The following is a 68,983-nucleotide window of genomic DNA, read 5'->3' as shown; positions in this document are numbered from 1 at the left end:
CTTCCAGCTCTTTGGGAAGCTAAGAAACAACTCGCTCTGCACAGTGCTCTTACAGCCTCCCGGGAACATCTCTTCCAAAGGCCTGTGAAAGGCAGTTTCTTTGCAGGCCTGATCTGGCTGAAGTAGTACTTCTGCTCTGGGTGTGCTACTTTGCCCTAGAGCTGAAAGGCACAACGTGCAGGCTTCTTTCCAAAGGGCGAGTTGGGCCCCACAGCATCTTGCTTCCAGCTCTTTGGGAAGCTAAGAAACAACTCGCTCTGCACAGTGCTCTTACAGCCTACCGGGAACATCTCTTCCAAAGGCCTGTGAAAGGCAGTTTCTTTGCAGGCCTGATCTGGCTGAACTAGGACTTCTGCTCTGGGTTCGCTACTTTGCCCTAGAGCTGAAATGCACAACGTGCAGGCTTCTTTCCAAATGGCGATTTGGGCCCCACAGCATCTTGCTTCCAGCTCTTTGGGAAGCTAAGAAACAACTCGCTCTGCACAGTGCTCTTACAGCCTACCGGGAGCATCTCTTCCAAAGGCCTGTGAAACGCAGTTGTCTTTGCAGGCCTGATCTGGCTGAAGTAGGACTTCTGCTCTGGGCGTGCTACTTTGCCCTAGAGCTGAAAGGCACAACGTGCAGGCTTCTTTCCAAAGGGCGAGTTTGGCCCCACAGAATCTTGCTTCCAGCTCTTTGGGAAGCTAAGAAACAACTCGCTCTGCACAGTGCTCTTACAGCCTCCGGGGAGCATGTCTTCCAAAGGCCTGTGAAACGCAGTTTCTTTGCAGGCCTGATCTGGCTGAAGTAGGACTTCTGCTCTGGGTGTGCTACTTTGCCCTAGAGCCGAAAGGCACAACGTGCAGGCTTCTTTCCAAAGGGCGAGTTGGGCCCCACAGCATCTTGCTTCCAGCTCTTTGGGAAGCTAAGAAACAACTCGCTCTGCACAGTGCTCTTACAGCCTACCGGGAACATCTCTTCCAAAGGCCTGTGAAAGGCAGTTTCTTTGCAGGCCTGATCTGGCTGAAGTAGGACTTCTGCTCTGGGTTCGCTACTTTGCCCTAGAGCTGAAAGGCACAACGTGCAGGCTTCTTTCCAAATGGCGATTTGGGCCCCACAGCATCTTGCTTCCAGCTCTTTGGGAAGCTAAGAAACAACTCGCTCTGCAAACTGCTCTTACAGCCTACCGGGAGCATCTCTTCCAAAGGCCTGTGAAACGCACTTTCTTTGCAGGCCTGATCTGGCTGAAGTAGGACTTCAGCTCTGGGTGTGCTACTTTGCCCTAGAGGTGAAAGGCACAACGTGTAGGCTTCTTTCCAAAGGGCGAGTTGGGCTCCACAGCATCTTGCTTCCAGCTCTTTGGGAAGCTAAGAAACAACTCGCTCTGCACAGTGCTCTTACAGCCTAGTGGGAACATCTCTTCCAAAGGCCTGTGAAACGCAGTTTCTTTGCAGGCCTGATCTTGCTGAAGTAGGACTTCTGCTCTGGGTGTGCTACTTTGCCCTAGAGCTGAAAGGCACAACGTGCAGGCTTCTTTCCAAAGGGCGAGTTGGGCCCCTCAGCATCTTGCTTCCAGCTCTTTGGGAAGCTAAGAAACCACTCGCTCTGCACAGTGTACTTACAGCCTACCGGAAACATCTCTTCCAAAGGCCTGTGAAACGCAGTTTCTTTGCAGGCCTGATCTGGCTGAAGTAGGACTTCTGCTCTGGGTGTGCTAATTGGCCCTAGAGCTGAAAGGCACAACGTGCAGGCTTCATTCCAAAGGGCGAGTTGGGCCCCACAGCATCTTGCTTCCAGCTCTTTGGGAAGCTAAGAAACAACTCGCTCTGCACAGTGCTCTTACAGCATACCAAGAGCATCTCTTCCAAAGGCCTGTGAAACGCAGTTTCTTTGCAGGCCTGATCTGGCTGAAGTAGGACTTCTGCTCTGGGTGTGCTTCTTTGCCCTAGAGCTGAAAGGCACAACGTGCAGGCTTCTTTCCAAAGGGCGAGCTGGTCCCCACAGCATCTTGCTTCCAGCTCTTTGGGAAGCTAAGAAACAACTCGCTCTGCACAGTGCTCTTACAGCCTACCGGGAACATCTCTTCCAAAGGCCTGGGAAACGCAGTTTCTTTGCAGGCCTGATCTGGCTGAAGTAGGACTTCTGCTCTGGGTGTGCTACTTTGCCCTAGAGCCGAAAGGCACAACGTGCAGGCTTCTTTCCAAAGGGCGAGTTGGGCCCCACAGCATCTTGCTTCCAGCTCTTTGGGAAGCTAAGAAACAACTCGCTCTGCACAGTGCTCTTACAGCCTAGTGGGAACACCTCTTCCAAAGGCCTGTGAAACGCAGTTTCTTTGCAGGCCTGATCTGGCTGAAGTAGGACTTCAGCTCTGGGTGTGCTACTTTGCCCTAGAGCTGAAAGGCACAACGTGCAGGCTTCTTTCCAAAGGGCGAGTTGGGTCCCACAGCATCTTGCTTCCAGCTCTTTGGGAAGCTAAGAAACAACTCGCTCTGCACAGTGCTCTTACAGCCTACCGGGAGCATCTCTTCCAAAAGCCTGTGAAACGCAGTTTCTTTGCAGGCCTGATCTGGCTGAAGTAGGACTTCAGCTCTGGGTGTGCTACTTTGCCCTAGAGCTGAAAGGCACAACGTGCAGGCTTCTTTCCAAAGGGCGAGTTGGGCCCCACAGCATCTTGCTTCCAGCTCTTTGGGAAGCTAAGAAACAACTCGCTCTGCACAGTGCTCTTACAGCCTACCGGGAACATCTCTTCCAAAGGCCTGTGAAACGCAGTTTCTTTGCAGGCCTGATCTGGCTGAAGTAGGACTTCTGCTCTGGGTGTGCTACTTTGCCCTAGAGTTGAAAGGCACAACGTGCAGGCTTCTTTAAAAGGGGCGAGTTGGGTCCCACAGCCTCTTGCTTCCAGCTCTTTGGGAAGCTAAGAAACAACTCGCTCTGCACAGTGCTCTTACAGCCTACCTGGAGCATCTCTTCCAAAGGCCTGTGAAACGCAGTTTCTTTGCAGGCCTGATCTGGCTGAAGTAGGACTTCTGCTCTGGGCGTGCTACTTTGCCCTAGAGCTGAAAGGCACAACGTGCAGACTTCTTTCCAAAGGGCGAGTTTGGCCCCACAGAATCTTGCTTCCAGCTCTTTGGGAAGCTAAGAAACAACTCGCTCTGCACAGTGCTCTTACAGCCTCCGGGGAGCATGTCTTCCAAAGGCCTGTGAAATGCAGTTTCTTTGCAGGCCTGATCTGGCTGAAGTAGGACTTCTGCTCTGGGTGTGCTACTTTGCCCTAGAGCCGAAAGGCACAACGTGCAGGCTTCTTTCCAAAGGGCGAGTTGGGCCCCACAGCATCTTGCTTCCAGCTCTTTGGGAAGCTAAGAAACAACTCGCTCTGCACAGTGCTCTTACAGCCTACCGGGAACATCTCTTCCAAAGGCCTGTGAAAGGCAGTTTCTTTGCAGGCCTGATCTGGCTGAAGTAGGACTTCTGCTCTGGGTTCGCTACTTTGCCCTAGAGCTGAAAGGCACAACGTGCAGGCTTCTTTCCAAATGGCGATTTGGGCCCCACAGCATCTTGCTTCCAGCTCTTTGGGAAGCTAAGAAACAACTCGCTCTGCAAACTGCTCTTACAGCCTACCGGGAGCATCTCTTCCAAAGGCCTGTGAAACGCACTTTCTTTGCAGGCCTGATCTGGCTGAAGTAGGACTTCAGCTCTGGGTGTGCTACTTTGCCCTAGAGGTGAAAGGCACAACGTGTAGGCTTCTTTCCAAAGGGCGAGTTGGGCTCCACAGCATCTTGCTTCCAGCTCTTTGGGAAGCTAAGAAACAACTCGCTCTGCACAGTGCTCTTACAGCCTAGTGGGAACATCTCTTCCAAAGGCCTGTGAAACGCAGTTTCTTTGCAGGCCTGATCTGGCTGAAGTAGGACTTCTGCTCTGGGTGTGCTACTTTGCCCTAGAGCTGAAAGGCACAACGTGCAGGCTTCTTTCCAAAGGGCGAGTTGGGCCCCTCAGCATCTTGCTTCCAGCTCTTTGGGAAGCTAAGAAACCACTCGCTCTGCACAGTGTACTTACAGCCTACCGGAAACATCTCTTCCAAAGGCCTGTGAAACGCAGTTTCTTTGCAGGCCTGATCTGGCTGAAGTAGGACTTCTGCTCTGGGTGTGCTAATTGGCCCTAGAGCTGAAAGGCACAACGTGCAGGCTTCATTCCAAAGGGCGAGTTGGGCCCCACAGCATCTTGCTTCCAGCTCTTTGGGAAGCTAAGAAACAACTCGCTCTGCACAGTGCTCTTACAGCATACCAAGAGCATCTCTTCCAAAGGCCTGTGAAACGCAGTTTCTTTGCAGGCCTGATCTGGCTGAAGTAGGACTTCTGCTCTGGGTGTGCTACTTTGCCCTAGAGCTGAAAGGCACAACGTGCAGGCTTCTTTCCAAAGGGCGAGTTGGGCCCCACAGCATCTTGCTTCCAGCTCTTTGGGAAGCTAAGAAACAACTCGCTCTGCACAGTGCTCTTACAGCCTACCGGGAACATCTCTTCCAAAGGCCTGTGAAACGCAGTTTCTTTGCAGGCCTGATCTGGCTGAAGTAGGACTTCTGCTCTGGGTGTGCTACTTTGCCCTAGAGCTGAAAGGCACAACGTGCAGGCTTCTTTCCAAAGGGCGAGTTGGGCCCCACAGCATCTTGCTTCCAGCTCTTTGGGAAGCTAAGAAACCACTCGCTCTGCACAGTGTACTTACAGCCTACCGGAAACATCTCTTCCAAAGGCCTGGGAAACGCAGCTTCTTTGCAGGCCTGATCTGGCTGAAGTAGGACTTCTGCTCTGGTTGTGCTAATTGGCCCTAGAGCTGAAAGGCAAAACGTGCAGGCTTCATTCCAAAGGGCGAGTTGGGCCCCACAGCATCTTGCTTCCAGCTCTTTGGGAAGCTAAGAAACAACTCGCTCTGCACAGTGCTCTTACAGCCTACCGGGAGCATCTCTTCCAAAAGCCTGTGAAACGCAGTTTCTTTGCAGGCCTGATCTGGCTGAAGTAGGACTTCAGCTCTGGGTGTGCTACTTTGCCCTAGAGCTGAAAGGCACAACGTGCAGGCTTCTTTCCAAAGGGCGAGTTGGGCCCCACAGCATCTTGCTTCCAGCTCTTTGGGAAGCTAAGAAACAACTCGCTCTGCACAGTGCTCTTACAGCCTACCGGGAACATCTCTTCCAAAGGCCTGTGAAACGCAGTTTCTTTGCAGGCCTGATCTGGCTGAAGTAGGACTTCTGCTCTGGGTGTGCTACTTTGCCCTAGAGTTGAAAGGCACAACGTGCAGGCTTCTTTAAAAGGGGCGAGTTGGGTCCCACAGCCTCTTGCTTCCAGCTCTTTGGGAAGCTAAGAAACAACTCGCTCTGCACAGTGCTCTTACAGCCTACCTGGAGCATCTCTTCCAAAGGCCTGTGAAACGCAGTTTCTTTGCAGGCCTGATCTGGCTGAAGTAGGACTTCTGCTCTGGGCGTGCTACTTTGCCCTAGAGCTGAAAGGCACAACGTGCAGGCTTCTTTCCAAAGGGCGAGTTTGGCCCCACAGAATCTTGCTTCCAGCTCTTTGGGAAGCTAAGAAACAACTCGCTCTGCACAGTGCTCTTACAGCCTCCGGGGAGCATGTCTTCCGTAGGCCTGTGAAATGCAGTTTCTTTGCAGGCCTGATCTGGCTGAAGTAGGACTTCTGCTCTGGGTGTGCTACTTTGCCCTAGAGCCGAAAGGCACAACGTGCAGGCTTCTTTCCAAAGGGCGAGTTGGGCCCCACAGCATCTTGCTTCCAGCTCTTTGGGAAGCTAAGAAACAACTCGCTCTGCACAGTGCTCTTACAGCCTACCGGGAACATCTCTTCCAAAGGCCTGTGAAAGGCAGTTTCTTTGTAGGCCTGATCTGGCTGAAGTAGGACTTCTGCTCTGGGTTCGCTACTTTGCCCTAGAGCTGAAAGGCACAACGTGCAGGCTTCTTTCCAAATGGCGATTTGGGCCCCACAGCATCTTGCTTCCAGCTCTTTGGGAAGCTAAGAAACAACTCGCTCTGCAAACTGCTCTTACAGCCTACCGGGAGCATCTCTTCCAAAGGCCTGTGAAACGCACTTTCTTTGCAGGCCTGATCTGGCTGAAGTAGGACTTCAGCTCTGGGTGTGCTACTTTGCCCTAGAGGTGAAAGGCACAACGTGTAGGCTTCTTTCCAAAGGGCGAGTTGGGCTCCACAGCATCTTGCTTCCAGCTCTTTGGGAAGCTAAGAAACAACTCGCTCTGCACAGTGCTCTTACAGCCTAGTGGGAACATCTCTTCCAAAGGCCTGTGAAACGCAGTTTCTTTGCAGGCCTGATCTGGCTGAAGTAGGACTTCTGCTCTGGGTGTGCTACTTTGCCCTAGAGCTGAAAGGCACAACGTGCAGGCTTCTTTCCAAAGGGCGAGTTGGTCCCCTCAGCATCTTGCTTCCAGCTCTTTGGGAAGCTAAGAAACCACTCGCTCTGCACAGTGTACTTACAGCCTACCGGAAACATCTCTTCCAAAGGCCTGTGAAACGCAGTTTCTTTGCAGGCCTGATCTGGCTGAAGTAGGACTTCTGCTCTGGGTGTGCTAATTGGCCCTAGAGCTGAAAGGCACAACGTGCAGGCTTCATTCCAAAGGGCGAGTTGGGCCCCACAGCATCTTGCTTCCAGCTCTTTGGGAAGCTAAGAAACAACTCGCTCTGCACAGTGCTCTTACAGCATACCAAGAGCATCTCTTCCAAAGGCCTGTGAAACGCAGTTTCTTTGCAGGCCTGATCTGGCTGAAGTAGGACTTCTGCTCTGGGTGTGCTACTTTGCCCTAGAGCTGAAAGGCACAACGTGCAGGCTTCTTTCCAAAGGGCGAGTTGGGCCCCTCAGCATCTTGCTTCCAGCTCTTTGGGAAGCTAAGAAACCACTCGCTCTGCACAGTGTACTTACAGCCTACCGGAAACATCTCTTCCAAAGGCCTGTGAAACGCAGTTTCTTTGCAGGCCTGATCTGGCTGAAGTAGGACTTCTGCTCTGGGTGTGCTACTTTGCCCTAGAGCTGAAAGGCACAACGTGCAGGCTTCTTTCCAAAGGGCGAGTTGGGCCCCACAGCATCTTGCTTCCAGCTCTTTGGGAAGCTAAGAAACAACTCGCTCTGCACAGTGCTCTTACAGCCTAGTGGGAACATCTCTTCCAAAGGCCTGTGAAACGCAGTTTCTTTGCAGGCCTGATCTGGCTGAAGTAGGACTTCTGCTCTGGGTGTGCTTCTTTGCCCTAGAGCTGAAAGGCACAACGTGCAGGCTTCTTTCCAAAGGGCGAGCTGGGCCCCACAGCATCTTGCTTCCAGCTCTTTGGGAAGCTAAGAAACAACTCGCTCTGCACAGTGCTCTTACAGCCTACCGGGAACATCTCTTCCAAAGGCCTGTGAAACGCAGTTTCTTTGCAGGCCTGATCTGGCTGAAGTAGGACTTCTGCTCTGGGTGTGCTACTTTGCCCTAGAGCTGAAAGGCACAACGTGCAGGCTTCTTTCCAAAGGGCGAGTTGGGCCCCACAGCATCTTGCTTCCAGCTCTTTGGGAAGCTAAGAAACCACTCGCTCTGCACAGTGTACTTACAGCCTACCGGAAACATCTCTTCCAAAGGCCTGGGAAACGCAGCTTCTTTGCAGGCCTGATCTGGCTGAAGTAGGACTTCTGCTCTGGGTGTGCTAATTGGCCCTAGAGCTGAAAGGCACAACGTGCAGGCTTCATTCCAAAGGGCGAGTTGGGCCCCACAGCATCTTGCTTCCAGCTCTTTGGGAAGCTAAGAAACAACTCGCTCTGCACAGTGCTCTTACAGCCTACCGGGAACATCTCTTCCAAAGGCCTGTGAAACGCAGTTTCTTTGCAGGCCTGATCTGGCTGAAGTAGGACTTCTGCTCTGGGTGTGCTACTTTGCCCTAGAGCTGAAAGGCACAACGTGCAGGCTTCTTTCCAAAGGGCGAGTTGGGCCCCACAGCATCTTGCTTCCAGCTCTTTGGGAAGCTAAGAAACCACTCGCTCTGCACAGTGTACTTACAGCCTACCGGAAACATCTCTTCCAAAGGCCTGGGAAACGCAGCTTCTTGCAGGCCTGATCTGGCTGAAGTAGGACTTCTGCTCTGGTTGTGCTAATTGGCCCTAGAGCTGAAAGGCACAACGTGCAGGCTTCATTCCAAAGGGCGAGTTGGGCCCCACAGCATCTTGCTTCCAGCTCTTTGGGAAGCTAAGAAACAACTCGCTCTGCACAGTGCTCTTACAGCATACCAAGAGCATCTCTTCCAAAGGCCTGTGAAACGCAGTTTCTTTGCAGGCCTGATCTGGCTGAAGTAGGACTTCTGCTCTGGGTGTGCTACTTTGCCCTAGAGCTGAAAGGTACAACGTGCAGGCTTCTTTCCAAAGGGCGAGTTGGGTCCCACAGCATCTTGCTTCCAGCTCTTTGGGAAGCTAAGAATCCACTCGCTCTGCACAGTGCTCTTACAGCCTACCGGAAACATGTCTTCCAAAGGCCTGGGAAACGCAGCTTTTTTGCAGGCCTGATCTGGCTGAAGTAGGACTTCTGCTCTGGGTGTGCTACTTTGCCGTAGAGCTGTAAGCCACAACGTGCAGGCTTCATTCCAAAGGGCGAGTTGGGCCCCACAGCATCTTGCTTCCAGCTCTTTGGGAAGCTAAGAAACAACTCGCTCTGCACAGTGCTCTTACAGCCTACCGGGAACATCTCTTCCAAAGGCCTGGGAAACGCAGTTTCTTTGCAGGCCTGATCTGGCTGAAGTAGGACTTCTGCTCTGGGTGTGCTACTTTGCCCTAGAGCTGAAAGGCACAACGTGCAGGCTTCTTTCCAAAGGGCGAGTTGGGCCCCACAGCATCTTGCTTCCAGCTCTTTGGGAAGCTAAGAAACAACTCGCTCTGCACAGTGCTCTTACAGCCTACCGGGAGCATCTCTTCCAAAGGCCTGTGAAACGCAGTTTCTTTGCAGGCCTGATCTGGCTGAAGTAGGACTTCTGCTCTGGGTTCGCTACTTTGCCCTAGAGCTGAAAGGCACAACGTGCAGGCTTCTTTCCAAATGGCGATTTGGGCCCCACAGCATCTTGCTTCCAGCTCTTTGGGAAGCTAAGAAACAACTCGCTCTGCACACTGCTCTTACAGCCTACCGGGAGCATCTCTTCCAAAGGCCTGTAAAACGCACTTTCTTTGCAGGCCTGATCTGGCTGAAGTAGGACTTCAGCTCTGGGTGTGCTACTTTGCCCTGGAGCTGAAAGGCACAACGAGCAGGCTTCTTTCCAAATGGCGATTTGGGCACCACAGCATCTTGCTTCCAGCTCTTTGGGAAGCTAAGAAACAACTCGCTCTGCAAACTGCTCTTACAGCCTACCGGGAGCATCTCTTCCAAAGGCCTGTGAAACGCAGTTTCTTTGCAGGCCTGATCTGGCTGAAGTAGGACTTCAGCTCTGGGTGTGCTACTTTGCCCTAGAGGTGAAAGGCACAGCGTGTAGGCTTCTTTCCAAAGGGCGAGTTGGGCTCCACAGCATCTTGCTTCCAGCTCTTTGGGAAGCTAAGAAACAACTCGCTCTGCACAGTGCTCTTACAGCCTAGTGGGAACATCTCTTCCAAAGGCCTGTGAAACGCAGTTTCTTTGCAGGCCTGATCTGGCTGAAGTAGGACTTCTGCTCTGGGTGTGCTACTTTGCCCTAGAGCTGAAAGGCACAACGTGCAGGCTTCTTTCCAAAGGGCGAGTTGGGCCCCTCAGCATCTTGCTTCCAGCTCTTTGGGAAGCTAAGAAACCACTCACTCTGCACAGTGTACTTACAGCCTACCGGAAACATCTCTTCCAAAGGCCTGTGAAACGCAGTTTCTTTGCAGGCCTGATCTGGCTGAAGTAGGACTTCTGCTCTGGGTGTGCTAATTGGCCCTAGAGCTGAAAGGCACAACGTGCAGGCTTCATTCCAAAGGGCGAGTTGGGCCCCACAGCATCTTGCTTCCAGCTCTTTGGGAAGCTAAGAAACAACTCGCTCTGCACAGTGCTCTTACAGCCTACCGGGAACATCTCTTCCAAAGGCCTGTGAAACGCAGTTTCTTTGCAGGCCTGATCTGGCTGAAGTAGGACTTCTGCTCTGGGTGTGCTACTTTGCCCTAGAGCTGAAAGGCACAACGTGCAGGCTTCTTTCCAAAGGGCGAGTTGGGCCCCACAGCATCTTGCTTCCAGCTCTTTGGGAAGCTAAGAAACAACTCGCTCTGCACAGTGCTCTTATAGCCTACCGGGAACATCTCTTCCAAAGGCCTGTGAAACGCAGTTTCTTTGCAGGCCTGATCTGGCTGAAGTAGGACTTCTGCTCTGGGTGTGCTACTTTGCCCTAGAGCTGAAAGGCACAACGTGCAGGCTTCTTTCCAAAGGGCGAGTTGGGCCCCTGAGCATCTTGCTTCCAGCTCTTTGGGAAGCTAAGAAACAACTCGCTCTGCACAGTGGTCTTACAGCCTACCGGGAACATCTCTTCCAAAGGCCTGTGAAATGCAGTTTCTTTGCAGGCCTGATCTGGCTGAAGTAGGACTTCTGCTCTGGGTGTGCTACTTTGCCCTAGAGCCGAAAGGCACAACGTGCAGGCTTCTTTCCAAAGGGCGAGTTGGGCCCCACAGCATCTTGCTTCCAGCTCTTTGGGAAGCTAAGAAACAACTCGCTCTGCACAGTGCTCTTACAGCCTCCCGGGAGCATCTCTTCCAAAAGCCTGTGAAACGCAGTTTCTTTGCAGGCCTGATCTGGCTGAAGTAGGACTTCTGCTCTGGGTGTGCTACTTTGCCCTAGAGCTGAAAGGCACAACGTGCAGGCTTCTTTCCAAAGGGCGAGTTGGGCCCCACAGCATCTTGCTTCCAGCTCTTTGGGAAGCTAAGAAACAACTCGCTCTGCACAGTGCTCTTACAGCCTCCCGGGAGCATCTCTTCCAAAAGCCTGTGAAACGCAGTTTCTTTGCAGGCCTGATCTGGCTGAAGTAGGACTTCTGCTCTGGGTTCGCTACTTTGCCCTAGAGCTGAAAGGCACAACGTGCAGGCTTCTTTCCAAATGGCGATTTGGGCCCCACAGCATCTTGCTTCCAGCTCTTTGGGAAGCTAAGGAACAACTCGCTCTGCACACTGCTCTTACAGCCTACCGGGAGCATCTCTTCCAAAGGCCTGTGAAACGCACTTTCTTTGCAGGCCTGATCTGGCTGAAGTAGGACTTCAGCTCTGTGTGTGCTACTTTGCCCTAGAGGTGAAAGGCACAACGTGCAGGCTTCTTTAAAAGGGGCGAGTTGGGTCCCACAGCATCTTGCTTCCAGCTCTTTGGGAAGCTAAGAAACAACTCGCTCTGCACAGTGCTCTTACAGCCTAGTGGGAGCATCTCTTCCAAAGGCCTGTGAAACGCAGTTTCTTTGCAGGCCTGATCTGGCTGAAGTAGGACTTCTGCTCTGGGTGTGCTACTTTGCCCTAGAGCTGAAAGGCACAACGTGCAGGCTTCTTTCCAAAGGGCGAGTTGGGCCCCTCAGCATCTTGCTTCCAGCTCTTTGGGAAGCTAAGAAACCACTCGCTCTGCACAGTGTACTTACAGCCTACCGGAAACATCTCTTCCAAAGGCCTGTGAAACGCAGTTTCTTTGCAGGCCTGATCTGGCTGAAGTAGGACTTCTGCTCTGGGTGTGCTAATTGGCCCTAGAGCTGAAAGGCACAACGTGCAGGCTTCATTCCAAAGGGCGAGTTGGGCCCCACAGCATCTTGCTTCCAGCTCTTTGGGAAGCTAAGAAACAACTCGCTCTGCACAGTGCTCTTACAGCCTACCAAGAGCATCTCTTCCAAAGGCCTGTGAAACGCACTTTCTTTGCAGGCCTGATCTGGCTGAAGTAGGACTTCTGCTCTGGGTGTGCTACTTTGCCCTAGAGCTGAAAGGCACAACGTGCAGGCTTCTTTCCAAAGGGCGAGTTGGGCCCCACAGCATCTTGCTTCCAGCTCTTTGGGAAGCTAAGAAACAACTCGCTCTGCACAGTGCTCTTACAGCCTACCGGGAACATCTCTTCCAAAGGCCTGTGAAAGGCAGTTTCTTTGCAGGCCTGATCTGGCTGAAGTAGGACTTCTTCTCTGGGTTCGCTACTTTGCCCTAGAGCCGAAAGGCACAACGTGCAGGCTTCTTTCCAAAGGGCGAGTTGGGCCCCACAGCATCTTGCTTCCACCTCTTTGGGAAGCTAAGAAACAGCTCGCTCTGCACACTGCTCTTACAGCCTACCGGGAACATCTCTTCCAAAGGCCTGTGAAACGCAGTTTCTTTGCAGGCCTGATCTGGCTGAAGTAGGACTTCTGCTCTGGGTGTGCTACTTTGCCCTAGAGCTGAAAGGCACAACGTGCAGGCTTCTTTCCAAAGGGCGAGTTGGGCCCCACAGCATCTTGCTTCCAGCTCTTTGGGAAGCTAAGAAACAACTCGCTCTGCACAGTGCTCTTACAGCCTACCGGGAACATCTCTTCCAAAGGCCTGTGAAAGGCAGTTTCTTTGCAGGCCTGATCTGGCTGAAGTAGGACTTCTGCTCTGGGTTCGCTACTTTGCCCTAGAGCTGAAATGCACAACGTGCAGGCTTCTTTCCAAATGGCGATTTGGGCCCCACAGCATCTTGCTTCCAGCTCTTTGGGAAGCTAAGAAACAACTCGCTCTGCACAGTGCTCTTACAGCCTACCGGGAGCATCTCTTCCAAAGGCCTGTGAAACGCAGTTTCTTTGCAGGCCTGATCTGGCTGAAGTAGGACTTCTGCTCTGGGCGTGCTACTTTGCCCTAGAGCTGAAAGGCACAACGTGCAGGCTTCTTTCCAAAGGGCGAGTTGGGCCCCACAGCATCTTGCTTCCAGCTCTTTGGGAAGCTAAGAAACAACTCGCTCTGCACAGTGCTCTTACAGCCTCCGGGGAGCATGTCTTCCAAAGGCCTGTGAAATGCAGTTTCTTTGCTGGCCTGATCTGGCTGAAGTAGGACTTCTGCTCTGGGTGTGCTACTTTGCCCTAGAGCCGAAAGGCACAACGTGCAGGCTTCTTTCCAAAGGGCGAGTTGGGCCCCACAGCATCTTGCTTCCAGCTCTTTGGGAAGCTAAGAAACAACTCGCTCTGCACAGTGCTCTTACAGCCTACCGGGAACATCTCTTCCAAAGGCCTGTGAAAGGCAGTTTCTTTGCAGGCCTGATCTGGCTGAAGTAGGACTTCTGCTCTGGGTTCGCTACTTTGCCCTAGAGCTGAAAGGCACAACGTGCAGGCTTCTTTCCAAATGGCGATTTGGGCCCCACAGCATCTTGCTTCCAGCTCTTTGGGAAGCTAAGAAACAACTCGCTCTGCAAACTGCTCTTACAGCCTACCGGGAGCATCTCTTCCAAAGGCCTGTGAAACGCACTTTCTTTGCAGGCCTGATCTGGCTGAAGTAGGACTTCAGCTCTGGGTGTGCTACTTGGCCTAGAGGTGAAAGGCACAACGTGTAGGCTTCTTTCCAAAGGGCGAGTTGGGCTCCACAGCATCTTGCTTCCAGCTCTTTGGGAAGCTAAGAAACAACTCGCTCTGCACACTGCTCTTACAGCCTACCGGGAGCATCTCTTCCAAAGGCCTGTGAAACGCAGTTTCTTTGCAGGCCTGATCTGGCTGAAGTAGGACTTCTGCTCTGGGCGTGCTACTTTGCCCTAGAGCTGAAAGGCACAACGTGCAGGCTTCTTTCCAAAGGGCGAGTTGGGCCCCACAGAATCTTGCTTCCAGCTCTTTGGGAAGCTAAGAAACAACTCGCTCTGCACAGTGCTCTTACAGCCTCAGGGGAGCATGTCTTCCAAAGGCCTGTGAAACGCAGTTTCTTTGCAGGCCTGATCTGGCTGAAGTAGGACTTCTTCTCTGGGTTCGCTACTTTGCCCTAGAGCTGAAAGGCACAACGTGCAGGCTTCTTTCCAAAGGGCGAGTTGGGCCCCACAGCATCTTGCTTCCACCTCTTTGGGAAGCTAAGAAACAACTCGCTCTGCACACTGCTCTTACAGCCTCCGGGGAGCATGTCTTCCAAAGGCCTGTGAAACGCAGTTTCTTTGCAGGCCTGATCTGGCTGAAGTAGGACTTCTGCTCTGGGTGTGCTACTTTGCCCTAGAGCTGAAAGGCACAACGTGCAGGCTTCTTTCCAAAGGGCGAGTTGGGCCCCACAGCATCTTGCTTCCAGCTCTTTGGGAAGCTAAGAAACAACTCGCTCTGCACAGTGCTCTTACAGCCTACCGGGAACATCTCTTCCAAAGGCCTGTGAAAGGCAGTTTCTTTGCAGGCCTGATCTGGCTGAAGTAGGACTTCTGCTCTGGGTGTGCTACTTTGCCCTAGAGCTGAAAGGCACAACGTGCAGGCTTCTTTAAAAGGGGCGAGTTGGGCCCCACAGCATCTTGCTTCCAGCTCTTTGGGAAGCTAAGAAACAACTCGCTCTGCACAGTGCTCTTACAGCCTACCTGGAGCAGCTCTTCCAAAGGCCTGTGAAACGCAGTTTCTTTGCAGGCCTGATCTGGCTGAAGCAGGACTTCTGCTCTGGGTGTGCTACTTTGCCCTAGAGCTGAAAGGCACAACGTGCAGGCTTCTTTCCAAAGGGCGAGATGGGCCCCACAGCATCTTGCTTCCAGCTCTTTGGGAAGCTAAGAAACCACTCGCTCTGCACAGTGCTCTTACAGCCTACCGGAAACATCTCTTCCAAAGGCCTGGCAAACGCAGCTTCTTTGCAGGCCTGATCTGGCTGAAGTAGGACTTCTGCTCTGGGTGTGCTACTTTGCCGTAGAGCTGTAAGCCACAACGTGCAGGCTTCATTCCAAAGGGCGAGTTGGGCCCCACAGCATCTTGCTTCCAGCTCTTTGGGAAGCTAAGAAACAACTCGCTCTGCACAGTGTACTTACAGCCTACCGGAAACATCTCTTCCAAAGGCCTGGGAAACGCAGCTTCTTTGCAGGCCTGTTCTGGCTGAAGTAGTACTTCTTCTCTGGGTGTGCTACTTTGCCCTAGAGCTGAAAGGCACAACGTGCAGGCTTCTTTCCAAAGGGCGAGTTGGGCCCCACAGCATCTTGCTTCCAGCTCTTTGGGAAGCTAAGAAACAACTCGCTCTGCACAGTGCTCTTACAGCCTACCGGGAACATCTCTTCCAAAAGCCTGTGAAACGCAGTTTCTTTGTAGGCCTGATCTGGCTGAAGTAGGACTTCTGCTCTGGGTGTGCTACTTTGCCCTAGAGCTGAAAGGCACAACGTGCAGGCTTCTTTCCAAAGGGCGAGTTGGGCCCCACAGCATCTTGCTTCCAGCTCTTTGGGAAGCTAAGAAACAACTCGCTCTGCACAGTGCTCTTACAGCCTACCGGGAAAATCTCTTCCAAAGGCCTGTGAAACGCAGTTTCTTTGCAGGCCTGATCTGGCTGAAGTAGGACTTCTGCTCTGGGTGTGGTATTTTGCCCTAGAGCTGAAAGGCACAACGTGCAGGCTTCTTTCCAAAGGGCGAGTTGGGCCCCACAGCATCTTGCTTCCAGCTCTTTGGGAAGCTAAGAAACAACTCGCTCTGCACAGTGCTCTTACAGCCTACCGGGAACATCTCTTCCAAAGGCCTGTGAAAGGCAGTTTCTTTGCAGGCCTGATCTGGCTGAAGTAGGACTTCTGCTCTGGGTTCGCTACTTTGCCCTAGAGCTGAAATGCACAACGTGCAGGCTTCTTTCCAAATGGTGATTTGGGCCCCACAGCATCTTGCTTCCAGCTCTTTGGGAAGCTAAGAAACAACTCGCTCTGCACAGTGCTCTTACAGACTACCGGGAGCATCTCTTCCAAAGGCCTGTGAAACGCAGTTTCTTTGCAGGCCTGATCTGGCTGAAGTAGGACTTCTGCTCTGGGCGTGCTACTTTGCCCTAGAGCTGAAAGGCACAACGTGCAGGCTTCTTTCCAAAGGGCGAGTTGGGCCCCACAGAATCTTGCTTCCAGCTCTTTGGGAAGCTAAGAAACAACTCGCTCTGCACAGTGCTCTTACAGCCTCCGGGGAGCATGTCTTCCAAAGGCCTGTGAAACGCAGTTTCTTTGCAGGCCTGATCTGGCTGAAGTAGGACTTCTGCTCTGGGTGTGCTACTTTGCCCTAGAGCCGAAAGGCACAACGTGCAGGCTTCTTTCCAAAGGGCGAGTTGGGCCCCACAGCATCTTGCTTCCAGCTCTTTGGGAAGCTAAGAAACACCTCGCTCTGCACAGTGCTCTTACAGCCTACCGGGAACATCTCTTCCAAAGGCCTGTGAAAGGCAGTTTCTTTGCAGGCCTGATCTGGCTGAAGTAGGACTTCTGCTCTGGGTTCGCTACTTTGCCCTAGAGCTGAAAGGCACAACGTGCAGGCTTCTTTCCAAATGGCGATTTGGGCCCCACAGCATCTTGCTTCCATCTCTTTGGGAAGCTAAGAAACAACTCGCTCTGCACACTGCTCTTACAGCCTACCGGGAACATCTCTTCCAAAGGCCTGTGAAACGCACTTTCTTTGCAGGCCTGATCTGGCTGAAGTAGGACTTCAGCTCTGTGTGTGCTACTTAGCCCTAGAGGTGAAAGGCACAACGTGCAGGCTTCTTTAAAAGGGGCGAGTTGGGTCCCACAGCATCTTGCTTCCAGCTCTTTGGGAAGCTAAGAAACAACTCGCTCTGCACAGTGCTCTTACAGCCTAGTGGGAACATCTCTTCCAAAGGCCTGTGAAACGCAGTTTCTTTGCAGGCCTGATCTGGCTGAAGTAGGACTTCTGCTCTGGGTGTGCTACTTTGCCCTAGAGCTGAAAGGCACAACGTGCAGGCTTCTTTCCAAAGGGCGAGTTGGGCCCCTCAGCATCTTGCTTCCAGCTCTTTGGGAAGCTAAGAAACCACTCGCTCTGCACAGTGTACTTACAGCCTACCGGAAACATCTCTTCCAAAGGCCTGTGAAACGCAGTTTCTTTGCAGGCTTGATCTGGCTGAAGTAGGACTTCTGCTCTGGGTGTGCTAATTGGCCCTAGAGCTCAAAGGCAGAACGTGCAGGCTTCATTCCAAAGGGCGAGTTGGGCCCCACAGCATCTTGCTTCCAGCTCTTTGGGAAGCTAAGAAACAACTAGCTCTGCACAGTGCTCTTACAGCCTACCAAGAGCATCTCTTCCAAAGGCCTGTGAAACGCAGTTTCTTTGCAGGCCTGATCTGGCTGAAGTAGGACTTCTGCTCTGGGTGTGCTACTTTGCCCTAGAGCTGAAAGGCACAACGTGCAGGCTTCTTTCCAAAGGGCGAGTTGGGCCCCACAGCATCTTGCTTCCAGCTCTTTGGGAAGCTAAGAAACAACTCGCTCTGCACAGTGCTCTTACAGCCTACCGGGAACATCTCTTCCAAAGGCCTGTGAAACGCACTTTCTTTGCAGGCCTGATCTGGCTGAAGTAGGACTTCTGCTCTGGGTGTGGTATTTTGCCCTAGAGCTGAAAGGCACAACGTGCAGGCTTCTTTCCAAAGGGCGAGTTGCGCCCCACAGCATCTTGCTTCCACATCTTTGGGAAGCTAAGAAACAACTCGCTCTGCACACTGCTCTTACAGCCTACCGGGAACATCTCTTCCAAAGGCCTGTGAAAGGCAGTTTCTTTGCAGGCCTGATCTGGCTGAAGTAGGACTTCTGCTCTGGGCGTGCTACTTTGCCCTAGAGCTTAAAGGCACAACGTGCAGGCTTCTTTCCAAAGGGCGAGTTGGGCCCCACAGCATCTTGCTTCCAGCTCTTTGGGAAGCTAAGAAACAACTCGCTCTGCACACTGCTCTTACAGCCTACCGGGAACATCTCTTCCAAAGGCCTGTGAAATGCAGTTTCTTTGCAGGCCTGATCTGGCTGAAGTAGGACTTCTGCTCTGGGTTCGCTACTTTGCCCTAGAGCTGAAAGGCACAACGTGCAGGCTTCTTTCCAAATGGCGATTTGGGCCCCACAGCATCTTGCTTCCAGCTCTTTGGGAAGCTAAGAAACAACTCGCTCTGCACAGTGCTCTTACAGCCTAGTGGGAACATCTCTTCCAAAGGCCTGTGAAACGCAGTTTCTTTGCAGGCCTGATCTGGCTGAAGTAGGACTTCTGCTCTGGGTGTGCTACTTTGCCCTAGAGCTGAAAGGCACAACGTGCAGGCTTCTTTCCAAAGGGCGAGTTGGGCCCCTCAGCATCTTGCTTCCAGCTCTTTGGGAAGCTAAGAAACCACTCGCTCTGCACAGTGTACTTACAGCCTACCGGAAACATCTCTTCCAAAGGCCTGTGAAACGCAGTTTCTTTGCAGGCCTGATCTGGCTGAAGTAGGACTTCTGCTCTGGGTGTGCTTCTTTGCCCTAGAGCTGAAAGGCACAACGTGCAGGCTTCATTCCAAAGGGCGAGTTGGGCCCCACAGCATCTTGCTTCCAGCTCTTTGGGAAGCTAAGAAACAACTCGCTCTGCACAGTGCTCTTACAGCCTACCAAGAGCATCTCTTCCAAAGGCCTGTGAAACGCAGTTTCTTTGCAGGCCTGATCTGGCTGAAGTAGGACTTCTGCTCTGGGTGTGCTACTTTGCCCTAGAGCTGAAAGGCACAACGTGCAGGCTTCTTTAAAAGGGGCGAGTTGGGTCCCACAGCATCTTGCTTCCAGCTCTTTGGGAAGCTAAGAAACAACTCGCTCTGCACAGTGCTCTTACAGCCTACCTGGAGCATCTCTTCCAAAGGCCTGTGAAACGCAGTTTCTTTGCAGGCCTGATCTGGCTGAAGCAGGACTTCTGCTCTGGGTGTGCTACTTTGCCCTAGAGCTGAAAGGCACAACGTGCAGGCTTCTTTCCAAAGGGCGAGATGGGCCCCACAGCATCTTGCTTCCAGCTCTTTGGGAAGCTAAGAATCCACTCGCTCTGCACAGTGCTCTTACAGCCTAATGGGAACATCTCTTCCAAAGGCCTGTGAAACGCAGTTTCTTTGCAGGCCTGATCTGGCTGAAGTAGGACTTCTTCTCTGGGTGTGCTACTTTGCCCTAGAGCTGAAAGGCACAACGTGCAGGCTTCTTTCCAAAGGGCGAGCTGGGCCCCACAGCATCTTGCTTCCAGCTCTTTGGGAAGCTAAGAAACAACTCGCTCTGCACAGTGCTCTTACAGCCTACCGGGAACATCTCTTCCAAAGGCCTGTGAAACGCAGTTTCTTTGCAGGCCTGATCTGGCTGAAGTAGGACTTCTGCTCTGGGTGTGCTACTTTGCCCTAGAGCTGAAAGGCACAACGTGCAGGCTTCTTTCCAAAGGGCGAGCTGGGCCCCACAGCATCTTGCTTCCAGCTCTTTGGGAAGCTAAGAAACAACTCGCTCTGCACAGTGCTCTTACAGCCTAGTGGGAACATCTCTTCCAAAGGCCTGTGAAACGCAGTTTCTTTGCAGGCCTGATCTGGCTGAAGTAGGACTTCTGCTCTGGGTGTGCTTCTTTGCCCTAGAGCTGAAAGGCACAACGTGCAGGCTTCTTTCCAAAGGGCGAGCTGGGCCCCACAGCATCTTGCTTCCAGCTCTTTGGGAAGCTAAGAAACAACTCGCTCTGCACAGTGCTCTTACAGCCTACCGGGAACATCTCTTCCAAAGGCCTGTGAAATGCAGTTTCTTTGCAGGCCTGATCTGGCTGAAGTAGGACTTCTGCTCTGGGTGTGCTACTTTGCCCTAGAGCTGAAAGGCACAACGTGCAGGCTTCTTTCCAAAGGGCGAGTTGGGCCCCACAGCATCTTGCTTCCAGCTCTTTGGGAAGCTAAGAAACAACTCGCTCTGCACAGTGCTCTTACAGCCTACCTGGAGCATCTCTTCCAAAGGCCGGTGAAAGGCAGTTTCTTTGCAGGCCTGATCTGGCTGAAGTAGGACTTCTGCTCTGGGTGTGCTTCTTTGCCCTAGAGCTGAAAGGCACAACGTGCAGGCTTCTTTCCAAAGGGCGAGTTGGGCCCCACAGCATCTTGCTTCCAGCTCTTTGGGAAGCTAAGAAACAACTCGCTCTGCACAGTGCTCTTACAGCCTAGTGGGAACATCTCTTCCAAAGGCCTGTGAAACGCAGTTTCTTTGCAGGCCTGATCTGGCTGAAGTAGGACTTCTGCTCTGGGTGTGCTTCTTTGCCCTAGAGCTGAAAGGCACAACGTGCAGGCTTCTCTCCAAAGGGCGAGCTGGTCCCCACAGCATCTTGCTTCCAGCTCTTTGGGAAGCTAAGAAACAACTCGCTCTGCACAGTGCTCTTACAGCCTACCGGGAACATCTCTTCCAAAGGCCTGTGAAACGCAGTTTCTTTGCAGGCCTGATCTGGCTGAAGTAGGACTTCTGCTCTGGGTGTGCTACTTTGCCCTAGAGCCGAAAGGTACAACGTGCAGGCTTCTTTCCAAAGGGCGAGTTGGGCCCCACAGCATCTTGCTTCCAGCTCTTTGGGAAGCTAAGAAACAACTCGCTCTGCACAGTGCTCTTACAGCCTAGTGGGAACACCTCTTCCAAAGGCCTGTGAAACGCAGTTTCTTTGCAGGCCTGATCTGGCTGAAGTAGGACTTCTGCTCTGGGTGTGCTACTTTGCCCTAGAGCCGAAAGGCACAACGTGCAGGCTTCTTTCCCAAGGGCGAGTTGGGCCCCACAGCATCTTGCTTCCAGCTCTTTGGGAAGCTAAGAAACAACTCGCTCTGCACAGTGCTCTTACAGCCTACCGGGAACATCTCTTCCAAAGGCCTGTGAAACGCAGTTTCTTTGCATGCCTGATCTGGCTGAAGTAGGACTTCTGCTCTGGGTGTGGTATTTTGCCCTAGAGCTGAAAGGCACAACGTGCAGGCTTCTTTCCAAAGGGCGAGTTGCGCCCCACAGCATCTTGCTTCCACCTCTTTGGGAAGCTAAGAAACAACTCGCTCTGCACACTGCTCTTACAGCCTACCGGGAACATCTCTTCCAAAGGCCTGTGAAAGGCAGTTTCTTTGCAGGCCTGATCTGGCTGAAGTAGGACTTCTGCTCTGGGCGTGCTACTTTGCCCTAGAGCTTAAAGGCACAACGTGCAGGCTTCTTTCCAAAGGGCGAGTTGGGCCCCACAGAATCTTGCTTCCAGCTCTTTGGGAAGCTAAGAAACAACTCGCTCTGCACAGTGCTCTTACAGCCTCCGGGGAGCATGTCTTCCAAATGCCTGTGAAACGCAGTTTCTTTGCAGGCCTGATCTGGCTGAAGTAGGACTTCTGCTCTGGGTGTGCTACTTTGCCCTAGAGCCGAAAGGCACAACGTGCAGGCTTCTTTCCAAAGGGCGAGTTGGGCCCCACAGCATCTTGCTTCCAGCTCTTTGGGAAGCTAAGAAACAACTCGCTCTGCACAGTGCTCTTACAGCCTACGGGGAACATCTCTTCCAAAGGCCTGTGAAAGGCAGTTTCTTTGCAGGCCTGATCTGGCTGAAGTAGGACTTCTGCTCTGGGTTCGCTACTTTGCCCTAGAGCTGAAAGGCACAACGTGCAGGCTTCTTTCCAAATGGCGATTTGGGCCCCACAGCATCTTGCTTCCAGCTCTTTGGGAAGCTAAGAAACAACTCGCTCTGCACAGTGCTCTTACAGCCTAGTGGGAACATCTCTTCCAAAGGCCTGTGAAACGCAGTTTCTTTGCAGGCCTGATCTGGCTGAAGTAGGACTTCTGCTCTGGGTGTGCTACTTTGCCCTAGAGCTGAAAGGCACAACGTGCAGGCTTCTTTCCAAAGGGCGAGTTGGGCCCCTCAGCATCTTGCTTCCAGCTCTTTGGGAAGCTAAGAAACCACTCGCTCTTCACAGTGTACTTACAGCCTACCGGAAACATCTCTTCCAAAGGCCTGTGAAACGCAGTTTCTTTGCAGGCCTGATCTGGCTGAAGTAGGACTTCTGCTCTGGGTGTGCTTCTTTGCCCTAGAGCTGAAAGGCACAACGTGCAGGCTTCATTCCAAAGGGCGAGTTGGGCCCCACAGCATCTTGCTTCCAGCTCTTTGGGAAGCTAAGAAACAACTCGCTCTGCACAGTGCTCTTACAGCCTACCAAGAGCATCTCTTCCAAAGGCCTGTGAAACGCAGTTTCTTTGCAGGCCTGATCTGGCTGAAGTAGGACTTCTGCTCTGGGTGTGCTACTTTGCCCTAGAGCTGAAAGGCACAACGTGCAGGCTTCTTTAAAAGGGGCGAGTTGGGTCCCACAGCATCTTGCTTCCAGCTCTTTGGGAAGCTAAGAAACAACTCGCTCTGCACAGTGCTCTTACAGCCTACCTGGAGCATCTCTTCCAAAGGCCTGTGAAACGCAGTTTCTTTGCAGGCCTGATCTGGCTGAAGCAGGACTTCTGCTCTGGGCGTGCTACTTTGCCCTAGAGCTTAAAGGCACAACGTGCAGGCTTCTTTCCAAAGGGCGAGTTGGGCCCCACAGAATCTTGCTTCCAGCTCTTTGGGAAGCTAAGAAACAACTCGCTCTGCACAGTGCTCTTACAGCCTCCGGGGAGCATGACTTCCAAATGCCTGTGAAACGCAGTTTCTTTGCAGGCCTGATCTGGCTGAAGTAGGACTTATGCTCTGGGTGTGCTACTTTGCCCTAGAGCCGAAAGGCACAACGTGCAGGCTTCTTTCCAAAGGGCGAGTTGGGCCCCACAGCATCTTGCTTCCAGCTCTTTGGGAAGCTAAGAAACAACTCGCTCTGCACAGTGCTCTTACAGCCTACCGGGAACATCTCTTCCAAAGGCCTGTGAAACGCAGTTTCTTTGCAGGCCTGATCTGGCTGAAGTAGGACTTCTGCTCTGGGTGTGCTACTTTGCCCTAGAGCCGAAAGGCACAACGTGCAGGCTTCTTTCCAAAGGGCGAGTTGGGCCCCACAGCATCTTGCTTCCAGCTCTTTGGGAAGCTAAGAAACAACTCGCTCTGCACAGTGCTCTTACAGCCTAGTGGGAACACCTCTTCCAAAGGCCTGTGAAACGCAGTTTCTTTGCAGGCCTGATCTGGCTGAAGTAGGACTTCTGCTCTGGGTGTGCTACTTTGCCCTAGAGCCGAAAGGCACAACGTGCAGGCTTCTTTCCAAAGGGCGAGTTGGGCCCCACAGCATCTTGCTTCCAGCTCTTTGGGAAGCTAAGAAACAACTCGCTCTGCACAGTGCTCTTACAGCCTACCGGGAACATCTCTTCCAAAGGCCTGTGAAACGCAGTTTCTTTGCATGCCTGATCTGGCTGAAGTAGGACTTCTGCTCTGGGTGTGGTATTTTGCCCTAGATCTGAAAGGCACAACGTGCAGGCTTCTTTCCAAAGGGCGAGTTGCGCCCCACAGCATCTTGCTTCCACCTCTTTGGGAAGCTAAGAAACAACTCGCTCTGCACACTGCTCTTACAGCCTACCGGGAACATCTCTTCCAAAGGCCTGTGAAAGGCAGTTTCTTTGCAGGCCTGATCTGGCTGAAGTAGGACTTCTGCTCTGGGCGTGCTACTTTGCCCTAGAGCTTAAAGGCACAACGTGCAGGCTTCTTTCCAAAGGGCGAGTTGGGCCCCACAGAATCTTGCTTCCAGCTCTTTGGGAAGCTAAGAAACAACTCGCTCTGCACAGTGCTCTTACAGCCTCCGGGGAGCATGTCTTCCAAATGCCTGTGAAACGCAGTTTCTTTGCAGGCCTGATCTGGCTGAAGTAGGACTTCTGCTCTGGGTGTGCTACTTTGCCCTAGAGCCGAAAGGCACAACGTGCAGGCTTCTTTCCAAAGGGCGAGTTGGGCCCCACAGCATCTTGCTTCCAGCTCTTTGGGAAGCTAAGAAACAACTCGCTCTGCACAGTGCTCTTACAGCCTACGGGGAACATCTCTTCCAAAGGCCTGTGAAAGGCAGTTTCTTTGCAGGCCTGATCTGGCTGAAGTAGGACTTCTGCTCTGGGTTCGCTACTTTGCCCTAGAGCTGAAAGGCACAACGTGCAGGCTTCTTTCCAAATGGCGATTTGGGCCCCACAGCATCTTGCTTCCAGCTCTTTGGGAAGCTAAGAAACAACTCGCTCTGCACAGTGCTCTTACAGCCTAGTGGGAACATCTCTTCCAAAGGCCTGTGAAACGCAGTTTCTTTGCAGGCCTGATCTGGCTGAAGTAGGACTTCTGCTCTGGGTGTGCTACTTTGCCCTAGAGCTGAAAGGCACAACGTGCAGGCTTCTTTCCAAAGGGCGAGTTGGGCCCCTCAGCATCTTGCTTCCAGCTCTTTGGGAAGCTAAGAAACCACTCGCTCTGCACAGTGTACTTACAGCCTACCGGAAACATCTCTTCCAAAGGCCTGTGAAACGCAGTTTCTTTGCAGGCCTGATCTGGCTGAAGTAGGACTTCTGCTCTGGGTGTGCTTCTTTGCCCTAGAGCTGAAAGGCACAACGTGCAGGCTTCATTCCAAAGGGCGAGTTGGGCCCCACAGCATCTTGCTTCCAGCTCTTTGGGAAGCTAAGAAACAACTCGCTCTGCACAGTGCTCTTACAGCCTACCAAGAGCATCTCTTCCAAAGGCCTGTGAAACGCAGTTTCTTTGCAGGCCTGATCTGGCTGAAGTAGGACTTCTGCTCTGGGTGTGCTACTTTGCCCTAGAGCTGAAAGGCACAACGTGCAGGCTTCTTTAAAAGGGGCGAGTTGGGTCCCACAGCATCTTGCTTCCAGCTCTTTGGGAAGCTAAGAAACAACTCGCTCTGCACAGTGCTCTTACAGCCTACCTGGAGCATCTCTTCCAAAGGCCTGTGAAACGCAGTTTCTTTGCAGGCCTGATCTGGCTGAAGCAGGACTTCTGCTCTGGGCGTGCTACTTTGCCCTAGAGCTTAAAGGCACAACGTGCAGGCTTCTTTCCAAAGGGCGAGTTGGGCCCCACAGCATCTTGCTTCCAGCTCTTTGGGAAGCTAAGAAACAACTCGCTCTGCACAGTGCTCTTACAGCCTCCGGGGAGCATGTCTTCCAAATGCCTGTGAAACGCAGTTTCTTTGCAGGCCTGATCTGGCTGAAGTAGGACTTATGCTCTGGGTGTGCTACTTTGCCCTAGAGCCGAAAGGCACAACGTGCAGGCTTCTTTCCAAAGGGCGAGTTGGGCCCCACAGCATCTTGCTTCCAGCTCTTTGGGAAGCTAAGAAACAACTCGCTCTGCACAGTGCTCTTACAGCCTACCGGGAACATCTCTTCCAAAGGCCTGTGAAACGCAGTTTCTTTGCAGGCCTGATCTGGCTGAAGTAGGACTTCTGCTCTGGGTGTGCTACTTTGCCCTAGAGCCGAAAGGCACAACGTGCAGGCTTCTTTCCAAAGGGCGAGTTGGGCCCCACAGCATCTTGCTTCCAGCTCTTTGGGAAGCTAAGAAACAACTCGCTCTGCACAGTGCTCTTACAGCCTAGTGGGAACACCTCTTCCAAAGGCCTGTGAAACGCAGTTTCTTTGCAGGCCTGATCTGGCTGAAGTAGGACTTCTGCTCTGGGTGTGCTACTTTGCCCTAGAGCCGAAAGGCACAACGTGCAGGCTTCTTTCCAAAGGGCGAGTTGGGCCCCACAGCATCTTGCTTCCAGCTCTTTGGGAAGCTAAGAAACAACTCGCTCTGCACAGAGCTCTTACAGCCTACCGGGAACATCTCTTCCAAAGGCCTGTGAAACGCAGTTTCTTTGCATGCCTGATCTGGCTGAAGTAGGACTTCTGCTCTGGGTGTGGTATTTTGCCCTAGATCTGAAAGGCACAACGTGCAGGCTTCTTTCCAAAGGGCGAGTTGCGCCCCACAGCATCTTGCTTCCACCTCTTTGGGAAGCTAAGAAACAACTCGCTCTGCACACTGCTCTTACAGCCTACCGGGAACATCTCTTCCAAAGGCCTGTGAAAGGCAGTTTCTTTGCAGGCCTGATCTGGCTGAAGTAGGACTTCTGCTCTGGGCGTGCTACTTTGCCCTAGAGCTTAAAGGCACAACGTGCAGGCTTCTTTCCAAAGGGCGAGTTGGGCCCCACAGAATCTTGCTTCCAGCTCTTTGGGAAGCTAAGAAACAACTCGCTCTGCACAGTGCTCTTACAGCCTCCGGGGAGCATGTCTTCCAAATGCCTGTGAAACGCAGTTTCTTTGCAGGCCTGATCTGGCTGAAGTAGGACTTCTGCTCTGGGTGTGCTACTTTGCCCTAGAGCCGAAAGGCACAACGTGCAGGCTTCTTTCCAAAGGGCGAGTTGGGCCCCACAGCATCTTGCTTCCAGCTCTTTGGGAAGCTAAGAAACAACTCGCTCTGCACAGTGCTCTTACAGCCTACGGGGAACATCTCTTCCAAAGGCCTGTGAAAGGCAGTTTCTTTGCAGGCCTGATCTGGCTGAAGTAGGACTTCTGCTCTGGGTTCGCTACTTTGCCCTAGAGCTGAAAGGCACAACGTGCAGGCTTCTTTCCAAATGGCGATTTGGGCCCCACAGCATCTTGCTTCCAGCTCTTTGGGAAGCTAAGAAACAACTCGCTCTGCACAGTGCTCTTACAGCCTAGTGGGAACATCTCTTCCAAAGGCCTGTGAAACGCAGTTTCTTTGCAGGCCTGATCTGGCTGAAGTAGGACTTCTGCTCTGGGTGTGCTACTTTGCCCTAGAGCTGAAAGGCACAACGTGCAGGCTTCTTTCCAAAGGGCGAGTTGGGCCCCTCAGCATCCTGCTTCCAGCTCTTTGGGAAGCTAAGAAACCACTCGCTCTGCACAGTGTACTTACAGCCTACCGGAAACATCTCTTCCAAAGGCCTGTGAAACGCAGTTTCTTTGCAGGCCTGATCTGGCTGAAGTAGGACTTCTGCTCTGGGTGTGCTTCTTTGCCCTAGAGCTGAAAGGCACAACGTGCAGGCTTCATTCCAAAGGGCGAGTTGGGCCCCACAGCATCTTGCTTCCAGCTCTTTGGGAAGCTAAGAAACAACTCGCTCTGCACAGTGCTCTTACAGCCTACCAAGAGCATCTCTTCCAAAGGCCTGTGAAACGCAGTTTCTTTGCAGGCCTGATCTGGCTGAAGTAGGACTTCTGCTCTGGGTGTGCTACTTTGCCCTAGAGCTGAAAGGCACAACGTGCAGGCTTCTTTAAAAGGGGCGAGTTGGGTCCCACAGCATCTTGCTTCCAGCTCTTTGGGAAGCTAAGAAACAACTCGCTCTGCACAGTGCTCTTACAGCCTACCTGGAGCATCTCTTCCAAAGGCCTGTGAAACGCAGTTTCTTTGCAGGCCTGATCTGGCTGAAGCAGGACTTCTGCTCTGGGCGTGCTACTTTGCCCTAGAGCTTAAAGGCACAACGTGCAGGCTTCTTTCCAAAGGGCGAGTTGGGCCCCACAGCATCTTGCTTCCAGCTCTTTGGGAAGCTAAGAAACAACTCGCTCTGCACAGTGCTCTTACAGCCTCCGGGGAGCATGTCTTCCAAATGCCTGTGAAACGCAGTTTCTTTGCAGGCCTGATCTGGCTGAAGTAGGACTTATGCTCTGGGTGTGCTACTTTGCCCTAGAGCCGAAAGGCACAACGTGCAGGCTTCTTTCCAAAGGGCGAGTTGGGCCCCACAGCATCTTGCTTCCAGCTCTTTGGGAAGCTAAGAAACAACTCGCTCTGCACAGTGCTCTTACAGCCTACGGGGAACATCTCTTCCAAAGGCCTGTGAAAGGCAGTTTCTTTGCAGGCCTGATCTGGCTGAAGTAGGACTTCTGCTCTGGGTTCGCTACTTTGCCCTAGAGCTGAAAGGCACAACGTGCAGGCTTCTTTCCAAATGGCGATTTGGGCCCCACAGCATCTTGCTTCCAGCTCTTTGGGAAGCTAAGAAACAACTCGCTCTGCACAGTGCTCTTACAGCCTAGTGGGAACATCTCTTCCAAAGGCCTGTGAAACGCAGTTTCTTTGCAGGCCTGATCTGGCTGAAGTAGGACTTCTGCTCTGGGTGTGCTACTTTGCCCTAGAGCTGAAAGGCACAACGTGCAGGCTTCTTTCCAAAGGGCGAGTTGGGCCCCTCAGCATCTTGCTTCCAGCTCTTTGGGAAGCTAAGAAACCACTCGCTCTGCACAGTGTACTTACAGCCTACCGGAAACATCTCTTCCAAAGGCCTGTGAAACGCAGTTTCTTTGCAGGCCTGATCTGGCTGAAGTAGGACTTCTGCTCTGGGTGTGCTTCTTTGCCCTAGAGCTGAAAGGCACAACGTGCAGGCTTCATTCCAAAGGGCGAGTTGGGCCCCACAGCATCTTGCTTCCAGCTCTTTGGGAAGCTAAGAAACAACTCGCTCTGCACAGTGCTCTTACAGCCTACCAAGAGCATCTCTTCCAAAGGCCTGTGAAACGCAGTTTCTTTGCAGGCCTGATCTGGCTGAAGTAGGACTTCTGCTCTGGGTGTGCTACTTTGCCCTAGAGCTGAAAGGCACAACGTGCAGGCTTCTTTAAAAGGGGCGAGTTGGGCCCCACAGCATCTTGCTTCCAGCTCTTTGGGAAGCTAAGAAACAACTCGCTCTGCACAGTGCTCTTACAGCCTACCTGGAGCATCTCTTCCAAAGGCCTGTGAAACGCAGTTTCTTTGCAGGCCTGATCTGGCTGAAGCAGGACTTCTGCTCTGGGTGTGCTACTTTGCCCTAGAGCTGAAAGGCACAACGTGCAGGCTTCTTTCCAAAGGGCGAGATGGGCCCCACAGCATCTTGCTTCCAGCTCTTTGGGAAGCTAAGAATCCACTCGCTCTGCACAGTGCTCTTACAGCCTAATGGGAACATCTCTTCCAAAGGCCTGTGAAACGCAGTTTCTTTGCAGGCCTGATCTGGCTGAAGTAGGACTTCTTCTCTGGGTGTGCTACTTTGCCCTAGAGCTGAAAGGCACAACGTGCAGGCTTCTTTCCAAAGGGCGAGCTGGGCCCCACAGCATCTTGCTTCCAGCTCTTTGGGAAGCTAAGAAACAACTCGCTCTGCACAGTGCTCTTACAGCCTACCGGGAACATCTCTTCCAAAGGCCTGTGAAACGCAGTTTCTTTGCAGGCCTGATCTGGCTGAAGTAGGACTTCTGCTCTGGGTGTGCTACTTTGCCCTAGAGCTGAAAGGCACAACGTGCAGGCTTCTTTCCAAAGGGCGAGTTGGGCCCCACAGCATCTTGCTTCCAGCTCTTTGGGAAGCTAAGAAACAACTCGCTCTGCACAGTGCTCTTACAGCCTAGTGGGAACATCTCTTCCAAAGGCCTGTGAAACGCAGTTTCTTTGCAGGCCTGATCTGGCTGAAGTAGGACTTCTGCTCTGGGTGTGCTTCTTTGCCCTAGAGCTGAAAGGCACAACGTGCAGGCTTCTTTCCAAAGGGCGAGCTGGGCCCCACAGCATCTTGCTTCCAGCTCTTTGGGAAGCTAAGAAACAACTCGCTCTGCACAGTGCTCTTACAGCCTACCGGGAACATCTCTTCCAAAGGCCTGTGAAACGCAGTTTCTTTGCAGGCCTGATCTGGCTGAAGTAGGACTTCTGCTCTGGGTGTGCTACTTTGCCCTAGAGCTGAAAGGCACAACGTGCAGGCTTCTTTCCAAAGGGCGAGTTGGGCCCCACAGCATCTTGCTTCCAGCTCTTTGGGAAGCTAAGAAACAACTCGCTCTGCACAGTGCTCTTACAGCCTACCTGGAGCATCTCTTCCAAAGGCCTGTGAAAGGCAGTTTCTTTGCAGGCCTGATCTGGCTGAAGTAGGACTTCTGCTCTGGGTGTGCTTCTTTGCCCTAGAGCTGAAAGGCACAACGTGCAGGCTTCTTTCCAAAGGGCGAGTTGGGCCCCACAGCATCTTGCTTCCAGCTCTTTGGGAAGCTAAGAAACAACTCGCTCTGCACAGTGCTCTTACAGCCTAGTGGGAACATCTCTTCCAAAGGCCTGTGAAACGCAGTTTCTTTGCAGGCCTGATCTGGCTGAAGTAGGACTTCTGCTCTGGGTGTGCTTCTTTGCCCTAGAGCTGAAAGGCACAACGTGCAGGCTTCTCTCCAAAGGGCGAGCTGGTCCCCACAGCATCTTGCTTCCAGCTCTTTGGGAAGCTAAGAAACAACTCGCTCTGCACAGTGCTCTTACAGCCTACCGGGAACATCTCTTCCAAAGGCCTGTGAAACGCAGTTTCTTTGCAGGCCTGATCTGGCTGAAGTAGGACTTCTGCTCTGGGTGTGCTACTTTGCCCTAGAGCCGAAAGGCACAACGTGCAGGCTTCTTTCCAAAGGGCGAGTTGGGCCCCACAGCATCTTGCTTCCAGCTCTTTGGGAAGCTAAGAAACAACTCGCTCTGCACAGTGCTCTTACAGCCTAGTGGGAACACCTCTTCCAAAGGCCTGTGAAACGCAGTTTCTTTGCAGGCCTGATCTGGCTGAAGTAGGACTTCTGCTCTGGGTGTGCTACTTTGCCCTAGAGCCGAAAGGCACAACGTGCAGGCTTCTTTCCAAAGGGCGAGTTGGGCCCCACAGCATCTTGCTTCCAGCTCTTTTTGAAGCTAAGAAACAACTCGCTCTGCACAGTGCTCTTACAGCCTAGTGGGAACATCTCTTCCAAAGGCCTGTGAAAGGCAGTTTCTTTGCAGGCCTGATCTGGCTGAAGTAGGACTTCTGCTCTGGGTTCGCTACTTTGCCCTAGAGCTGAAAGGCACAACGTGCAGGCTTCTTTCCAAATGGCGATTTGGGCCCCACAGCATCTTGCTTCCAGCTCTTTGGGAAGCTAAGAAACAACTCGCTCTGCAAACTGCTCTTACAGCCTACCGGGAGCATCTCTTCCAAAGGCCTGTGAAACGCACTTTCTTTGCAGGCCTGATCTGGCTGAAGTAGGACTTCAGCTCTGGGTGTGCTACTTTGCCCTAGAGGTGAAAGGCACAACGTGTAGGCTTCTTTCCAAAGGGCGAGTTGGGTCCCACAGCATCTTGCTTCCAGCTCTTTGGGAAGCTAAGAAACAACTCGCTCTGCACAGTGCTCTTACAGCCTAGTGGGAACATCTCTTCCAAAGGCCTGTGAAACGCAGTTTCTTTGCAGGCCTGATCTGGCTGAAGTAGGACTTCTGCTCTGGGTGTGCTACTTTGCCCTAGAGCTGAAAGGCACAACGTGCAGGCTTCTTTCCAAAGGGCGAGTTGGGCCCCTCAGCATCTTGCTTCCAGCTCTTTGGGAAGCTAAGAAACCACTCGCTCTGCACAGTGTACTTACAGCCTACCGGAAACATCTCTTCCAAAGGCCTGTGAAACGCAGTTTCTTTGCAGGCCTGATCTGGCTGAAGTAGGACTTCTGCTCTGGGTGTGCTAATTGGCCCTAGAGCTGAAAGGCACAACGTGCAGGCTTCATTCCAAAGGGCGAGTTGGGCCCCACAGCATCTTGCTTCCAGCTCTTTGGGAAGCTAAGAAACAACTCGCTCTGCACAGTGCTCTTACAGCCTACCAAGAGCATCTCTTCCAAAGGCCTGTGAAACGCAGTTTCTTTGCAGGCCTGATCTGGCTGAAGTAGGACTTCTGCTCTGGGTGTGCTACTTTGCCCTAGAGCTGAAAGGCACAACGTGCAGGCTTCTTTAAAAGGGGCGAGTTGGGTCCCACAGCATCTTGCTTCCAGCTCTTTGGGAAGCTAAGAAACAACTCGCTCTGCACAGTGCTCTTACAGCCTACCTGGAGCAGCTCTTCCAAAGGCCTGTGAAACGCAGTTTCTTTGCAGGCCTGATCTGGCTGAAGCAGGACTTCTGCTCTGGGTGTGCTACTTTGCCCTAGAGCTGAAAGGCACAACGTGCAGGCTTCTTTCCAAAGGGCGAGATGGGCCCCACAGCATCTTGCTTCCAGCTCTTTGGGAAGCTAAGAATCCACTCGCTCTGCACAGTGCTCTTACAGCCTAATGGGAACATCTCTTCCAAAGGCCTGTGAAACGCAGTTTCTTTGCAGGCCTGATCTGGCTGAAGTAGGACTTCTTCTCTGGGTGTGCTACTTTGCCCTAGAGCTGAAAGGCACAACGTGCAGGCTTCTTTCCAAAGGGCGAGCTGGGCCCCACAGCATCTTGCTTCCAGCTCTTTGGGAAGCTAAGAAACAACTCGCTCTGCACAGTGCTCTTACAGCCTACCGGGAACATCTCTTCCAAAGGCCTGTGAAACGCAGTTTCTTTGCAGGCCTGATCTGGCTGAAGTAGGACTTCTGCTCTGGGTGTGCTACTTTGCCGTAGAGCTGTAAGCCACAACGTGCAGGCTTCTTTCCAAAGGGCGAGTTGGGCACCACAGCATCTTGCTTCCAGCTCTTTGGGAAGCTAAGAAACCACTCGCTCTGCATAGTGCACTTACAGCCTACCGGAAACATCTCTTCCAAAGGCCTGGGAAACGCAGCTTCTTTGCAGGCCTGATCTGGCTGAAGTAGGACTTCTGCTCTGGGTGTGCTAATTGGCCCTAGAGCTGAAAGGCACAACGTGCAGGCTTCATTCCAAAGGGCGAGTTGGGCCCCACAGCATCTTCCTTCCAGCTCTTTGGGAAGCTAAGAAACAACTCGCTCTGCACAGTGCTCTTACAGCATACCAAGAGCATCTCTTCCAAAGGCCTGGGAAACGCAGCTTCTTTGCAGGCCTGATCTGGCTGAAGTAGGACTTCTGCTCTGGGTGTGCTAATTGGCCCTAGAGCTGAAAGGCACAACGCGCAGGCTTCATTCCAAAGGGCGATTTGGGCCCCACAGCATCTTGCTTCCAGCTCTTTGGGAAGCTAAGAAACAACTCGCTCTGCAAACTGCTCTTACAGCCTACCGGGAGCATCTCTTCCAAAGGCCTGTGAAACGCACTTTCTTTGCAGGCCTGATCTGGCTGAAGTAGGACTTCAGCTCTGGGTGTGCTACTTTGCCCTAGAGGTGAAAGGCACAACGTGTAGGCTTCTTTCCAAAGGGCGAGTTGGGTCCCACAGCATCTTGCTTCCAGCTCTTTGGGAAGCTAAGAAACAACTCGCTCTGCACAGTGCTCTTACAGCCTAGTGGGAACATCTCTTCCAAAGGCCTGTGAAACGCAGTTTCTTTGCAGGCCTGATCTGGCTGAAGTAGGACTTCTGCTCTGGGTGTGCTACTTTGCCCTAGAGCTGAAAGGCACAACGTGCAGGCTTCTTTCCAAAGGGCGAGTTGGGCCCCTCAGCATCTTGCTTCCAGCTCTTTGGGAAGCTAAGAAACCACTCGCTCTGCACAGTGTACTTACAGCCTACCGGAAACATCTCTTCCAAAGGCCTGTGAAACGCAGTTTCTTTGCAGGCCTGATCTGTCTGAAGTAGGACTTCTGCTCTGGGTGTGCTAATTGGCCCTAGAGCTGAAAGGCACAACGTGCAGGCTTCATTCCAAAGGGCGAGTTGGGCCCCACAGCATCTTGCTTCCAGCTCTTTGGGAAGCTAAGAAACAACTCGCTCTGCACAGTGCTCTTACAGCCTACCAAGAGCATCTCTTCCAAAGGCCTGTGAAACGCAGTTTCTTTGCAGGCCTGATCTGGCTGAAGTAGGACTTCTGCTCTGGGTGTGCTACTTTGCCCTAGAGCTGAAAGGCACAACGTGCAGGCTTCTTTAAAAGGGGCGAGTTGGGTCCCACAGCATCTTGCTTCCAGCTCTTTGGGAAGCTAAGAAACAACTCGCTCTGCACAGTGCTCTTACAGCCTACCTGGAGCATCTCTTCCAAAGGCCTGTGAAACGCAGTTTCTTTGCAGGCCTGATCTGGCTGAAGCAGGACTTCTGCTCTGGGTGTGCTACTTTGCCCTAGAGCTGAAAGGCACAACGTGCAGGCTTCTTTCCAAAGGGCGAGATGGGCCCCACAGCATCTTGCTTCCAGCTCTTTGGGAAGCTAAGAATCCACTCGCTCTGCACAGTGCTCTTACAGCCTAATGGGAACATCTCTTCCAAAGGCCTGTGAAACGCAGTTTCTTTGCAGGCCTGATCTGGCTGAAGTAGGACTTCTTCTCTGGGTGTGCTACTTTGCCCTAGAGCTGAAAGGCACAACGTGCAGGCTTCTTTCCAAAGGGCGAGCTGGGCCCCACAGCATCTTGCTTCCAGCTCTTTGGGAAGCTAAGAAACAACTCGCTCTGCACAGTGCTCTTACAGCCTACCGGGAACATCTCTTCCAAAGGCCTGTGAAACGCAGTTTCTTTGCAGGCCTGATCTGGCTGAAGTAGGACTTCTGCTCTGGGTGTGCTACTTTGCCGTAGAGCTGTAAGCCACAACGTGCAGGCTTCTTTCCAAAGGGCGAGTTGGGCACCACAGCATCTTGCTTCCAGCTCTTTGGGAAGCTAAGAAACCACTCGCTCTGCATAGTGCACTTACAGCCTACCGGAAACATCTCTTCCAAAGGCCTGGGAAACGCAGCTTCTTTGCAGGCCTGATCTGGCTGAAGTAGGACTTCTGCTCTGGGTGTGCTAATTGGCCCTAGAGCTGAAAGGCACAACGTGCAGGCTTCATTCCAAAGGGCGAGTTGGGCCCCACAGCATCTTCCTTCCAGCTCTTTGGGAAGCTAAGAAACAACTCGCTCTGCACAGTGCTCTTACAGCATACCAAGAGCATCTCTTCCAAAGGCCTGGGAAACGCAGCTTCTTTGCAGGCCTGATCTGGCTGAAGTAGGACTTCTGCTCTGGGTGTGCTAATTGGCCCTAGAGCTGAAAGGCACAACGCGCAGGCTTCATTCCAAAGGGCGATTTGGGCCCCACAGCATCTTGCTTCCAGCTCTTTGGGAAGCTAAGAAACAACTCGCTCTGCACACTGCTCTTACAGCCTACCGGGAGCATCTCTTCCAAAGGCCTGTGAAACGCACTTTCTTTGCAGGCCTGATCTGGCTGAAGTAGGACTTCAGCTCTGGGTGTGCTACTTTGCCCTAGAGCTGAAAGGCACAACGTGCAGGCTTCTTTAAAAGGGGCGAGTTGGGTCCCGCAGCATCTTGCTTCCAGCTCTTTGGGAAGCTAAGAAACAGCTCGCTCTGCACAGTGCTCTTACAGCCTAGTGGGAACATCTCTTCCAAAGGCCTGTGAAACGCAGTTCCTTTGCAGGCCTGATCTGGCTGGACTAGGACTTCTGCTCTGGGTGTGCTACTTTGCCCTAGAGCTGAAAGGCACAACGTGCAGGCTTCTTTCCAAAGGGCGAGTTGGGCCCCACAGCATCTTGCTTCCAGCTCTTTGGGAAGCTAAGAAACAACTCGCTCTGCACAGTGCTCTTACAGCCTCCGGTGAGCATGTCTTCCAAAGGCCTGTGAAACGCAGTTTCTTTGCAGGCCTGATCTGGCTGAAGTAGGACTTCTGCTCTGGGTGTGCTACTTTGAGGTAGAGCTGTAAGCCACAACGTGCAGGCTTCATTCCAAAGGGCGAGTTGGGCCCCACAGCATCTTGCTTCCAGCTCTTTGGGAAGCTAAGAAACAACTCGCTCTGCACAGTGGTCTTACAGCCTACCGGGAACATCTCTTCCAAAGGCCTGTGAAACGCAGTTTCTTTGCAGGCCTGATCTGGCTGAAGTAGTACTTCTGCTCTGGGTGTGCTACTTTGCCCTAGAGCTGAAAGGCACAACGTGCAGGCTTCTTTCCAAAGGGCGAGTTGGGCCCCACAGCATCTTGCTTCCAGCTCTTTGGGAAGCTAAGAAACCACTCGCTCTGCACAGTGTACTTACAGCCTACCGGAAACATCTCTTCCAAAGGCCTGGGAAGCGCAGCTTCTTTGCAGGCCTGATCTGGCTGAAGTAGGACTTCTGCTCTGGGTGTGCTAATTGGCCCTAGAGCTGAAAGGCACAACGTGCAGGCTTCATTCCAAAGGGCGAGTTGGGCCCCAAAGCATCTTGCTTCCAGCTCTTTGGGAAGCTAAGAAACAACTCGCTCTGCACAGTGCTCTTACAGCATACCAAGAGCATCTCTTCCAAAGGCCTGTGAAACGCAGTTTCTTTGCAGGCCTGATCTGGCTGAAGTAGGACTTCTGCTCTGGGTGTGCTACTTTGCCCTAGAGCTGAAAGGCACAACGTGCAGGCTTCTTTCCAAAGGGCGAGTTGGGCCCCACAGCATCTTGCTTCCAGCTCTTTGGGAAGCTAAGAAACAACTCGCTCTGCAGAGTGCTCTTACAGCCTAGTGGGAACATCTCTTCCAAAGGCCTGTGAAACGCACTTTCTTTGCAGGCCTGATCTGGCTGAAGTAGGACTTCAGCTCTGGGTGTGCTACTTTGCCCTAGAGCTGAAAGGCAAAACGTGCAGGCTTCTTTCCAAAGGGCGAGTTGGGCCCCACAGCATCTTGCTTCCAGCTCTTTGGGAAGCTAAGAAACAACTCGCTCTGCACAGTGCTCTTACAGCCTAGTGGGAACACCTCTTCCAAAGGCCTGTGAAACGCAGTTTCTTTGCAGGCCTGATCTGGCTGAAGTAGGACTTCTGCTCTGGGTGTGCTACTTTGCCCTAGAGCTGAAAGGCACAACGTGCAGGCTTCTTTCCAAAGGGCGAGTTGGGCCCCACAGCATCTTGCTTCCAGCTCTTTGGGAAGCTAAGAAACAACTCGCTCTGCACAGTGCTCTTACAGCCTACCGGGAGCATCTCTTCCAAAAGCCTGTGAAACGCAGTTTCTTTGCAGGCCTGATCTGGCTGAAGTAGGACTTCAGCTCTGGGTGTGCTACTTTGCCCTAGAGCTGAAAGGCACAACGTGCAGGCTTCTTTCCAAAGGGCGAGTTGGGCCCCACAGCATCTTGCTTCCAGCTCTTTGGGAAGCTAAGAAACAACTCGCTCTGCACAGTGGTCTTACAGCCTACCGGGAACATCTCTTCCAAAGGCCTGTGAAACGCAGTTTCTTTGCAGGCCTGATCTGGCTGAAGTAGGACTTCTGCTCTGGGTGTGCTACTTTGCCCTAGAGCTGAAAGGCACAACGTGCAGGCTTCTTTAAAAGGGGCGAGTTGGGCCCCACAGCATCTTGCTTCCAGCTCTTTGGGAAGCTAAGAAACAACTCGCTCTGCACAGTGCTCTTACAGCCTACCTGGAGCAGCTCTTCCAAAGGCCTGTGAAACGCAGTTTCTTTGCAGGCCTGATCTGGCTGAAGCAGGACTTCTGCTCTGGGTGTGCTACTTTGCCCTAGAGCTGAAAGGCACAACGTGCAGGCTTCTTTCCAAAGGGCGAGATGGGCCCCACAGCATCTTGCTTCCAGCTCTTTGGGAAGCTAAGAAACCACTCGCTCTGCACAGTGCTCTTACAGCCTACCGGAAACATCTCTTCCAAAGGCCTGGCAAACGCAGCTTCTTTGCAGGCCTGATCTGGCTGAAGTAGGACTTCTGCTCTGGGTGTGCTACTTTGCCGTAGAGCTGTAAGCCACAACGTGCAGGCTTCATTCCAAAGGGCGAGTTGGGCCCCACAGCATCTTGCTTCCAGCTCTTTGGGAAGCTAAGAAACAACTCGCTCTGCACAGTGCTCTTACAGCCTACCGTGAACATCTCTTCCAAAGGCCTGTGAAACGCAGTTTCTTTGCAGGCCTGATCTGGCTGAAGTAGTACTTCTGCTCTGGGAGTGCTACTTTGCCCTAGAGCTGAAAGGCACAACGTGCAGGCTTCTTTCCAAAGGGCGATTTGGGCACCACAGCATCTTGCTTCCAGCTCTTTGGGAAGATAAGAAACCACTCGCTCTGCATAGTGTACTTACAGCCTACCGGAAACATCTCTTCCAAAGGCCTGGGAAACGCACTTTCTTTGCAGGCCTGATCTGGCTGAAGTAGGACTTCAGCTCTGGGTGTGCTACTTTGCCCTAGAGGTGAAAGGCACAACGTGTAGGCTTCTTTCCAAAGGGCGAGTTGGGTCCCACAGCATCTTGCTTCCAGCTCTTTGGGAAGCTAAGAAACAACTCGCTCTGCACAGTGCTCTTACAGCCTAGTGGGAACATCTCTTCCAAAGGCCTGTGAAACGCAGTTTCTTTGCAGGCCTGATCTGGCTGAAGTAGGACTTCTGCTCTGGGTGTGCTACTTTGCCCTAGAGCTGAAAGGCACAACGTGCAGGCTTCTTTCCAAAGGGCGAGTTGGGCCCCTCAGCATCTTGCTTCCAGCTCTTTGGGAAGCTAAGAAACCACTCGCTCTGCACAGTGTACTTACAGCCTACCGGAAACATCTCTTCCAAAGGCCTGTGAAACGCAGTTTCTTTGCAGGCCTGATCTGGCTGAAGTAGGACTTCTGCTCTGGGTGTGCTAATTGGCCCTAGAGCTGAAAGGCACAACGTGCAGGCTTCATTCCAAAGGGCGAGTTGGGCCCCACAGCATCTTGCTTCCAGCTCTTTGGGAAGCTAAGAAACAACTCGCTCTGCACAGTGCTCTTACAGCCTACCAAGAGCATCTCTTCCAAAGGCCTGTGAAACGCAGTTTCTTTGCAGGCCTGATCTGGCTGAAGTAGGACTTCTGCTCTGGGTGTGCTACTTTGCCCTAGAGCTGAAAGGCACAACGTGCAGGCTTCTTTAAAAGGGGCGAGTTGGGTCCCACAGCATCTTGCTTCCAGCTCTTTGGGAAGCTAAGAAACAACTCGCTCTGCACAGTGCTCTTACAGCCTACCTGGAGCATCTCTTCCAAAGGCCTGTGAAACGCAGTTTCTTTGCAGGCCTGATCTGGCTGAAGCAGGACTTCTGCTCTGGGTGTGCTACTTTGCCCTAGAGCTGAAAGGCACAACGTGCAGGCTTCTTTCCAAAGGGCGAGATGGGCCCCACAGCATCTTGCTTCCAGCTCTTTGGGAAGCTAAGAATCCACTCGCTCTGCACAGTGCTCTTACAGCCTAATGGGAACATCTCTTCCAAAGGCCTGTGAAACGCAGTTTCTTTGCAGGCCTGATCTGGCTGAAGTAGGACTTCTTCTCTGGGTGTGCTACTTTGCCCTAGAGCTGAAAGGCACAACGTGCAGGCTTCTTTCCAAAGGGCGAGCTGGGCCCCACAGCATCTTGCTTCCAGCTCTTTGGGAAGCTAAGAAACAACTCGCTCTGCACAGTGCTCTTACAGCCTACCGGGAACATCTCTTCCAAAGGCCTGTGAAACGCAGTTTCTTTGCAGGCCTGATCTGGCTGAAGTAGGACTTCTGCTCTGGGTGTGCTACTTTGCCGTAGAGCTGTAAGCCACAACGTGCAGGCTTCTTTCCAAAGGGCGAGTTGGGCACCACAGCATCTTGCTTCCAGCTCTTTGGGAAGCTAAGAAACCACTCGCTCTGCATAGTGCACTTACAGCCTACCGGAAACATCTCTTCCAAAGGCCTGGGAAACGCAGCTTCTTTGCAGGCCTGATCTGGCTGAAGTAGGACTTCTGCTCTGGGTGTGCTAATTGGCCCTAGAGCTGAAAGGCACAACGTGCAGGCTTCATTCCAAAGGGCGAGTTGGGCCCCACAGCATCTTCCTTCCAGCTCTTTGGGAAGCTAAGAAACAACTCGCTCTGCACAGTGCTCTTACAGCATACCAAGAGCATCTCTTCCAAAGGCCTGGGAAACGCAGCTTCTTTGCAGGCCTGATCTGGCTGAAGTAGGACTTCTGCTCTGGGTGTGCTAATTGGCCCTAGAGCTGAAAGGCACAACGCGCAGGCTTCATTCCAAAGGGCGATTTGGGCCCCACAGCATCTTGCTTCCAGCTCTTTGGGAAGCTAAGAAACAACTCGCTCTGCAAACTGCTCTTACAGCCTACCGGGAGCATCTCTTCCAAAGGCCTGTGAAACGCACTTTCTTTGCAGGCCTGATCTGGCTGAAGTAGGACTTCAGCTCTGGGTGTGCTACTTTGCCCTAGAGGTGAAAGGCACAACGTGTAGGCTTCTTTCCAAAGGGCGAGTTGGGTCCCACAGCATCTTGCTTCCAGCTCTTTGGGAAGCTAAGAAACAACTCGCTCTGCACAGTGCTCTTACAGCCTAGTGGGAACATCTCTTCCAAAGGCCTGTGAAACGCAGTTTCTTTGCAGGCCTGATCTGGCTGAAGTAGGACTTCTGCTCTGGGTGTGCTACTTTGCCCTAGAGCTGAAAGGCACAACGTGCAGGCTTCTTTCCAAAGGGCGAGTTGGGCCCCACAGCATCTTGCTTCCAGCTCTTTGGGAAGCTAAGAAACCACTCGCTCTGCACAGTGTACTTACAGCCTACCGGAAACATCTCTTCCAAAGGCCTGTGAAACGCAGTTTCTTTGCAGGCCTGATCTGGCTGAAGTAGGACTTCTGCTCTGGGTGTGCTAATTGGCCCTAGAGCTGAAAGGCACAACGTGCAGGCTTCATTCCAAAGGGCGAGTTGGGCCCCACAGCATCTTGCTTCCAGCTCTTTGGGAAGCTAAGAAACAACTCGCTCTGCACAGTGCTCTTACAGCCTACCAAGAGCATCTCTTCCAAAGGCCTGTGAAACGCAGTTTCTTTGCAGGCCTGATCTGGCTGAAGTAGGACTTCTGCTCTGGGTGTGCTACTTTGCCCTAGAGCTGAAAGGCACAACGTGCAGGCTTCTTTAAAAGGGGCGAGTTGGGCCCCACAGCATCTTGCTTCCAGCTCTTTGGGAAGCTAAGAAACAACTCGCTCTGCACAGTGCTCTTACAGCCTACCTGGAGCAGCTCTTCCAAAGGCCTGTGAAACGCAGTTTCTTTGCAGGCCTGATCTGGCTGAAGCAGGACTTCTGCTCTGGGTGTGCTACTTTGCCCTAGAGCTGAAAGGCACAACGTGCAGGCTTCTTTCCAAAGGGCGAGATGGGCCCCACAGCATCTTGCTTCCAGCTCTTTGGGAAGCTAAGAATCCACTCGCTCTGCACAGTGCTCTTACAGCCTAATGGGAACATCTCTTCCAAAGGCCTGTGAAACGCAGTTTCTTTGCAGGCCTGATCTGGCTGAAGTAGGACTTCTTCTCTGGGTGTGCTACTTTGCCCTAGAGCTGAAAGGCACAACGTGCAGGCTTCTTTCCAAAGGGCGAGCTGGGCCCCACAGCATCTTGCTTCCAGCTCTTTGGGAAGCTAAGAAACAACTCGCTCTGCACAGTGCTCTTACAGCCTACCGGGAACATCTCTTCCAAAGGCCTGTGAAACGCAGTTTCTTTGCAGGCCTGATCTGGCTGAAGTAGGACTTCTGCTCTGGGTGTGCTACTTTGCCGTAGAGCTGTAAGCCACAACGTGCAGGCTTCTTTCCAAAGGGCGAGTTGGGCACCACAGCATCTTGCTTCCAGCTCTTTGGGAAGCTAAGAAACCACTCGCTCTGCATAGTGCACTTACAGCCTACCGGAAACATCTCTTCCAAAGGCCTGGGAAACGCAGCTTCTTTGCAGGCCTGATCTGGCTGAAGTAGGACTTCTGCTCTGGGTGTGCTAATTGGCCCTAGAGCTGAAAGGCACAACGTGCAGGCTTCATTCCAAAGGGCGAGTTGGGCCCCACAGCATCTTCCTTCCAGCTCTTTGGGAAGCTAAGAAACAACTCGCTCTGCACAGTGCTCTTACAGCATACCAAGAGCATCTCTTCCAAAGGCCTGGGAAACGCAGCTTCTTTGCAGGCCTGATCTGGCTGAAGTAGGACTTCTGCTCTGGGTGTGCTAATTGGCCCTAGAGCTGAAAGGCACAACGCGCAGGCTTCATTCCAAAGGGCGATTTGGGCCCCACAGCATCTTGCTTCCAGCTCTTTGGGAAGCTAAGAAACAACTCGCTCTGCACACTGCTCTTACAGCCTACCGGGAGCATCTCTTCCAAAGGCCTGTGAAACGCACTTTCTTTGCAGGCCTGATCTGGCTGAAGTAGGACTTCAGCTCTGGGTGTGCTACTTTGCCCTAGAGCTGAAAGGCACAACGTGCAGGCTTCTTTAAAAGGGGCGAGTTGGGTCCCGCAGCATCTTGCTTCCAGCTCTTTGGGAAGCTAAGAAACAGCTCGCTCTGCACAGTGCTCTTACAGCCTAGTGGGAACATCTCTTCCAAAGGCCTGTGAAACGCAGTTCCTTTGCAGGCCTGATCTGGCTGGACTAGGACTTCTGCTCTGGGTGTGCTACTTTGCCCTAGAGCTGAAAGGCACAACGTGCAGGCTTCTTTCCAAAGGGCGAGTTGGGCCCCACAGCATCTTGCTTCCAGCTCTTTGGGAAGCTAAGAAACAACTCGCTCTGCACAGTGCTCTTACAGCCTCCGGTGAGCATGTCTTCCAAAGGCCTGTGAAACGCAGTTTCTTTGCAGGCCTGATCTGGCTGAAGTAGGACTTCTGCTCTGGGTGTGCTACTTTGAGGTAGAGCTGTAAGCCACAACGTGCAGGCTTCATTCCAAAGGGCGAGTTGGGCCCCACAGCATCTTGCTTCCAGCTCTTTGGGAAGCTAAGAAACAACTCGCTCTGCACAGTGGTCTTACAGCCTACCGGGAACATCTCTTCCAAAGGCCTGTGAAACGCAGTTTCTTTGCAGGCCTGATCTGGCTGAAGTAGTACTTCTGCTCTGGGTGTGCTACTTTGCCCTAGAGCTGAAAGGCACAACGTGCAGGCTTCTTTCCAAAGGGCGAGTTGGGCCCCACAGCATCTTGCTTCCAGCTCTTTGGGAAGCTAAGAAACCACTCGCTCTGCACAGTGTACTTACAGCCTACCGGAAACATCTCTTCCAAAGGCCTGGGAAGCGCAGCTTCTTTGCAGGCCTGATCTGGCTGAAGTAGGACTTCTGCTCTGGGTGTGCTAATTGGCCCTAGAGCTGAAAGGCACAACGTGCAGGCTTCATTCCAAAGGGCGAGTTGGGCCCCAAAGCATCTTGCTTCCAGCTCTTTGGGAAGCTAAGAAACAACTCGCTCTGCACAGTGCTCTTACAGCATACCAAGAGCATCTCTTCCAAAGGCCTGTGAAACGCAGTTTCTTTGCAGGCCTGATCTGGCTGAAGTAGGACTTCTGCTCTGGGTGTGCTACTTTGCCCTAGAGCTGAAAGGCACAACGTGCAGGCTTCTTTCCAAAGGGCGAGTTGGGCCCCACAGCATCTTGCTTCCAGCTCTTTGGGAAGCTAAGAAACAACTCGCTCTGCAGAGTGCTCTTACAGCCTAGTGGGAACATCTCTTCCAAAGGCCTGTGAAACGCACTTTCTTTGCAGGCCTGATCTGGCTGAAGTAGGACTTCAGCTCTGGGTGTGCTACTTTGCCCTAGAGCTGAAAGGCAAAACGTGCAGGCTTCTTTCCAAAGGGCGAGTTGGGCCCCACAGCATCTTGCTTCCAGCTCTTTGGGAAGCTAAGAAACAACTCGCTCTGCACAGTGCTCTTACAGCCTAGTGGGAACACCTCTTCCAAAGGCCTGTGAAACGCAGTTTCTTTGCAGGCCTGATCTGGCTGAAGTAGGACTTCTGCTCTGGGTGTGCTACTTTGCCCTAGAGCTGAAAGGCACAACGTGCAGGCTTCTTTCCAAAGGGCGAGTTGGGCCCCACAGCATCTTGCTTCCAGCTCTTTGGGAAGCTAAGAAACAACTCGCTCTGCACAGTGCTCTTACAGCCTACCGGGAGCATCTCTTCCAAAAGCCTGTGAAACGCAGTTTCTTTGCAGGCCTGATCTGGCTGAAGTAGGACTTCAGCTCTGGGTGTGCTACTTTGCCCTAGAGCTGAAAGGCACAACGTGCAGGCTTCTTTCCAAAGGGCGAGTTGGGCCCCACAGCATCTTGCTTCCAGCTCTTTGGGAAGCTAAGAAACAACTCGCTCTGCACAGTGGTCTTACAGCCTACCGGGAACATCTCTTCCAAAGGCCTGTGAAACGCAGTTTCTTTGCAGGCCTGATCTGGCTGAAGTAGGACTTCTGCTCTGGGTGTGCTACTTTGCCCTAGAGCTGAAAGGCACAACGTGCAGGCTTCTTTAAAAGGGGCGAGTTGGGCCCCACAGCATCTTGCTTCCAGCTCTTTGGGAAGCTAAGAAACAACTCGCTCTGCACAGTGCTCTTACAGCCTACCTGGAGCAGCTCTTCCAAAGGCCTGTGAAACGCAGTTTCTTTGCAGGCCTGATCTGGCTGAAGCAGGACTTCTGCTCTGGGTGTGCTACTTTGCCCTAGAGCTGAAAGGCACAACGTGCAGGCTTCTTTCCAAAGGGCGAGATGGGCCCCACAGCATCTTGCTTCCAGCTCTTTGGGAAGCTAAGAAACCACTCGCTCTGCACAGTGCTCTTACAGCCTACCGGAAACATCTCTTCCAAAGGCCTGGCAAACGCAGCTTCTTTGCAGGCCTGATCTGGCTGAAGTAGGACTTCTGCTCTGGGTGTGCTACTTTGCCGTAGAGCTGTAAGCCACAACGTGCAGGCTTCATTCCAAAGGGCGAGTTGGGCCCCACAGCATCTTGCTTCCAGCTCTTTGGGAAGCTAAGAAACAACTCGCTCTGCACAGTGTACTTACAGCCTACCGGGAACATCTCTTCCAAAGGCCTGTGAAACGCAGTTTCTTTGCAGGCCTGATCTGGCTGAAGTAGTACTTCTGCTCTGGGAGTGCTACTTTGCCCTAGAGCTGAAAGGCACAACGTGCAGGCTTCTTTCCAAAGGGCGATTTGGGCACCACAGCATCTTGCTTCCAGCTCTTTGGGAAGATAAGAAACCACTCGCTCTGCACAGTGTACTTACAGCCTACCGGAAACATCTCTTCCAAAGGCCTGGGAAACGCAGCTTCTTTGCAGGCCTGATCTGGCTGAAGTAGGACTTCTGCTCTGGGTGTGCTAATTGGCCCTAGAGCTGAAAGGCACAACGTGCAGGCTTCATTCCAAAGGGCGAGTTGGGCCCCACAGCATCTTGCTTCCAGCTCTTTGGGAAGCTAAGAAACAACTCGCTCTGCACAGTGCTCTTACAGCATACCAAGAGCATCTCTTCCAAAGGCCTGTGAAACGCAGTTTCTTTGCAGGCCTGATCTGGCTGAAGTAGGACTTCTGCTCTGGGTGTGCTACTTTGCCCTAGAGCTGAAAGGCACAACGTGCAGGCTTCTTTCCAAAGGGCGAGTTGGGTCCCACAGCATCTTGCTTCCAGCTCTTTGGGAAGCTAAGAAACAACTCGCTCTGCACAGTGCTCTTACAGCCTAGTGGGAACATCTCTTCCAAAGGCCTGTGAAACGCAGTTTCTTTGCAGGCCTGATCTGGCTGAAGTTGGACTTCTGCTCTGGGTGTGCTTCTTTGCCCTAGAGCTGAAAGGCACAACGTGCAGGCTTCTTTCCAAAGGGCGAGCTGGGCCCCACAGCATCTTGCTTCCAGCTCTTTGGGAAGCTAAGAAACAACTCGCTCTGCACAGTGCTCTTACAGCCTAGTGGGAACACCTCTTCCAAAGGCCTGTGAAACGCAGTTTCTTTGCAGGCCTGATCTGGCTGAAGTAGGACTTCTGCTCTGGGTGTGCTACTTTGCCCTAGAGCTGAAAGGCACAACGTGCAGGCTTCTTTCCAAAGGGCGAGTTGGGCCCCACAGCATCTTGCTTCCAGCTCTTTGGGAAGCTAAGAAACAACTCGCTCTGCACAGTGCTCTTACAGCCTACCGGGAGCATCTCTTCCAAAAGCCTGTGAAACGCAGTTTCTTTGCAGGCCTGATCTGGCTGAAGTAGGACTTCAGCTCAGGGTGTGCTACTTTGCCCTAGAGCTGAAAGGCAAAACGTGCAGGCTTCTTTCCAAAGGGCGAGTTGGGCCCCACAGCATCTTGCTTCCAGCTCTTTGGGAAGCTAAGAAACAACTCGCTCTGCACAGTGGTCTTACAGCCTAACGGGAACATCTCTTCCAAAGGCCTGTGAAACGCAGTTTCTTTGCAGGCCTGATCTGGCTGAAGTAGGACTTCTGCTCTGGGTGTGCTACTTTGCCCTAGAGCTGAAAGGCACAACGTGCAGGCTTCTTTAAAAGGGGCGAGTTGGGTCCCACAGCATCTTGCTTCCAGCTCTTTGGGAAGCTAAGAAACAACTCGCTCTGCACAGTGCTCTTACAGCCTACCGGGAACATCTCTTCCAAAGGCCTGTGAAACGCAGTTTCTTTGCAGGCCTGATCTGGCTGAAGTAGGACTTCTGCTCTGGGTGTGCTACTTTGCCCTAGAGCCGAAAGGCACAACGTGCAGGCTTCTTTCCAAAGGGCGAGTTGGGCCCCACGGCATCTTGCTTCCAGCTCTTTGGGAAGCTAAGAAACAACTCGCTCTGCACAGTGGTCTTACAGCCTACCGGGAACATCTCTTCCAAAGGCCTGTGAAACGCAGTTTCTTTGCAGGCCTGATCTGGCTGAAGTAGGACTTCTGCTCTGGGTGTGCTACTTTGCCCTAGAGCTGAAAGGCACAACGTGCAGGCTTCTTTCCAAAGGGCGAGTTGGGCCCCACAGCATCTTGCTTCCAGCTCTTTGGGAAGCTAAGAAACAACTCGCTCTGCACAGTGCTCTTACAGCCTACCGGGAGCATCTCTTCCAAAAGCCTGTGAAACGCAGTTTCTTTGCAGGCCTGATCTGGCTGAAGTAGGACTTCAGCTCTGGGTGTGCTACTTTGCCCTAGAGCTGAAAGGCACAACGTGCAGGCTTCTTTCCAAAGGGCGAGTTGGGCCCCACAGCATCTTGCTTCCAGCTCTTTGGGAAGCTAAGAAACAACTCGCTCTGCACAGTGGTCTTACAGCCTACCGGGAACATCTCTTCCAAAGGCCTGTGAAACGCAGTTTCTTTGCAGGCCTGATCTGGCTGAAGTAGGACTTCTGCTCTGGGTGTGCTACTTTGCCCTAGAGCTGAAAGGCACAACGTGCAGGCTTCTTTAAAAGGGGCGAGTTGGGTCCCACAGCATCTTGCTTCCAGCTCTTTGGGAAGCTAAGAAACAACTCGCTCTGCACAGTGCTCTTACAGCCTACCTGGAGCATCTCTTCCAAAGGCCTGTGAAACGCAGTTTCTTTGCAGGCCTGATCTGGCTGAAGCAGGACTTCTGCTCTGGGTGTGCTACTTTGCCCTAGAGCTGAAAGGCACAACGTGCAGGCTTCTTTCCAAAGGGCGAGATGGGCCCCACAGCATCTTGCTTCCAGCTCTTTGGGAAGCTAAGAATCCACTCGCTCTGCACAGTGCTCTTACAGCCTACCGGAAACATCTCCTCCAAAGGCCTGGGAAACGCAGCATCTTTGGAGGCCTGATCTGGCTGAAGTAGGACTTCTGCTCTGGGTGTGCTACTTTGCCCTAGAGCTGAAAGGCACAACGTGCAGGCTTCTTTCCAAAGGGCGAGTTGGGCCCCACAGCATCTTGCTTCCAGCTCTTTGGGAAGCTAAGAAACAACTCGCTCTGCACAGTGCTCTTACAGCCTACCGGGAGCATCTCTTCCAAAAGCCTGTGAAACGCAGTTTCTTTGCAGGCCTGATCTGGCTGAAGTAGGACTTCTGCTCTGGGTGTGCTACTTTGCCCTCGAGCTGAAAGGCACAACGTGCAGGCTTCTTTCCAAAGGGCGAGTTGGGCCCCACAGCATCTTGCTTCCAGCTCTTTGGGAAGCTAAGAAACAACTCGCTCTGCACAGTGCTCTTACAGCCTCCCGGGAGCATCTCTTCCAAAAGCCTGTGAAACGCAGTTTCTTTGCAGCCCTGATCTGGCTGAAGTAGGACTTCAGCTCTGGGTGTGCTACTTTGCCCTAGAGCTGAAAGGCACAACGTGCAGGCTTCTTTCCAAAGGGCGAGTTCGGCCCCACAGCATCTTGCTTCCAGCTCTTTGGGAAGCTAAGAAACAACTCGCTCTGCACAGTGGTCTTACAGCCTACCGGGAACATCTCTTCCAAAGGCCTGTGAAACGCAGTTTCTTTGCAGGCCTGATCTGGCTGAAGTAGGACTTCTGCTCTGGGTGTGCTACTTTGCCCTAGAGCTGAAAGGCACAACGTGCAGGCTTCTTTAAAAGGGGCGAGTTGGGTCCCACAGCATCTTGCTTCCAGCTCTTTGGGAAGCTAAGAAACAACTCGCTCTGCACAGTGCTCTTACAGCCTACCTGGAGCATCTCTTCCAAAGGCCTGTGAAACGCAGTTTCTTTGCAGGCCTGATCTGGCTGAAGCAGGACTTCTGCTCTGGGTGTGCTACTTTGCCCTAGAGCTGAAAGGCACAACGTGCAGGCTTCTTTCCAAAGGGCGAGATGGGCCCCACAGCATCTTGCTTCCAGCTCTTTGGGAAGCTAAGAACCCACTCGCTCTGCACAGTGCTCTTACAGCCTACCGGAAACATCTCTTCCAAAGGCCTGGGAAACGCAGCATCTTTGCAGGCCTGATCTGGCTGAAGTAGGACTTCTGCTCTGGGTGTGCTACTTTGCCGTAGAGCTGTAAGCCAACACGGGCAGGCTTCATTCCAAAGGGCGAGTTGGGCCCCACAGCATCTTGCTTCCAGCTCTTTGGGAAGCTAAGAAACAACTCGCTCTGCACAGTGCTCTTACAGCCTCCCGGGAACATCTCTTCCAAAGGCCTGTGAAAGGCAGTTTCTTTGCAGGCCTGATCTGGCTGAAGTAGGACTTTTGCTCTGGGTTCGCTACTTTGCCCTAGAGCTGAAAGGCACAACGTGCAGGCTTCTTTCCAAATGGCGATTTGGGCCCCACAGCATCTTGCTTCCAGCTCTTTGGGAAGCTAAGAAACAACTCGCTCTGCACACTGCTCTTACAGCCTACCGGGAGCATCTCTTCCAAAAGCCTGTGAAACGCAGTTTCTTTGCAGGCCTGATCTGGCTGAAGTAGGACTTCAGCTCTGGGTGTGCTACTTTGCCCTAGAGCTGAAAGGCAAAACGTGCAGGCTTCTTTCCAAAGGGCGAGTTGGGCCCCACAGCATCTTGCTTCCAGCTCTTTGGGAAGCTAAGAAACAACTCGCTCTGCACAGTGGTCTTACAGCCTACCGGGAACATCTCTTCCAAAGGCCTGTGAAACGCAGTTTCTTTGCAGGCCTGATCTGGCTGAAGTAGGACTTCTGCTCTGGGTGTGCTTTTTGCCCTAGAGCTGAAAGGCACAGCGTGCAGGCTTCTTTAAAAGGGGCGAGTTGGGTCCCACAGCATCTTGCTTCCAGCTCTTTGGGAAGCTAAGAAACAACTCGCTCTGCACAGTGCTCTTACAGCCTACCGGGAACATCTCGTCCAAAGGCCTGTGAAACGCAGTTTCTTTGCAGGCCTGATCTGGCTGAAGTAGGACTTCTGCTCTGGGTGTGCTACTTTGCCCTAGAGCCGAAAGGCACAACGTGCAGGCTTCTTTCCAAAGGGCGAGTTGGGCCCCACGGCATCTTGCTTCCAGCTCTTTGGGAAGCTAAGAAACAACTCTCTCTGCACAGTGCTCTTACAGCCTTGTGGGAACACCTCTTCCAAAGGCCTGTGAAACGCAGTTTCTTTGCAGGCCTGATCTGGCTGAAGTAGGACTTCTGCTCTGGGTTCGCTACTTTGCCCTAGAGCTGAAAGGCACAACGTGCAGGCTTCTTTCCAAAGGGCGAGTTGGGCCCCACAGCATCTTGCTTCCAGCTCTTTGGGAAGCTAAGAAACAACTCGCTCTGCACAGTGCTCTTACAGCCTCCCGGGAGCATCTCTTCCAAAAGCCTGTGAAACGCAGTTTCTTTGCAGGCCTGATCTGGCTGAAGTAGGACTTCAGCTCTGGGTGTGCTACTTTGCCCTAGAGCTGAAAGGCACAACGTGCAGGCTTCTTTCCAAAGGGCGAGTTGGGCCCCACAGCATCTTGCTTCCAGCTCTTTGGGAAGCTAAGAAACAACTCGCTCTGCACAGTGGTCTTACAGCCTACTGGGAACATCTCTTCCAAAGGCCTGTGAAACGCAGTTTCTTTGCAGGCCTGATCTGGCTGAAGTAGGACTTCTGCTCTGGGTGTGCTACTTTGCCCTAGAGCTGAAAGGCACAACGTGCAGGCTTCTTTCCAAAGGGCGAGTTGGGCCCCACAGCATCTTGCTTCCAGCTCTTTGGGAAGCTAAGAAACAACTCGCTCTGCACAGTGCTCTTACGGCATACCAAGAGCATCTCTTCCAAAGGCCTGTGAAACGCAGTTTCTTTGCAGGCCTGATCTGGCTGAAGTAGGACTTCTGCTCTGGGTGTGCTTCTTTGCCCTAGAGCTGAAAGGCACAACGTGCAGGCTTCTTTCCAAAGGGCGAGCTGGTCCCCACAGCATCTTGCTTCCAGCTCTTTGGGAAGCTAAGAAACAACTCGCTCTGCACAGTGCTCTTACAGCCTACCTGGAGCATCTCTTCCAAAGGCCTGTGAAACGCAGTTTCTTTGCAGGCCTGATCTGGCTGAAGCAGGACTTCTGCTCTGGGTGTGCTACTTTGCCCTAGAGCTGAAAGGCACAACGTGCAGGCTTCTTTCCAAAGGGCGAGTTGGGCCCCACAGCATCTTGCTTCCAGCTCTTTGGGAAGCTAAGAAACAACTCGCTCTGCACAGTGCTCTTACAGCCTACCTGGAGCATCTCTTCCAAAGGCCTGTGAAACGCAGTTTCTTTGCAGGCCTGATCTGGCTGAAGTAGGACTTCTGCTCTGGGTGTGCTTCTTTGCCCTAGAGCTGAAAGGCACAACGTGCAGGCTTCTTTCCAAAGGGCGAGTTGGGCCCCACAGCATCTTGCTTCCAGCTCTTTGGGAAGCTAAGAAACAACTCGCTGCACAGTGCTCTTGCAGCCTAGTGGGAACATCTCTTCCAAAGGCCTGTGAAACGCAGTTTCTTTGCAGGCCTGATCTGGCTGAAGTAGGACTTCTGCTCTGGGTGTGCTTCTTTGCCCTAGAGCTGAAAGGCACAACGTGCAGGCTTCTTTCCAAAGGGCGAGCTGGTCCCCACAGCATCTTGCTTCCAGCTCTTTGGGAAGCTAAGAAACAACTCGCTCTGCACAGTGCTCTTACAGCCTACCGGGAACATCTCTTCCAAAGGCCTGTGAAACGCAGTTTCTTTGCAGGCCTGATCTGGCTGAAGTAGGACTTCTGCTCTGGGTGTGCTACTTTGCCCTAGAGCCGAAAGGCACAACGTGCAGGCTTCTTTCCAAAGGGCGAGTTGGGCCCCACAGCATCTTGCTTCCAGCTCTTTGGGAAGCTAAGAAACAACTCGCTCTGCACAGTGCTCTTACAGCCTAGTGGGAACACCTCTTCCAAAGGCCTGTGAAACGCAGTTTCTTTGCAGGCCTGATCTGGCTGAAGTAGGACTTCTGCTCTGGGTGTGCTACTTTGCCCTAGAGCTGAAAGGCACAACGTGCAGGCTTCTTTCCAAAGGGCGAGTTGGGTCCCACAGCATCTTGCTTCCAGCTCTTTGGGAAGCTAAGAAACAACTCGCTCTGCACAGTGCTCTTACAGCCTACCGGGAGCATCTCTTCCAAAAGCCTGTGAAACGCAGTTTCTTTGCAGGCCTGATCTGGCTGAAGTAGGACTTCAGCTCTGGGTGTGCTACTTTGCCCTAGAGCTGAAAGGCACAACGTGCAGGCTTCTTTCCAAAGGGCGAGTTGGGCCCCACAGCATCTTGCTTCCAGCTCTTTGGGAAGCTAAGAAACAACTCGCTCTGCACAGTGCTCTTACAGCCTACCGGGAACATCTCTTCCAAAGGCCTGTGAAACGCAGTTTCTTTGCAGGCCTGATCTGGCTGTAGTAGGACTTCTGCTCTGGGTGTGCTACTTTGCCCTAGAGTTGAAAGGCACAACGTGCAGGCTTCTTTAAAAGGGGCGAGTTGGGTCCCACAGCATCTTGCTTCCAGCTCTTTGGGAAGCTAAGAAACAACTCGCTCTGCACAGTGCTCTTACTGCCTACCGGGAACATCTCTTCCAAAGGAGTGTGAAACGCAGTTTCTTTGCAGGCCTGATCTGGATGAAGTAGGACTTCTGCTCTGGGTGTGCTACTTTGCCCTAGAGCTGAAAGGCACAACGTGCAGGCTTCTTTCCAAAGGGCGAGTTGGGCCCCACAGCATCTTGCTTCCAGCTCTTTGGGAAGCTAAGAAACAACTCGCTCTGCACAGTGCTCTTATAGCCTACCGGGAACATCTCTTCCAAATGCCTGTGAAACGCAGTTTCTTTGCAGGCCTGATCTGGCTGAAGTAGGACTTCTGCTCTGGGTGTGCTACTTTGCCCTAGAGCTGAAAGGCACAACGTGCAGGCTTCTTTCCAAAGGGCGAGTTGGGCCCCACGGCATCTTGCTTCCAGCTCTTTGGGAAGCTAAGAAACAACTCGCTCTGCACAGTGCTCTTATAGCCTACCGGGAACATCTCTTCCAAAGGCCTGTGAAACGCAGTTTCTTTGCAGGCCTGATCTGGCTGAAGTAGGACTTCTGCTCTGGGTGTGCTACTTTGCCCTAGAGCCGAAAGGCACAACGTGCAGGCTTCTTTCCAAAGGGCGAGTTGGGCCCCACGGCATCTTGCTTCCAGCTCTTTGGGAAGCTAAGAAACAACTCGCTCTGCACAGTGCTCTTACAGCCTTGTGGGAACACCTCTTCCAATGGCCTGTGAAACGCAGTTTCTTTGCAGGCCTGATCTGGCTGAAGTAGGACTTCTGCTCTGGGTGTGCTACTTTGCCCTAGAGCTGAAAGGCACAACGTGCAGGCTTCTTTCCAAAGGGCGAGTTGGGCCCCACAGCATCTTGCTTCCAGCTCTTTGGGAAGCTAAGAAACAACTCGCTCTGCACAGTGCTCTTACAGCCTCCCGGGAGCATCTCTTCCAAAAGCCTGTGAAACGCAGTTTCTTTGCAGGCCTGATCTGGCTGAAGTAGGACTTCAGCTCTGGGTGTGCTACTTTGCCCTAGAGCTGAAAGGCACAACGTGCAGGCTTCTTTCCAAAGGGCGAGTTGGGCCCCACAGCATCTTGCTTCCAGCTCTTTTGGAAGCTAAGAAACAACTCGCTCTGCACAGTGGTCTTACAGCCTACCGGGAACATCTCTTCCAAAGGCCTGTGAAACGCAGTTTCTTTGCAGGCCTGATCTGGCTGAAGTAGGACTTCTGCTCTGGGTGTGCTACTTTGCCCTAGAGCTGAAAGGCACAACGTGCAGGCTTCATTCCAAAGGGCGAGTTGGGCCCCACAGCATCTTGCTTCCAGCTCTTTGGGAAGCTAAGAAACAACTCGCTCTGCACAGTGCTCTTACAGCATACCAAGAGCATCTCTTCCAAAGGCCTGTGAAACGCAGTTTCTTTGCAGGCCTGATCTGGCTGAAGTAGGACTTCTGCTCTGGGTGTGCTACTTTGCCCTAGAGCTGAAAGGCACAACGTGCAGGCTTCTTTCCAAAGGGCGAGTTGGGTCCCACGGCATCTTGCTTCCAGCTCTTTGGGAAGCTAAGAAACAACTCGCTCTGCACAGTGCTCTTACAGCCTAGTGGGAACATCTCTTCCAAAGGCCTGTGAAACGCAGTTTCTTTGCAGGCCTGATCTGGCTGAAGTAGGACTTCTGCTCTGGGTGTGCTTCTTTGCCCTAGAGCTGAAAGGCACAACGTGCAGGCTTCTTTCCAAAGGGCGAGCTGGGCCCCACAGCATCTTGCTTCCAGCTCTTTGGGAAGCTAAGAAACAACTCGCTCTGCACAGTGCTCTTACAGCCTACCGGGAACATCTCTTCCAAAGGCCTGTGAAAGGCAGTTTCTTTGCAGGCCTGATCTGGCTGAAGTAGGACTTCTGCTTTGGGTGTGCTACTTTGCCCTAGAGCTGAAAGGCACAACGTGCAGGCTTCTTTCCAAAGGGCGAGCTGGGCCCCACAGCATCTTGCTTCCAGCTCTTTGGGAAGCTAAGAAACAACTCGCTCTGCACAGTGCTCTTACAGCCTACCTGGAGCATCTCTTCCAAAGGCCTGTGAAACGCAGTTTCTTTGCAGGCCTGATCTGGCTGAAGCAGGACTTCTGCTCTGGGTGTGCTACTTTGCCCTAGAGCTGAAAGGCACAACGTGCAGGCTTCTTTCCAAAGGGCGAGTTGGGCCCCACAGCATCTTGCTTCCAGCTCTTTAGGAAGCTAAGAAACAACTCGCTCTGCACAGTGCTCTTACAGCCTACCTGGAGCATCTCTTCCAAAGGCCTGTGAAACGCAGTTTCTTTGCAGGCCTGATCTGGCTGAAGTAGGACTTCTGCTCTGGGTGTGCTACTTTGCCCTAGAGCTGAAAGGCACAACGTGCAGGCTTCTTTCCAAAGGGCGAGTTGGGCCCCACAGCATCTTGCTTCCAGCTCTTTGGGAAGCTAAGAAACAACTCGCTCTGCACAGTGCTCTTACAGCCTAGTGGTAACATCTCTTCCAAAGGCCTGTGAAACGCAGTTTCTTTGCAGGCCTGATCTGGCTGAAGTAGGACTTCTGCTCTGGGTGTGCTTCTTTGCCCTAGAGCTGAAAGGCACAACGTGCAGGCTTCTTTCCAAAGGGCGAGCTGGTCCCCACAGCATCTTGCTTCCAGCTCTTTGGGAAGCTAAGAAACAACTCGCTCTGCACAGTGCTCTTACAGCCTACCTGGAGCATCTCTTCCAAAGGCCTGTGAAACGCAGTTTCTTTGCAGGCCTGATCTTGCTGAAGCAGGACTTCTGCTCTGGGTGTGCTACTTTGCCCTAGAGCTGAAAGGCACAACGTGCAGGCTTCTTTCCAAAGGGCGAGTTGGGCCCCACAGCATCTTGCTTCCAGCTCTTTGGGAAGCTAAGAAACAACTCGCTCTGCACAGTGCTCTTACAGCCTACCTGGAGCATCTCTTCCAAAGGCCTGTGAAACGCAGTTTCTTTGCAGGCCTGATCTGGCTGAAGTAGGACTTCTGCTCTGGGTGTGCTACTTTGCCCTAGAGCTGAAAGGCACAACGTGCAGGCTTCTTTCCAAAGGGCGAGTTGGGCCCCACAGCATCTTGCTTCCAGCTCTTTGGGAAGCTAAGAAACAACTCGCTCTGCACAGTGCTCTTACAGCCTAGTGGTAACATCTCTTCCAAAGGCCTGTGAAACGCAGTTTCTTTGCAGGCCTGATCTGGCTGAAGTAGGACTTCTGCTCTGGGTGTGCTTCTTTGCCCTAGAGCTGAAAGGCACAACGTGCAGGCTTCTTTCCAAAGGGCGAGCTGGTCCCCACAGCATCTTGCTTCCAGCTCTTTGGGAAGCTAAGAAACAACTCGCTCTGCACAGTGCTCTTACAGCCTACCGGGAACATCTCTTCCAAAGGCCTGTGAAACGCAGTTTCTTTGCAGGCCTGATCTGGCTGAAGTAGGACTTCTGCTCTGGGTGTGCTACTTTGCCCTAGAGCCGAAAGGCACAACGTGCAGGCTTCTTTCCAAAGGGCGAGTTGGGCCCCACAGCATCTTGCTTCCAGCTCTTTGGGAAGCTAAGAAACAACTCGCTCTGCACAGTGCTCTTACAGCCTAGTGGGAACACCTCTTCCAAAGGCCTGTGAAACGCAGTTTCTTTGCAGGCCTGATCTGGCTGAAGTAGGACTTCTGCTCTTGGTGTGCTACTTTGCCCTAGAGCTGAAAGGCACAACGTGCAGGCTTCTTTCCAAAGGGCGAGTTGGGTCCCACAGCATCTTGCTTCCAGCTCTTTGTTAAGCTAAGAAACAACTCGCTCTGCACAGTGCTCTTACAGCCTACCGGGAGCATCTCTTCCAAAAGCCTGTGAAACGCAGTTTCTTTGCAGGCCTGATCTGGCTGAAGTAGGACTTCAGCTCTGGGTGTGCTACTTTGCCCTAGAGCTGAAAGGCACAACGTGCAGGCTTCTTTCCAAAGGGCGAGTTGGGCCCCACAGCATCTTGCTTCCAGCTCTTTGGGAAGCTAAGAAACAACTCGCTCTGCACAGTGCTCTTACAGGCTCCCGGGAACATCTCTTCCAAAGGCCTGTGAAACGCAGTTTCTTTGCAGGCCTGATCTGGCTGAAGTAGGACTTCTGCTCTGGGTGTGCTACTTTGCCCTAGAGTTGAAAGGCACAACGTGCAGGCTTCTTTAAAAGGGGCGAGTTGGGTCCCACAGCATCTTGCTTCCAGCTCTTTGGGAAGCTAAGAAACAACTCGCTCTGCACAGTGCTCTTACAGCCTACCTGGAGCATCTCTTCCAAAGGCCTGTGAAACGCAGTTTCTTTGCAGGCCTGATCTGGCTGAAGCAGGACTTCTGCTCTGGGTGTGCTACTTTGCCCTAGAGCTGAAAGGCACAACGTGCAGGCTTCTTTCCAAAGGGCGAGATGGGCCCCACAGCATCTTGCTTCCAGCTCTTTGGGAAGCTAAGAAACAACTCGCTCTGCACAGTGCTCTTACAGCCTACCGGGAACATCTCTTCCAAAGGCCTGTGAAACGCAGTTTCTTTGCAGGCCTGATCTGGCTGAAGTAGGACTTCTGCTCTGGGTGTGCTACTTTGCCCTAGAGCTGAAAGGCACAACGTGCAGGCTTCTTTCCAAAGGGCGAGTTGGGCCCCACAGCATCTTGCTTCCAGCTCTTTGGGAAGCTAAGAAACAACTCGCTCTGCACAGTGCTCTTACAGCCTACCGGGAACATCTCTTCCAAAGGCCTGTGAAATGCAGTTTCTTTGCAGGCCTGATCTGGCTGAAGTAGGACTTCTGCTCTGGGTGTGCTACTTTGCCCTAGAGCTGAAAGGCACAACGTGCAGGCTTCTTTCCAAAGGGCGAGTTGGGCCCCACAGCATCTTGCTTTCAGCTCTTTGGGAAGCTAAGAAACAACTCGCTCTGCACAGTGCTCTTACAGCCTACCTGGAGCATCTCTTCCAAAGGCCTGTGAAACGCAGTTTCTTTGCAGGCCTGATCTGGCTGAAGCAGGACTTCTGCTCTGGGTGTGCTACTTTGCCCTAGAGCTGAAAGGCACAACGTGCAGGCTTCTTTCCAAAGGGCGAGTTGGGCCCCACAGCATCTTGCTTCCAGCTCTTTAGGAAGCTAAGAAACAACTCGCTCTGCACAGTGCTCTTACAGCCTACCTGGAGCATCTCTTCCAAAGGCCTGGGAAACGCAGTTTCTTTGCAGGCCTGATCTGGCTGAAGTAGGACTTCTGCTCTGGGTGTGCTACTTTGCCCTAGAGCTGAAAGGCACAACGTGCAGGCTTCTTTCCAAAGGGCGAGTTGGGCCCCACAGCATCTTGCTTCCAGCTCTTTGGGAAGCTAAGAAACAACTCGCTCTGCACAGTCCTCTTACAGCCTAGTGGTAACATCTCTTCCAAAGGCCTGTGAAACGCAGTTTCTTTGCAGGCCTGATCTGGCTGAAGTAGGACTTCTGCTCTGGGTGTGCTTCTTTGCCCTAGAGCTGAAAGGCACAACGTGCAGGCTTCTTTCCAAAGGGCGAGCTGGTCCCCACAGCATCTTGCTTCCAGCTCTTTGGGAAGCTAAGAAACAACTCGCTCTGCACAGTGCTCTTACAGCCTACCTGGAGCATCTCTTCCAAAGGCCTGTGAAACGCAGTTTCTTTGCAGGCCTGATCTGGCTGAAGCAGGACTTCTGCTCTGGGTGTGCTACTTTGCCCTAGAGCTGAAAGGCACAACGTGCAGGCTTCTTTCCAAAGGGCGAGTTGGGCCCCACAGCATCTTGCTTCCAGCTCTTTGGGAAGCTAAGAAACAACTCGCTCTGCACAGTGCTCTTACAGCCTACCTGGAGCATCTCTTCCAAAGGCCTGTGAAACGCAGTTTCTTTGCAGGCCTGATCTGGCTGAAGTAGGACTTCTGCTCTGGGTGTGCTACTTTGCCCTAGAGCTGAAAGGCACAACGTGCAGGCTTCTTTCCAAAGGGCGAGTTGGGCCCCACAGCATCTTGCTTCCAGCCCTTTGGGAAGCTAAGAAACAACTCGCTCTGCACAGTGCTCTTACAGCCTAGTGGTAACATCTCTTCCAAAGGCCTGTGAAACGCAGTTTCTTTGCAGGCCTGATCTGGCTGAAGTAGGACTTCTGCTCTGGGTGTGCTTCTTTGCCCTAGAGCTGAAAGGCACAACGTGCAGGCTTCTTTCCAAAGGGCGAGCTGGTCCCCACAGCATCTTGCTTCCAGCTCTTTGGGAAGCTAAGAAACAACTCGCTCTGCACAGTGCTCTTACAGCCTAGTGGGAACACCTCTTCCAAAGGCCTGTGAAACGCAGTTTCTTTGCAGGCCTGATCTGGCTGAAGTAGGACTTCTGCTCTGGGTGTGCTACTTTGCCCTAGAGCTGAAAGGCACAACGTGCAGGCTTCTTTCCAAAGGGCGAGTTGGGTCCCACAGCATCTTGCTTCCAGCTCTTTGGGAAGCTAAGAAACAACTCGCTCTGCACAGTGCTCTTACAGCCTACCGGGAGCATCTCTTCCAAAAGCCTGTGAAACGCAGTTTCTTTGCAGGCCTGATCTGGCTGAAGTAGGACTTCAGCTCTGGGTGTGCTACTTTGCCCTAGAGCTGAAAGGCACAACGTGCAGGCTTCTTTCCAAAGGGCGAGTTGGGCCCCACAGCATCTTGCTTCCAGCTCTTTGGGAAGCTAAGAAACAACTCGCTCTGCACAGTGCTCTTACAGCCTACCGGGAACATCTCTTCCAAAGGCCTGTGAAACGCAGTTTCTTTGCAGGCCTGATCTGGCTGAAGTAGGACTTCTGCTCTGGGTGTGCTACTTTGCCCTAGAGTTGAAAGGCACAACGTGCAGGCTTCTTTAAAAGGGGCGAGTTGGGTCCCACAGCATCTTGCTTCCAGCTCTTTGGGAAGCTAAGAAACAACTCGCTCTGCACAGTGCTCTTACAGCCTACCGGGAACATCTCTTCCAAAGGCCTGTGAAATGCAGTTTCTTTGCAGGCCTGATCTGGCTGAAGTAGGACTTCTGCTCTGGGTGTGCTACTTTGCCCTAGAGCTGAAAGGCACAACGTGCAGGCTTCTTTCCAAAGGGCGAGTTGGGCCCCACAGCATCTTGCTTTCAGCTCTTTGGGAAGCTAAGAAACAACTCGCTCTGCACAGTGCTCTTACAGCCTAGTGGGAACATCTCTTCCAAAGGCCTGTGAAACGCAGTTTCTTTGCAGGCCTGATCTGGCTGAAGTAGGACTTCTGCTCTGGGTGTGCTTCTTTGCCCTAGAGCTGAAAGGCACAACGTGCAGGGTTCTTTCCAAAGGGCGAGCTGGGCCCCACAGCATCTTGCTTCCAGCTCTTTGGGAAGCTAAGAAACAACTCGCTCTGCACAGTGCTCTTACAGCCTACCGGGAACATCTCTTCAAAAGGCCTGTGAAACGCAGTTTCTTTGCAGGCCTGATCTGGCTGAAGTAGGACTTCTGCTCTGGGTGTGCTACTTTGCCCTAGAGCTGAAAGGCACAACGTGCAGGCTTCTTTCCAAAGGGCGAGTTGGGCCCCACAGCATCTTGCTTCCAGCTCTTTGGGAAGCTAAGAAACAACTCGCTCTGCACAGTGCTCTTACAGCCTACCTGGAGCATCTCTTCCAAAGGCCTGTGAAACGCAGTTTCTTTGCAGGCCTGATCTGGCTGAAGTAGGACTTCTGCTCTGGGTGTGCTACTTTGCCCTAGAGCTGAAAGGCACAACGTGCAGGCTTCTTTCCAAAGGGCGAGTTGGGCCCCACAGCATCTTGCTTCCAGCTCTTTGGGAAGCTAAGAAACAACTCGCTCTGCACAGTGCTCTTACAGCCTAGTGGGAACATCTCTTCCAAAGGCCTGTGAAACGCAGTTTCTTTGCAGGCCTGATCTGCCTGAAGTAGGACTTCTGCTCTGGGTGTGCTTCTTTGCCCTAGAGCTGAAAGGCACAACGTGCAGGCTTCTTTCCAAAGGGCGAGTTGGGCCCCACGGCATCTTGCTTCCAGCTCTTTGGGAAGCTAAGAAACAACTCGCTCTGCACAGTGCTCTTACAGCCTTGTGGGAACACCTCTTCCAAAGGCCTGTGAAACGCAGTTTCTTTGCAGGCCTGATCTGGCTGAAGTAGGACTTCTGCTCTGGGTGTGCTACTTTGCCCTAGAGCTGAAAGGCACAACGTGCAGGCTTCTTTCCAAAGGGCGAGTTGGGCCCCACAGCATCTTGCTTCCAGCTCTTTGGGAAGCTAAGAAACAACTCGCTCTGCACAGTGCTCTTACAGCCTCCCGGGAGCATCTCTTCCAAAAGCCTGTGAAACGCAGTTTCTTTGCAGGACTGATCTGGCTGAAGTAGGACTTCAGCTCTGGGTGTGCTACTTTGCCCTAGAGCTGAAAGGCACAACGTGCAGGCTTCTTTCCAAAGGGCGAGTTGGGCCCCACAGCATCTTGCTTCCAGCTCTTTGGGAAGCTAAGAAACAACTCGCTCTGCACAGTGGTCTTACAGCCTACCGGGAACATCTCTTCCAAAGGCCTGTGAAACGCAGTTTCTTTGCAGGCCTGATCTGGCTGAAGTAGGACTTCTGCTCTGGGTGTGCTACTTTGCCCTAGAGCTGAAAGGCACAACGTGCAGGCTTCTTTAAAAGGGGCGAGTTGGGTCCCACAGCATCTTGCTTCCAGCTCTTTGGGAAGCTAAGAAACAACTCGCTCTGCACAGTGCTCTTACAGCCTACCTGGAGCATCTCTTCCAAAGGCCTGTGAAACGCAGTTTCTTTGCAGGCCTGATCTGGCTGAAGCAGGACTTCTGCTCTGGGTGTGCTACTTTGCCCTAGAGCTGAAAGGCACAACGTGCAGGCTTCTTTCCAAAGGGCGAGATGGGCCCCACAGCATCTTGCTTCCAGCTCTTTGGGAAGCTAAGAATCCACTCGCTCTGCACAGTGCTCTTACAGCCTACCGGAAACATCTCTTCCAAAGGCCTGTGAAAGGCAGTTTCTTTGCAGGCCTGATCTGGCTGAAGTAGTACTTCTGCTCTGGGTGTGCTACTTTGCCCTAGAGCTGAAAGGCACAACGTGCAGGCTTCTTTCCAAAGGGCGAGTTGGGCCCCACAGCATCTTGCTTCCAGCTCTTTGGGAAGCTAAGAAACAACTCGCTCTGCACAGTGCTCTTACAGCCTACCGGAAACATCTCTTCCAAAGGCCTGTGAAAGGCAGTTTCTTTGCAGGCCTGATCAGGCTGAACTAGGACTTCTGCTCTGGGTTCGCTACTTTGCCCTAGAGCTGAAATGCACAACGTGCAGGCTTCTTTCCAAATGGCGATTTGGGCCCCACAGCATCTTGCTTCCAGCTCTTTGGGAAGCTAAGAAACAACTCGCTCTGCACAGTGCTCTTACAGCCTCCGGGGAGCATGTCTTCCAAAGGCCTGTGAAACGCAGTTTCTTTGCAGGCCTGATCTGGCTGAAGTAGGACTTCTGCTCTGGGTGTGCTACTTTGCCCTAGAGCTGAAAGGCACAACGTGCAGGCTTCTTTCCAAAGGGCGAGTTGGGCCCCACAGCATCTTGCTTTCAGCTCTTTGGGAAGCTAAGAAACAACTCGCTCTGCACAGTGCTCTTACAGCCTACCTGGAGCATCTCTTCCAAAGGCCTGTGAAACGCAGTTTCTTTGCAGGCCTGATCTGGCTGAAGCAGGACTTCTGCTCTGGGTGTGCTACTTTGCCCTAGAGCTGAAAGGCACAACGTGCAGGCTTCTTTCCAAAGGGCGAGTTGGGCCCCACAGCATCTTGCTTCCAGCTCTTTAGGAAGCTAAGAAACAACTCGCTCTGCACAGTGCTCTTACAGCCTACCTGGAGCATCTCTTCCAAAGGCCTGGGAAACGCAGTTTCTTTGCAGGCCTGATCTGGCTGAAGTAGGACTTCTGCTCTGGGTGTGCTACTTTGCCCTAGAGCTGAAAGGCACAACGTGCAGGCTTCTTTCCAAAGGGCGAGTTGGGCCCCACAGCATCTTGCTTCCAGCTCTTTGGGAAGCTAAGAAACAACTCGCTCTGCACAGTCCTCTTACAGCCTAGTGGTAACATCTCTTCCAAAGGCCTGTGAAACGCAGTTTCTTTGCAGGCCTGATCTGGCTGAAGTAGGACTTCTGCTCTGGGTGTGCTTCTTTGCCCTAGAGCTGAAAGGCACAACGTGCAGGCTTCTTTCCAAAGGGCGAGCTGGTCCCCACAGCATCTTGCTTCCAGCTCTTTGGGAAGCTAAGAAACAACTCGCTCTGCACAGTGCTCTTACAGCCTAGTGGGAACATCTCTTCCAAAGGCCTGTGAAACGCAGTTTCTTTGCAGGCCTGATCTGGCTGAAGCAGGACTTCTGCTCTGGGTGTGCTACTTTGCCCTAGAGCTGAAAGGCACAACGTGCAGGCTTCTTTCCAAAGGGCGAGTTGGGCCCCACAGCATCTTGCTTCCAGCTCTTTGGGAAGCTAAGAAACAACTCGCTCTGCACAGTGCTCTTACAGCCTACCTGGAGCATCTCTTCCAAAGGCCTGTGAAACGCAGTTTCTTTGCAGGCCTGATCTGGCTGAAGTAGGACTTCTGCTCTGGGTGTGCTACTTTGCCCTAGAGCCGAAAGGCACAACGTGCAGGCTTCTTTCCAAAGGGCGAGTTGGGCCCCACAGCATCTTGCTTCCAGCCCTTTGGGAAGCTAAGAAACAACTCGCTCTGCACAGTGCTCTTACAGCCTAGTGGTAACATCTCTTCCAAAGGCCTGTGAAACGCAGTTTCTTTGCAGGCCTGATCTGGCTGAAGTAGGACTTCTGCTCTGGGTGTGCTTCTTTGCCCTAGAGCTGAAAGGCACAACGTGCAGGCTTCTTTCCAAAGGGCGAGCTGGTCCCCACAGCATCTTGCTTCCAGCTCTTTGGGAAGCTAAGAAACAACTCGCTCTGCACAGTGCTCTTACAGCCTACCGGGAACATCTCTTCCAAAGGCCTGTGAAACGCAGTTTCTTTGCAGGCCTGATCTGGCTGAAGTAGGACTTCTGCTCTGGGTGTGCTACTTTGCCCTAGAGCCGAAAGGCACAACGTGCAGGCTTCTTTCCAAAGGGCGAGTTGGGCCCCACAGCATCTTGCTTCCAGCTCTTTGGGAAGCTAAGAAACAACTCGCTCTGCACAGTGCTCTTACAGCCTAGTGGGAACACCTCTTCCAAAGGCCTGTGAAACGCAGTTTCTTTGCAGGCCTGATCTGGCTGAAGTAGGACTTCTGCTCTGGGTGTGCTACTTTGCCCTAGAGCTGAAAGGCACAACGTGCAGGCTTCTTTCCAAAGGGCGAGTTGGGTCCCACAGCATCTTGCTTCCAGCTCTTTGGGAAGCTAAGAAACAACTCGCTCTGCACAGTGCTCTTACAGCCTACCGGGAGCATCTCTTCCAAAAGCCTGTGAAACGCAGTTTCTTTGCAGGCCTGATCTGGCTGAAGTAGGACTTCAGCTCTGGGTGTGCTACTTTGCCCTAGAGCTGAAAGGCACAACGTGCAGGCTTCTTTCCAAAGGGCGAGTTGGGCCCCACAGCATCTTGCTTCCAGCTCTTTGGGAAGCTAAGAAACAACTCGCTCTGCACAGTGCTCTTACAGCCTACCGGGAACATCTCTTCCAAAGGCCTGTGAAACGCAGTTTCTTTGCAGGCCTGATCTGGCTGAAGTAGGACTTCTGCTCTGGGTGTGCTACTTTGCCCTAGAGTTGAAAGGCACAACGTGCAGGCTTCTTTAAAAGGGGCGAGTTGGGTCCCACAGCATCTTGCTTCCAGCTCTTTGGGAAGCTAAGAAACAACTCGCTCTGCACAGTGCTCTTACAGCCTACCGGGAACATCTCTTCCAAAGGCCTGTGAAATGCAGTTTCTTTGCAGGCCTGATCTGGCTGAAGTAGGACTTCTGCTCTGGGTGTGCTACTTTGCCCTAGAGCTGAAAGGCACAACGTGCAGGCTTCTTTCCAAAGGGCGAGTTGGGCCCCACAGCATCTTGCTTTCAGCTCTTTGGGAAGCTAAGAAACAACTCGCTCTGCACAGTGCTCTTACAGCCTAGTGGGAACATCTCTTCCAAAGGCCTGTGAAACGCAGTTTCTTTGCAGGCCTGATCTGGCTGAAGTAGGACTTCTGCTCTGGGTGTGCTTCTTTGCCCTAGAGCTGAAAGGCACAACGTGCAGGGTTCTTTCCAAAGGGCGAGCTGGGCCCCACAGCATCTTGCTTCCAGCTCTTTGGGAAGCTAAGAAACAACTCGCTCTGCACAGTGCTCTTACAGCCTACCGGGAACATCTCTTCAAAAGGCCTGTGAAACGCAGTTTCTTTGCAGGCCTGATCTGGCTGAAGTAGGACTTCTGCTCTGGGTGTGCTACTTTGCCCTAGAGCTGAAAGGCACAACGTGCAGGCTTCTTTCCAAAGGGCGAGTTGGGCCCCACAGCATCTTGCTTCCAGCTCTTTGGGAAGCTAAGAAACAACTCGCTCTGCACAGTGCTCTTACAGCCTACCTGGAGCATCTCTTCCAAAGGCCTGTGAAACGCAGTTTCTTTGCAGGCCTGATCTGGCTGAAGTAGGACTTCTGCTCTGGGTGTGCTACTTTGCCCTAGAGCTGAAAGGCACAACGTGCAGGCTTCTTTCCAAAGGGCGAGTTGGGCCCCACAGCATCTTGCTTCCAGCTCTTTGGGAAGCTAAGAAACCACTCGCTCTGCACAGTGCTCTTACAGCCTAGTGGGAACATCTCTTCCAAAGGCCTGTGAAACGCAGTTTCTTTGCAGGCCTGATCTGCCTGAAGTAGGACTTCTGCTCTGGGTGTGCTTCTTTGCCCTAGAGCTGAAAGGCACAACGTGCAGGCTTCTTTCCAAAGGGCGAGTTGGGCCCCACGGCATCTTGCTTCCAGCTCTTTGGGAAGCTAAGAAACAACTCGCTCTGCACAGTGCTCTTACAGCCTTGTGGGAACACCTCTTCCAAAGGCCTGTGAAACGCAGTTTCTTTGCAGGCCTGATCTGGCTGAAGTAGGACTTCTGCTCTGGGTGTGCTACTTTGCCCTAGAGCTGAAAGGCACAACGTGCAGGCTTCTTTCCAAAGGGCGAGTTGGGCCCCACAGCATCTTGCTTCCAGCTCTTTGGGAAGCTAAGAAACAACTCGCTCTGCACAGTGCTCTTACAGCCTCCCGGGAGCATCTCTTCCAAAAGCCTGTGAAACGCAGTTTCTTTGCAGGCCTGATCTGGCTGAAGTAGGACTTCAGCTCTGGGTGTGCTACTTTGCCCTAGAGCTGAAAGGCACAACGTGCAGGCTTCTTTCCAAAGGGCGAGTTGGGCCCCACAGCATCTTGCTTCCAGCTCTTTGGGAAGCTAAGAAACAACTCGCTCTGCACAGTGGTCTTACAGCCTACCGGGAACATCTCTTCCAAAGGCCTGTGAAACGCAGTTTCTTTGCAGGCCTGATCTGGCTGAAGTAGGACTTCTGCTCTGGGTGTGCTACTTTGCCCTAGAGCTGAAAGGCACAACGTGCAGGCTTCTTTAAAAGGGGCGAGTTGGGCCCCACAGCATCTTGCTTCCAGCTCTTTGGGAAGCTAAGAAACAACTCGCTCTGCACAGTGCTCTTACAGCCTACCTGGAGCAGCTCTTCCAAAGGCCTGTGAAACGCAGTTTCTTTGCAGGCCTGATCTGGCTGAAGCAGGACTTCTGCTCTGGGTGTGCTACTTTGCCCTAGAGCTGAAAGGCACAACGTGCAGGCTTCTTTCCAAAGGGCGAGATGGGCCCCACAGCATCTTGCTTCCAGCTCTTTGGGAAGCTAAGAATCCACTCGCTCTGCACAGTGCTCTTACAGCCTACCGGAAACATCTCTTCCAAAGGCCTGTGAAAGGCAGTTTCTTTGCAGGCCTGATCTGGCTGAAGTAGTACTTCTGCTCTGGGTGTGCTACTTTGCCCTAGAGCTGAAAGGCACAACGTGCAGGCTTCTTTCCAAAGGGCGAGTTGGGCCCCACAGCATCTTGCTTCCAGCTCTTTGGGAAGCTAAGAAACAACTCGCTCTGCACAGTGCTCTTACAGCCTACCGGGAACATCTCTTCCAAAGGCCTGTGAAAGGCAGTTTCTTTGCAGGCCTGATCTGGCTGAACTAGGACTTCTGCTCTGGGTTCGCTACTTTGCCCTAGAGCTGAAATGCACAACGTGCAGGCTTCTTTCCAAATGGCGATTTGGGCCCCACAGCATCTTGCTTCCAGCTCTTTGGGAAGCTAAGAAACAACTCGCTCTGCACAGTGCTCTTACAGCCTCCGGGGAGCATGTCTTCCAAAGGCCTGTGAAACGCAGTTTCTTTGCAGGCCTGATCTGGCTGAAGTAGGACTTCTGCTCTGGGTGTGCTACTTTGCCCTAGAGCCGAAAGGCACAACGTGCAGGCTTCTTTCCAAAGGGCGAGTTGGGCCCCACAGCATCTTGCTTCCAGCTCTTTGGGAAGCTAAGAAACAACTCGCTCTGCACAGTGCTCTTACAGCCTACCGGGAACATCTCTTCCAAAGGCCTGTGAAAGGCAGTTTCTTTGCAGGCCTGATCTGGCTGAAGTAGGACTTCTGCTCTGGGTTCGCTACTTTGCCCTAGAGCTGAAAGGCACAACGTGCAGGCTTCTTTCCAAAGGGCGAGCTGGGCCCCACAGCATCTTGCTTCCAGCCCTTTGGGAAGCTAAGAAACAACTCGCTCTGCACAGTGCTCTTACAGCCTAGTGGTAACATCTCTTCCAAAGGCCTGTGAAACGCAGTTTCTTTGCAGGCCTGATCTGGCTGAAGTAGGACTTCTGCTCTGGGTGTGCTTCTTTGCCCTAGAGCTGAAAGGCACAACGTGCAGGCTTCTTTCCAAAGGGCGAGCTGGTCCCCACAGCATCTTGCTTCCAGCTCTTTGGGAAGCTAAGAAACAACTCGCTCTGCACAGTGCTCTTACAGCCTACCGGGAACATCTCTTCCAAAGGCCTGTGAAACGCAGTTTCTTTGCAGGCCTGATCTGGCTGAAGTAGGACTTCTGCTCTGGGTGTGCTACTTTGCCCTAGAGCCGAAAGGCACAACGTGCAGGCTTCTTTCCAAAGGGCGAGTTGGGCCCCACAGCATCTTGCTTCCAGCTCTTTGGGAAGCTAAGAAACAACTCGCTCTGCACAGTGCTCTTACAGCCTAGTGGGAACACCTCTTCCAAAGGCCTGTGAAACGCAGTTTCTTTGCAGGCCTGATCTGGCTGAAGTAGGACTTCTGCTCTGGGTGTGCTACTTTGCCCTAGAGCTGAAAGGCACAACGTGCAGGCTTCTTTCCAAAGGGCGAGTTGGGTCCCACAGCATCTTGCTTCCAGCTCTTTGGGAAGCTAAGAAACAACTCGCTCTGCACAGTGCTCTTACAGCCTACCGGGAGCATCTCTTCCAAAAGCCTGTGAAACGCAGTTTCTTTGCAGGCCTGATCTGGCTGAAGTAGGACTTCAGCTCTGGGTGTGCTACTTTGCCCTAGAGCTGAAAGGCACAACGTGCAGGCTTCTTTCCAAAGGGCGAGTTGGGCCCCACAGCATCTTGCTTCCAGCTCTTTGGGAAGCTAAGAAACAACTCGCTCTGCACAGTGCTCTTACAGCCTACCGGGAACATCTCTTCCAAAGGCCTGTGAAACGCAGTTTCTTTGCAGGCCTGATCTGGCTGAAGTAGGACTTCTGCTCTGGGTGTGCTACTTTGCCCTAGAGTTGAAAGGCACAACGTGCAGGCTTCTTTAAAAGGGGCGAGTTGGGTCCCACAGCATCTTGCTTCCAGCTCTTTGGGAAGCTAAGAAACAACTCGCTCTGCACAGTGCTCTTACAGCCTACCGGGAACATCTCTTCCAAAGGCCTGTGAAATGCAGTTTCTTTGCAGGCCTGATCTGGCTGAAGTAGGACTTCTGCTCTGGGTGTGCTACTTTGCCCTAGAGCTGAAAGGCACAACGTGCAGGCTTCTTTCCAAAGGGCGAGTTGGGCCCCACAGCATCTTGCTTTCAGCTCTTTGGGAAGCTAAGAAACAACTCGCTCTGCACAGTGCTCTTACAGCCTAGTGGGAACATCTCTTCCAAAGGCCTGTGAAACGCAGTTTCTTTGCAGGCCTGATCTGGCTGAAGTAGGACTTCTGCTCTGGGTGTGCTTCTTTGCCCTAGAGCTGAAAGGCACAACGTGCAGGGTTCTTTCCAAAGGGCGAGCTGGGCCCCACAGCATCTTGCTTCCAGCTCTTTGGGAAGCTAAGAAACAACTCGCTCTGCACAGTGCTCTTACAGCCTACCGGGAACATCTCTTCAAAAGGCCTGTGAAACGCAGTTTCTTTGCAGGCCTGATCTGGCTGAAGTAGGACTTCTGCTCTGGGTGTGCTACTTTGCCCTAGAGCTGAAAGGCACAACGTGCAGGCTTCTTTCCAAAGGGCGAGTTGGGCCCCACAGCATCTTGCTTCCAGCTCTTTGGGAAGCTAAGAAACAACTCGCTCTGCACAGTGCTCTTACAGCCTACCTGGAGCATCTCTTCCAAAGGCCTGTGAAACGCAGTTTCTTTGCAGGCCTGATCTGGCTGAAGTAGGACTTCTGCTCTGGGTGTGCTACTTTGCCCTAGAGCTGAAAGGCACAACGTGCAGGCTTCTTTCCAAAGGGCGAGTTGGGCCCCACAGCATCTTGCTTCCAGCTCTTTGGGAAGCTAAGAAACCACTCGCTCTGCACAGTGCTCTTACAGCCTAGTGGGAACATCTCTTCCAAAGGCCTGTGAAACGCAGTTTCTTTGCAGGCCTGATCTGCCTGAAGTAGGACTTCTGCTCTGGGTGTGCTTCTTTGCCCTAGAGCTGAAAGGCACAACGTGCAGGCTTCTTTCCAAAGGGCGAGTTGGGCCCCACGGCATCTTGCTTCCAGCTCTTTGGGAAGCTAAGAAACAACTCGCTCTGCACAGTGCTCTTACAGCCTTGTGGGAACACCTCTTCCAAAGGCCTGTGAAACGCAGTTTCTTTGCAGGCCTGATCTGGCTGAAGTAGGACTTCTGCTCTGGGTGTGCTACTTTGCCCTAGAGCTGAAAGGCACAACGTGCAGGCTTCTTTCCAAAGGGCGAGTTGGGCCCCACAGCATCTTGCTTCCAGCTCTTTGGGAAGCTAAGAAACAACTCGCTCTGCACAGTGCTCTTACAGCCTCCCGGGAGCATCTCTTCCAAAAGCCTGTGAAACGCAGTTTCTTTGCAGGCCTGATCTGGCTGAAGTAGGACTTCAGCTCTGGGTGTGCTACTTTGCCCTAGAGCTGAAAGGCACAACGTGCAGGCTTCTTTCCAAAGGGCGAGTTGGGCCCCACAGCATCTTGCTTCCAGCTCTTTGGGAAGCTAAGAAACAACTCGCTCTGCACAGTGGTCTTACAGCCTACCGGGAACATCTCTTCCAAAGGCCTGTGAAACGCAGTTTCTTTGCAGGCCTGATCTGGCTGAAGTAGGACTTCTGCTCTGGGTGTGCTACTTTGCCCTAGAGCTGAAAGGCACAACGTGCAGGCTTCTTTAAAAGGGGCGAGTTGGGCCCCACAGCATCTTGCTTCCAGCTCTTTGGGAAGCTAAGAAACAACTCGCTCTGCACAGTGCTCTTACAGCCTACCTGGAGCAGCTCTTCCAAAGGCCTGTGAAACGCAGTTTCTTTGCAGGCCTGATCTGGCTGAAGCAGGACTTCTGCTCTGGGTGTGCTACTTTGCCCTAGAGCTGAAAGGCACAACGTGCAGGCTTCTTTCCAAAGGGCGAGATGGGCCCCACAGCATCTTGCTTCCAGCTCTTTGGGAAGCTAAGAATCCACTCGC

This window comes from Equus caballus, chromosome 8 (assembly GCF_041296265.1).
Source record: "Equus caballus isolate H_3958 breed thoroughbred chromosome 8, TB-T2T, whole genome shotgun sequence".
Classification (NCBI taxonomy): domain Eukaryota; kingdom Metazoa; phylum Chordata; class Mammalia; order Perissodactyla; family Equidae; genus Equus; species Equus caballus.
This window is presented reverse-complemented; position numbering follows the sequence as displayed.